We start from the raw sequence: 60,948 nt of genomic DNA on the forward strand, positions 1-60,948 counted from the left end.
GAGGTACTGGATCTGATCGCTGCATGGGGAGAGGATCCGTGCTAACAGAACTCCCTTCCAAAAGACGAAATGAAAAAACATTTGAAAAAATCTCCAAGGCCATGATGGAGAGAGGCCACACCAGGACTCAGTGCAGTGCCGTGTGAAAGTTAAGGAGCTCAGACAAGCCCACCAGGAAACCAAAGAAGGAAACGGAAGGTCCGGGGCAGGGCCGAAAACATGCCGCTTCTACGCTGAGCTGCATGCAATTCTAGGGTGAGCCGCCACCGCTACCCCACCCCTGTCCCTGGATTCCGAGGTGGGGGTGGTAATCGCAGCCATGGCTGAGGATTCTGCTGATGGGGAAGATGAGGAGGAGGAAGAGGAGGATGAGCTTGCAGAGAGCACACAGCACTCCGTTCTCCCCAACAGCCAGGAGCTTTTTCTCACCCAGACGGAATTACCCTCCCAGCCCTCCCAAGCCAGTAGCCCAGACAATGAAGCCATGAAGCGACCTCTGGTGAGTGTACCTTTGTAAATATAAGACATGGTTTAAAAGCAAGCGTTTTTTAATGATTGATTTGCCCTAAGGACTTGGGATGCATTCGCAGCCAGTACAGTTATTGGAAAAGTTTGTTAATATGTCTGGGGATGGAGCGGAAATCTTCCAGGGACATCTCCATGAAGCTCTCCTGGAGGTACTCCAAAAGCCTTTGCAGAAGGTTTCTGGGCAGGGCAGCCTTATTCCGTCCACCATGGTAGGACACTTGACCACACCATGCGTGTAGCAAGTAATCTGGTATCATTGCATGACAAAGCCTAGCTGCGTATGGTCCCGATGATTGCTGGCATTCAAGCAACATCCGTTCTTTATCTCGCTGTGTTATCCTCAGGAGAGTGATATCGTTCATGGTAACCTGGTTGAAATTCAGGAATTTAATTGTAACCCTTCTGCCCCTCTGAGTTGGCAGCAACAAGGGCCGGGTTCAGTATCCAGGGGTTCCGTTTCAGTAACACAATGCATAACCGGCTCGAGCCCCCACCCAGTGACCTGGGACACTCACATACCACACCCCCCCGGGTGCCTCTAGGAGGCAATACTTCCCCTCTCACAAGCACGGAGTCTGAGTGTAGCAAAATCTTTTTAATAAAGGAAGGAATTAATGCGGCATCCCATTGGAGAAACACCACAAACAGGGTTATAACACAAACCATAAACAAAAACCCACCTCCAAGTACTTTTGGCACTGTCCTTTTTCCCCTTAGGTTTTTAAGTCCAATCACCCCAAAGTTCAACAACCCAAAAGTCTCTGGTCAATGCCAGCCCAGAGTTCGAGAGTTTATCTGTAGAGGTCCCTCCCCTCAGCCTGGATAGAAAGGGGCACCTTACGTGGTCCGGGGCCAACTGCCCTGCCTCTCCGTGGGTTCTGCTTCCGCCTTCTCCACGAACTGCTCCGCTTTACCAGCCGCTGCACACTGCTCCTCCAGCCATCCTCAGAAACTGCTCCGCTCCACCAGCTGCTCTGCTCCATGAGCTGCTCCGGTTCTCTCTGCAAACTGCTCGGCTCCGCTCGCTCTGTGGGCCGCTCCACCCATCCCACAGCTACTCCGCTCTGTCAGCCACTCTGCTGCCACCAGCTGTCCCGTGATCCGCTCCAGCCGTCCCCACAAACTGCTCCACTCCGCCAGCAGCTCGGTTCCACAGTATAGCTTTGGGCTCCCCACTAGTTAGCACCATACTCAGTGCTCTCAGCTCAGTGATTTTCAGCTCTTAGTGATTCCAGCTCATAGGAGGGGAGCCCCAGTGCTAGTGCACCATTAGCCCAAAGTGAGTTCAGCTCAGTAACCTGTATTTAAATCCTTGAGGGAATAAAAAAATCAACTCTGACATTCCACAGTGGAGAGAGGAGGGGGTGCAACTGGTGTTTCTGGCTCCACAAGGACACTGCACCACCAGGCACAGATACCTGTCCCCAGCCTCTCTCAATTCTCTGGGTTTTGGAACCCACATCCCATGTCTAGCCAGTACCACCCAACTGAGGGTGAGCAATTTGTCACCAAGCAGTCCCACAGCTCGGCAGTCTGGGATAGGGTAGGCGTGCCTATGCAAATACATTCTCTGAAATTCTTTCCACCAGATGTCAGGGTAGAGCTTATCCTGACTCTGCTTACATAATTAAGGGGACAGACATGACCATTCCTACTGGCCTGTTTGCCTGTTGCTTAAAAGAAATCCTTCCTTGCAGGTAGCCAAGCAGGGGGAGGGGAGGAGGGGTAACGGCCCTTAGCTTTTTCGCATTTGGCTAGCAGGGATCTTCCCTGCTGCCAGCCACTCGGTGGGGGGGAAAAGGGGGATGTTTAGCAGTGATCTTCCATGATACCAGCCACGCGGTGGGGGGAGGGGTAAAGCGATCATCCCAGAGAATTGGATGGGGGGGTGGTTTCTGCCACTGCATGTTAACAGGAAAGAAGCAGCACTGAACGGGCTTTGCTTGGTATTTGGTAAAGGAGGGCACTGTGTATATGAAGGCTGCAGAAGACGAAAGACAGTGGCTTACCATGGCCGCATGCAAGCTGAATTCTGCTGTCCGGACCTGCATCTGTGAGATCTGTAACACCAGAGCCGCAGGCACTCAATATTAAGATGCAAAATGCAACCTTGTAGTGAAATCACATGTGCTATGTAAGGTGAATAGTGTTGTTCACTGTGAAAGAGTATGACCATTGTTCTGTAAAATGTATCTTTTTAAATACTCCTCTCCCTTTTTTCCCTCCCTCAGGCAGCTGCAAATTTATCAAGCCTCCCTACTCCATCCCTAAGGCTATCTCAGATAAGGCGGAGGAAAAAAAAGACGCGAGACGAAATGTTCTCAGACATCATGGAAGTGACCCGCAATGAAAGAGCTCATCTGAATGAGTGGAAGGATGTGGTATCAAATTACAGGAAAGATGCCAGTGAATGTGAGGACAGGAGGGACCAACGTGAGGAGAGGAGGGACGCTCGAGATGAGAGGTGGTGGCAGGAAGATCAGAGGTGGCGGCAGGAAGATCAGAGGTGGCGGCAGGAAGATCAGTGGTGGCGCGATGCAACGCTGGGGCTGCTGCGTGATCAAACTGACATCCTCCGACGTCTGGTGGAGCTTCAGGAACAGCAGCAGGGTCACAGAGTGCCGCTGCAGCCCCTGTGTAACCACCCTCAGTACTCACTATGTTCCTTATCTTCCTCACCCAGCCGTGTAAGAACGCGTGGGGGAAGGCTTCATGCACCCGCCCACTCCATCCCTGTGGACAGCCCAACCAAAAGGCTGTCATTACTTTGAAATATTTGTAGTGGCCTTTTCCTTCCCTTCTATCCTCCTCCCAAACCACACCCGAGATACCTTGTCATTTCTCTCCCTCTTTTTATAATGACTTTTTAATAAAGAATACATGATTTTTAAACGATAGTGACTTTATTTCCTTAAGCAAGCTGTAATTGAAGGGGGAGGGTGGGTTGCTTACAGGGAACGAGTCAATCAACGGGGGGGTTCATCAAGGGGAAACAAACACAACAGTCACACTGTACCCTGGCCCGTGATGAAACTCTTTTTCAAAGCTTCTCTGATGCACACCGCTTCCTGGTGTGCTCTTCTAATCGCCCTGGTGTCTGGCTGCGCTTAATCAGTGGCCAGGTGATTTGCCTCAGCTTCCCACCCCGCCATAAAGGTCTCCCCCTTACTCTCACGGAGATTGTGGAGCACACAGCAAGCAGCAATAACAATGGGGACGTTGGTTTGGCTGAGGTCTGAGCGAGTCAGTAATGTGCGCCAGCGCGCCTTTAAACGGCCAAATGCACATTCTACCACCATTCTGCACTTGCTCAGCCTGTAGTTGAACAACTCCTGACCACTGTCCAGGCTGCCTGTGTATGGCTTCATGAGCCATGGCATCAAGGGGGAGACTAGGTCCCCCAGGATAACTACAGGCATTTCAACATCCCCAACTGTTATTTTCTGATCTGGGAAGTAATTCCCTTGCTGGAGCCATTTAAACAGAGTAGTGTTCCTGAAGACGCGAGTGTCATGAACCCTTCCCGGCCGTCCCACGAGGATGTTGGTGAAACATCCCTTGTGATCCACCAGTGCTTGCAGCACCATGGAAAAGTACCCCTTGTGGTTTACGTACTGGGTGCCCTGGTGCTCCGGTGCCAAGGTAGGGATATGGGTTCCATCTATCACCCCCCCCCCCCAGTTAGGGAATCCCATTGCAGCAAAGCCATCCACTATGACCTGCACATTTCTCAGGTCTGGTCCACACTACGCTGTTAAACCGATTTTAACAGCGTTAAATCGTTTTAACGCTGCACCCGTCCACACTACACTGCTCTTTATATCAATTTAAAGTGCTCTTTAAATCGATTTCTGTACTACTACAAAACGAGAGGAGTAACGCTAAAATCGATATTACTATATCAATTTAGGGTTAGTGTGGACGCAAATCGACATTATTGGCCTCATTCTTTTACAGTAGCTACCCACAATGCACCGCTCCAGAAATCGACGCTAGCCTCGGACCACGGACGCACACCACCGAATTAATGTGCCTAGTGTGGATGCACACAATCGACTTTATAATATCTGTTTTATAAAATCGGTTTTAGCTAATTCGAATTTATCCTGTAGTGTAGACGTACCCTCAGAGTCACAATCTTAAGTAGCAGCAGCTTAATGATAGCTTTGGCTACTTGCATCACAGCAGCCCCCACAGTAGATTTTCCCACTCCAAATTGATTCCCGACTGACCAGTATCTGTCTGGCGTTGCAAGCTTCCAGAGGGCTATTGCCACTCACTTCTCAACTGTGAGGGCTACTCTCATCTTGGTATTATGGTGTTTCAGGGCAGGGGAAAGCAAGTCACAAAGTTCCATGAAAGTGCCCTTACACATGCGAAAGTTTCTCAGCTGATGCGAATCGTCCCACACCTGCAAAACTATGCGGTCCCACCAGTCTGTGCTTGTTTCCCGGGCCCAAAATCAGCGTTCAATGGCTAGAACCTGCCCTATTACCAGCAGGATCCCCAAAGCGCAGGGGCCCGTGGTTTGAGAGAATTCTGTGTCCATGTCCTCATCACTCTCGTCGCCGCTCTGCCGTAGCCACCACCTCCTCGCCTGGCTTTGCAGGTCCCAGTTCAGCATTGACTGCATGAGAATGCGCGAGGTGTTTAAAACGTCCCTGATTGCTGTCTTGAGCTCAGCAGGATCCATGCTTGCCGTGGAATGGCATCTGCACAGTTCACCCAGGAAAAAAGGTGCAAAATGGTTGGCTGCTGCTGCTTTCACGGAGGGAGGGGTGAGGCTGTACCCAGAAGCACCAGCGGCAATGTTTGTTGCCCCATCAGGCACTGGGATCTGTGACGTTATTGATATAAAATGGGACCATATAGAACATGGTTTGCAACTAAGGTCCTGTAGTGGCACCAGATCTTATGTAAAGGGAGTCATATAAGGTGACTAAGACCAGGTTACGGGTTACTGGTTATGATTATGCTGTCTGTATGTCTGTATCATATTGTAGTTATGAATATTGGCTGTATGCTGTCTGTATTTCAAACTTGTGCTGTGTTACCGGGAAAGATCCCAGACAAGTTGGTGTTAGCTCTGCTTAGCCTGCTTGATGGCCCCTTAAGGACCATCAGCTACACAATTGACCCATTGAGAGGAGGCAGATATGCCTTGTGACTCAGCAGGGTGTGCAGAAACTGGCCCATGTGACTGCAGACTCCATTTTGCTGTAATTTTCCACAGTAAGAACAAAGAAGTGTTCTTACACTTGGAAGTGCCTATATAAGGCTGATGCCTCATCTCCATTTGGTCTTCAGTCCTGCTTCTTACCTCTGGAGGGACTTTGCTACAAACTGAAGCTCTACACAAAGGACTGATGACCCATCCCAGCAGGGGATGTTCTCCAGAGACTTGATTTGAACTTGCAGTTTACTCCATCACTGCTACAAGCCTGAACTAAGAACTTTGCCATTACTGTATGTAATTGATTCCATTTAACCAATTCTAGCTCTCATCTCTATCTTTTTCCCTTTATGAATAAACCTTTAGATTTTAGATTCTAGAGGATTGGCAACAGCGTGATTTGTGGGTAAGATCTGATGTGCATATTGACCTGGGTCTGGGGCTTGGTCCTTTGGGATCCAGAGAACCTTTTTCTTTTACTGGGGTGTTGGTTTTCATAACCATTCATCTCCAGGACGGGTGGCACTGGTGGTGATACTGGGAGACTGGAGTGTCTAAGGAAATTGCTTGTGTGACTTGTGGTTAGCCAGTGGGGTAAAACCGAAGTCCTTTTTGTCTGGCTGGTTCGGTTTGCCTTAGAGGTGGAAAAAATCCAGCCTAGGCCTGTAACTGCCCTGTTTAAGCAATTGGTCCTGAATTGGCACTCTCAGTTGGGTCCCGCCAGACCCTCATCGTCACAGGATCTCAACCCAGAATTCCAAGGGGCGGGGGAGACTGCGGGAACTATGGGATAGCTACAGGATAGCTACTCACAGTGCAACCCTCTGGAAATCAACGCTAGCCTTGGTACACGGACGCACGCCACTAAATTAATGTGCTTAGTGTGGCCGCGTGAACTCGACTTTATACAATCTATTTTACAAAACTGGTTTATGTAAAATCGGAATAATCCCGTAGTGTAGATGTACCCTAAGATGCCACAAGGACTCCTTGTTTTTGCTGATACAGACTAACATGGCTTCCACTCTGAAACTTTTCTCTCCCTCTGCATTCCTGGAGTGCCTCTTTTACTATTTCTAGCTGGCTCTGAGTATTCGTAGCCAGTACCTCCCAATTGTCTGCTCCCTTCTCCGTTTGGGTTAGCTTTTCCTGTAGAAATGCCTTTTCCTCTTTACGGGAAGCTAAGCGGAGGTGACAGTCATTACATGCCTCCCACATCAACCACATTGCTGCTGCATCTCTTTTGGCAGCACTAAAAGGTTTGTATATGAGGAGATACTGAGCCAATTTATTCTCTAGGTCCGAAATGGTGCAAACATCAGCTAGGGCTTGTTCAGTCCAACGACTGGTCCCAAATTTTTGAAGGATTTGCTTAAAAGGGGTGATCTCCTGAACAAATCGTGAGGTTGGGGCTCTCTCTGGTTCTATTCCCCCTTCGGGCGAGAGCTTAACCTGTCTTCTCTTGAACCTATCTTTAAAAGCTTGTTCAAACTTTCCTGTCACAGCTGACACCGGTCAGCGAGTGACACTGCCTAGGTTCCGGGAAACTTCCTCATCACGCCTGACACAATTCAGTGAGTGACACAGCCTGGATTCTGAAATTGTAGCTGAATAATATTTACCTCTGCCTATATATATTCTTCAAGGCCAGGAGGTTGATTTACTCCGTCTATATATATATCCTTCAAGACCGAGGACTCATAGACTCATAGACTTTAAGATCAGGTGGACAAACTTCTATATCCTTCAGAGTTTGTCTGGTCAGCAAGACTGAAGTGTCAAGCTCTCTAGAGCTGGCGGTGTGCACACCAATTTTCACAATAACCAAGACATATGCCAATATTCCCCCTTTTGCAATTTTCCACCAAAATGTTATACCAAGAAGATAAAAACCAGCAGCATTTTATTCAGAGGATAAGGCAATATGCCGCATTTATTGTGAATACAGAAAGAATCATAATAAGCAGTCAATTATAGCCATAACATTCCATTCAATTTCACATTCATTCATACACCACAGGTTCTGCAAGGTTATCATAGTTACCAGCCTTAGAGTTGCTCATGCCAAGCCTCTGGCAAGGTGGCCTGGACATGAGGATGGAGCCGGACCTTGTCTGATGTGCATCCGATGCTTCTGGAAGTTGATTTGCAGAATTAGACCCAAAGTCCTCAGTCTTCGGGGTCTGTTCTTATAGAGATCCATCCTCATGTATTTGCCTTGTCATGCTATTCTCATGTTTGAAGTGATAATCAATCGTGCAGATGGCACAGCAATGACAGAATGTCTATCTCATTCTTCGGTTCTTTGGCTCTCCTGGGTTATCGGCTATCTCTTCTGCTGTATTCTTCAGCCAAACGGTCTTATTTTAAGGCTGGCACCTCAACTTTAACCTTTGATTCCTCATTCAATCACAAATACAATCACACTCACACTCCAACCTATATCCTGTCACAGCTGCATTTTAACACCTACCCATACTTTAACACAACCATTCTAAAATCAGTGGGACATGGCAGACTTCAATAAGTCTATTCATCCCACTTGTTACATCTAAAAGGAAACAAACAAGGTAAGCATGCAAGTCGAGGGAGGGTTCACAAATCTTATTCTGGAGTTCGGGAAGACAAAGTTGTACCAGCCATAAAGGACAGCTGTTATCTTGTTACTTTTAGAACAACCTCTTTGTCTCTGGCTATTTTTCTACAATTAACACAGACCTTGCAAGCTGGCAGTCCTGTTTCAGTTAGCACAAACTCAGCAGGCTGAGAGACATATTTCTTTCTAATGGTCAGACCAAATCTGGGGTCTGCTCTGGAATCACTGCTTCTTACATTTTCCACAACATAAATGTATTAATTATTACTTTTAGTCCAACATAGGCACAACCAGTACAACCCTGCTCACCGATTTCCCTCTCTGTGTACGGTAACTAAATCTGGTCCCTAAGCTAGAATTAATATAAAGGAGAATTGATTAAATTAGTTGGTTAACACCAGTGATTCAAGATACCAAGTTCTTCACCAGCAACCATCAGAAACAGTTTGATTCAGTTTAAAGATCTTTTTTTTCTTGGACACGACAGTAACCATCCTCTGCTACCAAATGTTGGCACTAGGGGGCTACTACCCCTGAAATGGGTCTTTACGGGCTCCCAATGGAGCAGGTCCACAGTAATTATCTTGCATACACAGCAGTTTATTTGAGAAGGACTTACACAAGTGGTAAAGGGTTACATCAAGCACATAACTCCTATGTTAGACATTCAAGAACTAGACATTAAGAGCGATACACTCCTCTTAGCGAGCCTCTCTATCACAAACATACACAAATAGGCCCTGTGCTCACCTCATCCAGTTCCTGCTTGGCAAACAGACGGTGGTTACCAATTCTATGGACAACTTCTTCTCTCCAGATCTGGTCTCCTCAGCTCTCTGGTTTGTCTTGGATTCCCTCAAGGCCAGGCCTTGGCTGCCTGGAAACCCCCCTGGTCGCAGTCCTACTCGAGCCCACAAAGCAGAGTTTTGGCTACTCTGTCTAGCAGCTTCTTCAAGCATCAATTAAGGAATCCCCTATGTCTCTGACAGTAATTTACTTTGCTTGATTCTTTTTCCTAAAAAGAGTCACATGTCTCAAAAGCATGCCCAGTGGACGTGTGGTTATTAATTTTGGCTGATTGGTATTTTGGAAGGGGCCGGGGGCAGGGCCCAAACAAAGACCACCCCACGTTTACTCACTCGTCAGTTGTTCACTCTGGCTCACTGCGTGGTGCCCTGGCTGTAGGGTCCCTATAACCAGGTCGGCCTGTGCTCCATGCTGGAACTTTAGACACCGGATATTTACTTTTGCATAGGCCCATATTTGCCAACCAATAGGTTCAATATCGATTGCACATGCAGGCTTTGCCAGTCCTTTATGAAATCTGCTTCTGCGTAAAGAGCCCCTGCTCCCAGGATCCTCTGCAGCCCTTCAGCCGTGTTTAAGTCATGTCAAGTTATGCTTACACCATTCCTTCAGCACGGCCACACCAATTTGGCACCATCCCAACATAGACCAGGCCCTAGTGCAAGCCAGGCCGAGGTGCCGTCCCCACGGCTATCTATTATTCTCTATGCTGACTGAATTAGCTCTGAAACCCGCCTCGCCTTAGGTGACGAGTCACTTTAGCAGCTTTGTAACCTAATAGTCTCCATTTGACATAGCTCATAAACTATTTCCTGTACAAATATCTCCCAAGGACCATGACAATCAGCTAGTTCCTAGCCCTTGGCAGAGACCACATATGACCCCCTTCAGGCTAATACTGAGAAACTAGCTGGATGCAGGGGCAGGACACCTGCCTGGCATGTCTGGGTACTTGTGGACTCATAGACTTTGCAGCCAGAAGGGACCATCATGATCTAGTCCAGGGGTCAGCAACCTTTCAGAAGTGGTGGGCCAAGTCTTCATTTATTCACTCTAATTTAAGGTCTCGCATGCCGGTAATACATTTTAAAGTTTTTAGAAGGTCTCTTTCTATAAGTTTATAATATATAACTAAACTATTGTTGTATGTAAAGTAAATAAGGTTCTTAAAATGTTTAAGAAGCTTCATTTAAAATTAAATTAAAATGCAGAGTCCCCTGGACTGGTGGCCAGGAGCTGGGCAGTGTGAGTGCCACTGAAAATCATCTCGCGTGCCACAGGTTGCCTACCCCTGTTCTAGTCTGACCTCATGCACATCACAGGCCACAGAGCCGCACCACCCACTCCTATAACAGACCCCTGGCTTTGGCTGAGTTACTGATGTCCTCAGATCATGAGTTAAAGACTTTGGGTTACAGAGAATCCACCATTGACACTAGTTCAAACCTGCAAGTGACCCGTGCCCCATGGTGCAAAGAGCCCTCCCCATCTCATGTCCCATTGCCAGCCGTTGTGGATATTTTCTGCTGGCAGTCGCAGATTGGCTACATGCCATTGTAAGCAGCCCCATCATACCACCCCCTCCACAGAATTCTCAAGCTCTGTCTTGACACCAGTTAGGTTTTTTGCCCGCACTGCTCCCCTGGGAAGTGGGTGTGTCTGGGTATTCCCTCTTGCCCGGACTACCACTGACACGCCTCGTCTGAGTAGTTTGCCAGGCTTTGCAACTGGAATGCTTGAAATTCAATTCTGAACCCGTTTCTTCCCATCACTCTTGCTTGGTTTGATCTAGGAGGCGAGAAAAGTCTCCATGGTCATCCAAACCCTCCTGGCCATGCTTGGCGGATCTCAGTTCCGGCTGGGCAGTCAGCCGGCTGTTCAGGAAGGAATAGCTGGGGAAATCCCTGAGGTGTGAAGTGATTTGCCGTGGCCAGACCGGCACTGCAGAAAGCGTGGTAGAGAGGCCTGCACTGGAAAGGAGGGCCCTGGCCCCCGCCCCAGGCTGAGCTCAGGCTGCCCTCAGCCCCCCACCCAGCAGGCCTGGTTCTGAATCACGTGCTCCCACCATGGGATCCTGAGTTCATCTCCTCTGCCTGGGATGGTGGGCTGAGGCTGGTTTGGGGCACGCTGAGCCCCAGAGGGCCACCTCACCTGTGACACGCAGCTCAGACTGGGTGTTTCTCCCTTCCCCGTGTAAGCTGGGCATGTGGGAGCTCTCCCTTACACCTAGTGACAAGCTGGGGCACAAGGCTTCAGGACCAGGCCGTATTTCCTGAAACCCACGAATGCTGCCTGGGTTCACTTCTGAGCACCGCAGTCTGCTGATCGCTTTCAGCTGGCGGTGGGCTACAGATCACTTTCGTACTGAGGGCACGGGTCACGGGCAGCCCGTCATGGAGCCGGTTCTGTGTTGTATGATTAAGAGGGGCCCCTGGCTATTGAACCTGACCCATGTTGCTCCCGACTCCGTCTGGCAAAAGAGTCACACAATGGAGGGCTGGGACTGGCTGGTGTCAGAGTTAGGACACCAGGCCAGATGGATGCCTGCCAGGGAAGGGCCGGGAGTCCATGGCTCCCTGACGAGGGTTGAGCTGGCTGGGATTCGCCCTGGGGGGAAGGGCTGGGGTCTGTGGCTCCCTGATGAGGGTTGAGCCAGCTGGGATTCGCCCTGAGGGGAAGGACCAGGGTTCCTCTGGCTCCCCCATGGGCTGGATCCATCTGGGAATCGCCCCGGGGGGAAGGGCCGGGGTCTGTGGCTCCCTGATGGGGGTTGAGCTGGCTGGGATTCGCCCTGGGGGGGGAAGGGTCAGGGTCTGTGGCTCCCCAACAGGGGCAGAGGGTTTACCCAGCCAGAAATGGACCCCAATGGGAAATTGCGGGCCCCTCACTGTGAATGATTATCACTGGAGGGAGTCTGGTGTGGCCAGGCCTTGCAGCCAAGCAGTGTGTGCTCAGTTTTGATATCAGCCTGCCCTTTGCCCCTCCCCGTGTGGCAGCCGGGAGTGTGTAACCCTGAGCCAGCTGGAAATGCAGCCTGGGGTGTGGCGGGCAGGCGGGTGGGCGGACTCCTTGCTCCTGATGCCAGCCAGCCTCCCTGAGAACTTACCACACTGATCATCTTGGAGGAGGTGAAGTTTGCAGCCTGCTATGGAGCTCTCCTGCTTCGGCAGCCACCTGGGCTGGGCTGTGTGTGTGCTGGCACTGGCCCTGCTCCTCCGAGCCAGGAGAAAGGGCTCCTGGCACCCAGGCATGTCTCCCACTGACCTGACGGGCAAGACAGCCATTGTCACTGGAGCCAACTGCGGTGAGTCTGGCCCCAGCCCCCTGGGCGCAGCAGGGGGGCTGGCTAGTGCTTGGGGCTGTTCACTAGTAGCAGCTGGAGGTGCCAGCCTCTCCATACTCCCTGCACACCCTGTCCGCATGGGAGCAGCTGGGCTGCAGGGAGCATCAGGCAGGGAGAGGGGAAGAAGGTGGCTGGGGGTTCCCTGCCTTGCGGCTCCCAAGCCCTGCTCCCCTGGGCCTGTGGGGAGGGGGAGACTGGACAGCAATACGCCCCGCCTGGGGCAGGGGGCCGTGGTGCCCTCTCATGGCTGGGCTCACAAAAAGGAAAAGGGACCCACCACTGCTGCCAGACAGAGTGAGCAGGCGGGGAAGAGGGGTTACGGCATTACTGAGGGCCAGATTAATGCAGCAATGGTGTGTGAGATGAACGTAGGGATCCAGCTTGCAAGGGAATCAGTCGTTTAAAAGAGAAATGTAAATAAACAGAGCAGGGAAGGTATGCATGTGCATGCAGGTGGATGCATTTGTGTGTGTGCCTGTGTGTGGATGTACATGTGCATGCAGGGGCTGGTTCTGTCTCCGATCCCCACAGGGCCCACATGCCTGAGCGCAGCCTGGGAGTACTTCCTGTCCCAGCAGGTGGAGTTTCAGAGGAAGGAGGGTGCGGTAGGGGTAGGGCTGGTGATGGGGCGGGGGGGCTGAGCACAGGAGTGGAGTGCAGCTGGTTCGTACTGTGGCATTGGCGGGGGGAAGCGCTGGACGGCTCACACAGGGTGGGGGGGCTGGACGGCTCACACAGGGTGCGGGGGCTGGACGGCTCACACAGGGTGGAGGGGCTGGACAGCTCACACGGTGGGGGCGCTGGACGGCTCACACAGGGTGGGGGCGCTGGATGGCTCACAGAGGGCTGGGGGGCTGGACGGCTCAAAAAGGGTGGGGGGGGCTGGACAGCCCACACAGGGCAGGGGGGCCTCTCACCCCTTAGCTGACTGTTCAAATCCTCTGTAATCCTGAATTTCCCCTGCTCCTTTCCAGCCTGATGCTAGCCCCAGAGCCCCAATGCCACCAGGAGTGAAGCCATTTGCTGATCATTCCCGCTTCCCTCCCCCCGCACCAATGTGTTAATACCCTCCCCACACACAGACGCTCCTTTGCTGTCCTCCCCTTCCTTCCTCTCTAAAACAGCTTTCCCTGCGGTTAATGACGGCCTTGTCAAGGGCAGGGCCTAGCCCGGCAGCACCTGCTCAGGGCTCTGACCTCCACAGGGGCACATGGCTGTTAGCGACACTCCAGCCACGCCGCCAAGGCCCCGAGGGACGGGACGGGATGGGGCCCTGCTCTGACTGCAGCCAGGCTCTAAGCCAGGCAGCCAGGCCAGTGCTGAGCTCCCTGGGGACGTGTGCTGCTTGGGTTTAGCTTAAACCTCTTCCCAATTGACTAAAGTGAGCCCCAGAAACCTGCTTTCTGCCTGGAACAGGGACGCCCCACATGGATCGCACCACCTGCCTGGGGCAATCTGGACTGATGAACAGCAGTGTCCCCCAGCTCGCTAACCTGGGCGTCTTTCACATTGCTTTGCTGGAGGAGCTGCCACTCCTGCTCTGCTCCCACCCAGCCACCAGCGTGAGTTACTCCAGTGATGGTGTCTGTGGCCGCAGCCAGCCACTCGTACATTACGCTGCAGAGCGACACTAGCAATCGCCCTGGCCCGGACGTCCCTGGCAATGTGTGTCTGGTACTGCCCAGTGCCCCCGTACGCACCAACCCTGTCGTCCCAAATGGAGCTTCCCAAACACTTCAGTTCAAACACACTGGTTTAGATAAAACACATTTATTAGCTAAACGAGGATAGATTTACAAGAATACAAGTAAAGAGATATCAAAGTCTGAATTGGTTATGTGATGGGGCATCTGCCCCACACTGGCAGAGAAGGGGTTAACAGAGCACTAGGGAGGCTGTGTAGAAAGCAGCCAATAGGAGAGAGGCTGTGGGAAACAGCCAGTCAGGGTCCAGCTGGTCTCTATAAAAGGGAGCTGCAGGGCAGAGTAGGGTCAGTTGCTGCTGGGAGCTGGGGGGGTAAGGACTGCGTCCCTGGAGGGCAGAGACTGGGAAGCCCCTGGGACAGAGCAGTGGCTGGCTCCTGGGACTGAGCAGCTGAGGCCCTGTGCGATGAGGCGGGAGCAGAGTCAGAGTGCCAGTGAGCAGACTGCGGACATGGGCGTTAGCCTCGAGCTAATCCCCAGCACGGCCCCACGTGACAGTTTACAAGGAAAATAAAAGTGAAATGCAGCTAATCCCTAACTTCACAAATGTGAGTGAATTCCAACATGTCCAGCACATGTTACAGCAGTTCTTTGTGCAGCCAGGATCCCTCCCCCTGTCCGATGCTGCTGCTTTTGGTCTTCAGGTGTCCTGGGTGCTGCGGGAAGAGAGAAAGGGAGGAATGATTGGGGGCCGTCTGCCCTTTCTTCGAGAAGCATCTCTAGCTGAGGTTCAGGAGACAGTCTGTGTGGATGGGAACCCCCAGCCATTTCTTTTTAAAATGCTGATTTGGTTGTGTGTGTCCCTTTTCCTGCCAGTGAATCGCTCTTCGCTGGCGATGGCCCATTTGGCCTGGTTACACCTGGCTGAGGTGTCAGCTTGGCTTGTCTCTGAGGAACTGGCTTAGCTTCTTCCCAGACGTGGCACACGTTTTAGGGTAGTTCTCCCCGTAAAACGCTGCATTGCTAGAGCTGCGGCACTGTCTCGTGGTAATGAAGATCTCTGAGCTGCCAGGAGAGAGCTCTCCTGTCGGCCTAGGCCTTGCCTATTGGGCACAGTTTTGTGGACAGACGCCGCTTTTGCCAACAAAGCCATGGAGGTGTACACGCTACGATGCTCCTCTCACCGACAAAATTCTTCTGCCTTGCCAACAAAACCAAGCCACCTCGCCAAGAGGCGTGGAGATCGACAAATCATCAGTGTAGACATTGTGTTCATTACATCGCCGTAACTGGCCTCCAGGAGGTATCCCACAATGACCACCGTGACCACTTTGCTCACCGTTTTGAACCCCGCTGCCCTGCATCCAGGTACATAGGCAGGTGCCCCTCCCCTTTCAGACCCCTCGGAAGTTTGAAACTGCTCAGCAGGCCTGCTGACGGGGGCTGGGGGCAAAGGGGGCTATTGCTCAGGGCCCCAGGTGAGCAGCAGTGGAGGCCAGGAGCCCAGGGCCCTTTTCAATTGCCTGACTGGGCCCCTGGCTCCAAGGCGCTCGCGGGGTGGTACCAGTGGGGCGAAGGCAGCCGGGTGGGCAGGTGGAAGCCCTGGCTGTGCCGGAAGAGCGTGTCCAGCAGTACAGCCGGCAGCAGCTCGCTAGGCACCAGCAGCACAGGCGTGGCACCGCCCAGATGTCAGGCGGACTGCATCAGCGTGGGCGCAGCTGGTGTGTGTGTGTGATGGAGCCCAACTCCAGCCCACCCTGCACAATGCGTAGTGACAGCCCAGTGACTCTTCCACCCTGGGCCCGGAATTGCTGTCGGTGGGTCTGCGGCTCAGCACGGACGGCTCCTGTAGCTACTTCCCTGCTGAGCCTGCCGGCTCCCGGCAGCGAACACGGATCTCCTGGGGCTGCGGGGAGAGGAGGCTGGGGGAGAACGCAGAGGGAATCAGAATGTTAGTGCAGAATCCTGCTCTCCTGGGACTAGGACCACAGCGGCAGGCAGGCAGATGGGCTGCTGTTTCGGGGAGGGAGACGGGCTGATTGCAGGGTGCCTCCCTCCCTGTGTACCAGCCTCTGCCGAGCCGGGGTGAGGGGACAGGGGGACACCAGCTGTCTGTGCACCAGCTTCTACCTCAGGCTTGGTTGCTGCCAGTTGCTGTCTGAATTTAAAGAGACAGCGTGCCGACATACACTCCCCCAACACACACTGTCTCTCTCTGATGCGCACACAGACCGTCTCACACACTTCTCCCTCGCCCCATTTCTCCTGTTATGGCTCAGCGATGTCAGTTTGGTGATGTTACAGTGGATCGATGTAAAAAGTGATGTACAATGTGTTGCTTTTCGAGCACACACAGCGATCATTACAAGGTTCCTAGCTTGGTGCAAACAAACAGTGCCAGGTTCCGCATACTACCGCAAAACACACTCCTGGGGTTCAGGGTTAATATGCTCTGTCAAGGCATCCCCAGCTGGATAGCCTCCGCTTGGGCTCCTCCTAGCCTTGTGTTCATAATGCACAGCACAATATTGAACACCGTGCAGGGTCCAGGCTTTCTGATGATGGCTGGGCTGCAGGTTACCAGGGCAGTTGAAAAGTGGCTGGCCCATGGAACGATGGGACTGAGAAACCTTCAGCATATCATGCTGCACCTGCCCCATGAGGCATTGCAAGCCTTTCCCAGAGCACCCTGCAACCAGTGGGATAGCTCCCAGAGGGCACTGCTGTTTGTGTCCATGCAAGAGCTGCTATTGTGGATGCACTCTGCCAGCACAAAGAGCATAGTGTGGACATGCAACAGCGGTTTAATTACAGCAGTGGTTGGACATCGGCATAACTTAAGTTGACTTTTCTTTGTAGTCTAGATATACACTAAGGGTAAGTCCAGACTACCTGCCGGATTGGCGGGTAGTGATCAATTTATCGGGGATGGATATATCGTGTCTCATCTAGACACGATATATCGATCCCCACCGCGCTCCCGTCGACTCTGGAACTCCACCAGGGCGAGTGACAGTAGTGGAGTCGATGTGGGAGCCGTAGCCGTTGACCCCGCGCCGTGAGGACGGGAGGGAAGTCGAAATAAGATACGTTGACTTCAGCTACACTATTCCCGTAGCTGAAGTTGTGTATCTTACATTGACCCCCCCACCTCCACAGTGTAGACTAGGCCTTAGTTAATCCACCTCTGAGAGAGGCGGTAGCTTTGTTGGTAGGAGACACTCTCCCACTGACAGTGCTGACTACCCTGGTGCAACTACTTCACTCAGGGGTGTGGATTATTCAGACCCCTGAGCAATGTCATCACACCGAAGAAATACTGTAGTGTAGCCCAGGGCCCAGGGATACCATGGAGTGGAATCTTACAACTTTACATACAATGTTGCTGCACACACTTTATTGGGACAATGTTGATCAGCGAGGTCTGAGTTTTCCAATGATACCTCTGATGGCACACTTGTACACCGATTACTATAATCGTAGGCCAGAGGTGAATACGGGGGTACAGAGCGCCACACTTCCTTGCATGGATTTAAATTCACCCTCCACTAAACTAGTGCAACTTCTCATGCAGACAGGGCCTTAGTTACCAAGCAGTTGTGAGGGGCAGGGTGTGGCAACCAGCCCAAAAGAGCATGGTGCTTTTCCTACAACAACCCTTTCTACAGTTTCTAACCCTCATTAGACAGTCTGGAAATGGCCAGCCAATCCCTGCTGTCTCAGGATCCATTGCTCAGCCCCACCGTCCCACATCCAAGCTGAACTGGACTTCACTCTGGTCTCTTGCTGGGTGCATCCTGCTCGTTTGATGTCATTCTCTATGTCATCGCTTCCAAAGCCAGAAGGGACCATGGTGATCAACTAGGCCTCTATCATATCCCCCTTAGCTGTCTCTTTTCCAAGCTGAACAGTGCCTGTCTTATTAATCTTTCCCCATGTAGGTACTTACAGACTGTGATTACATCACCCCATAACCTTCTCTTGAGCTCCTTGAGTCTGTCACTATAGGCAGGTTTTCTAATCCTTTAATCATTCTCCTGGCTCTTCTCTGACCCCTCTCCAATTGAAATGCCCTCCACACTGGAGAATCTGAGCCTCACAACCATTAATAGACTCCATCCCCAGGAGGAGGGCAGGGCTGCTATCCTCGTGTACCGATGGCAAACTGAGGTCCAAAGCAGATGAAGTGTGTTTCCCAGGGTCACCCAGGCATCATAGTCCTTTCTGCATCGCTCCCCCTCATTTCCCAGAGCACTGCAGGCTGTCTGAGCGGGTGAGCCGGGGGGCACGAGGGTCTGGTGAGGAACGAGCAATGCCTGTATTGCTATGGGATTTGCTGACTCCCAGGCAGTGGAGGGTTCTACAGGGGTGGGAGAGTTTACGTTTAACTAGGCTCTTAGCTCCAGGAGCTAGGGGTGCTATAGCTGGGGTAGCAACTACCGAGGGTTGTGTCTATCCTTCCCCTTCGTAACTCACCTACTAATGCCTCAAGCGCTGAAAGCCCCACCCACCAGCAAGGTCAGCAGAGAAGGAGTGAAGCCCGCAGACTTCACCAAGCCACTAGCAGCTGCGGTGAGTTACCAAAAATTAGGATCAGTTTAAATGTCAATGACAAGGGCGGTTTTCAAACCCCGGGAACTAGCTCCACAGCTGGTGTGATCCAGCGTAGCTAACTGCTGGGGTGACCAGATGCCCTGATTTTATAGGGACAGTCCCGATCTTTGGGGCTTTGTCTGATATAGGCTCCTATTCCTCCCCGCCCCCGTCATGATTTTTCACACTTGCTCTTTTGTCACCCTACTTACTGGGGACAGCACAGCCCTGTGCTGGTTTATGCTAGCTCAGGAGCTGGCCCTGAGCTTTAAAATTCCTTTTCCAGCTTTTTCCCCAAATCTTCCCAGCAAAATACTCTGCTGGGCTGAGGATGTGGGATGTGATGACATCTCCAGTAGGCACGGGGAGTTGTATTGGAGGAAGATTAAGGAGGGAAAAAAACATTGACCTTATAATGGGAAGCGACCTTCACCCCCAGGCACTATTCAGGGTGATGCTGTGAGCTGCTGGGGCTTGGGCAGCCTACCTAGTGGTGGCCAGGACCTTGCCTGGTGGTTGTGCTGGCAGAAAGGACTGTGCAAAGTTTGAGGGGATCAGTTTCCATGATGAAGGCCCGAGTAGGGTGTGGGTGGTTAGGGTGGGCATGGATGTGAAGGCTCTTTAGCCTGTGCCTTGGTGGACCAGGTGGGCCTAACCCCCTGCTTAAAGTGGGATGTTAAGGGGCAACCAGGTTGGAAAAACCCTACGGCAGTTTCGGCCACAGAGACCCCCTTGGGACTGTCACATGATGGGCTGGAATTCCCTCAGAGCCCGATTTCCCTGTACCTCAGAGTTACCCTTTATATATCTAGCTTCAGATGCAAGAGTGATACGTGCAAACACAGAAGATGACCACACTCAGTAGATTATAAGATTTGTAATGATACCTTACAAGAGACCTTTTGCCTAAAACATATTCCAGTTACATCATATTCACACTCATTAGCATATTTCTATAACACATCTGGAGTGCAACGTCGCACCCTCCTCCTGAACTTACAGCCAGAGACTTGCACACAGGAGAGGCAGTACACGTAAAACTCTGGTTTGTCTCTGGTTACACACCCTCTTACAGTACCTTTAAAGCCATTCCTGGGAGTCCTAGCAAGGTTTGGGCTTCCTGGTCCCCGGGTGCCTGAAAAGAGGTTGGAGTGCAGTATTGCTAACAGAATGCAGACAGCAATATCTGATAAAGTGGAGGTGTCTTGGCATTTAGCCACCAATGCCATGAGGCAGTGTGCCTCAGTTTCCCCTTCCACACAGCAGTGTAGGCCTGTTATGTGTTTTCTGCTGTTCCAAGCTTCCAGCCTGTTTACAGGTATAAGCTGAAAAGCAACATGCTTGTGGGACTGTCTTGTCACCACCCCGAGCATGTACAAAAGTTTCTTCCAAAAATTAGGTACGGCACACATCTTCAAAGGGTTTACCATTGGTATTAACTCCTTTGTCTTGACGCACAGGTGGACTAGCAAAAGACACAAGATTAACAGCCAGTCTATGGCAGACAGACTCTGTTCACACAGTTTGGTTTGTTCAGTGTCTGTTGCATTTTTCAATTCCTTTGTGTACCACAGTAGTGTTCAGATACAGATACTCCTGTCTCTTTGGAGAAGGCTCTTAATTCAGTATGTATTTGGGGTTTTGGCCAGGAAAGGATGCACTGCAGCCAGGGCTGGCTCCAGGCACCAGCATTCCAAGCAGGTGCTTGGGGCGGCAATCTGCAAGGGGCGGCAGTCCGTGTGTTTTTGCCCCCAAGCAGAGCGCCGAATTGCCGCCGTGGATGGCAGGGTCAGTCTGTGTGCTGTTGGGGTGGCATGCATGTTTCCGCGGTAGTGGCAATTCGGCGGCAGCTTCTATGTTCAACTGTCCATGGCGGCGCAGGTTCTGTCTTCTGGCTGAAGACAGAAGCTGCTGCCGAATTGCCGCCGCTGCGGAAACGCATGTGTTGCCCTAATGGAGCACGGACTGCCCCTGCCATCTGTGGCGGTAATTCGGTGCGCTGCTCGGGGCGGCAAAAACAGTAGAGCCGTCCCTGACTGCAGCCATTCCTGCCCTCGGCCCCTCCCTCTGGAATCTCTTTGTGTTGGGCCCCACCTGCTTGTGAAGCTTCCCAAATGCAAAGTTTTTCTTCCTCCTGCCTTGAAGAGACAGTTTTATCTCTTACAAGTGTAGCAGGAATAACATCTTTCAGTTGGGTGCTTTGGATTGGTGAGATCCCCTCAGTCACCCCATTCTCTGTTCCCAAAAGGTCAGCTGGGTGGACTCTCCCCTCCAGGAGATCTGACCCCCACTGTTCCCTTAAAACCTGATCCAGGGGTGAGGGGTCTGGGATTTCAGATGCAGATCCCTCACCCTCCTCCTAGGGAAAAGTCTTCCTACAAAAGAGGGGCAGCCCCTCCTGTCCCCCCTCACCTTCCATCTGGACTTCCCTCTCTGGGCTGCCCTCTGGGGCAGACACTCCTGTGTCCCCCAAAAGGGAAAGTGATCCTGATCCAGCTGTGGACTCACAGCTTCCAGCTATAACAGACTCTTCACTAGCCAGCAAAATCCCGCCCCCTCCCCTGCCCCAACTTCGCTCAGGTTGGGCTTGCTTCCACTACAAAGTCCCTGGGTCTGTTCCCACTGCAGCAGTCATCAGGACCCCAACTTCCACCTCTAGGATACATGTCACTGTGCATCTCTCCCACTCCATAACCGCCGGTTCATGCTTCTGGGTCTCGATTTGTGCTTGTCTCTGGGCCTCAATTTCTTGGTCTTTTAAGTGCAGGGTTTGCTGGTGAGCAGCCGTTTGCCTTGCTGCTTCTACCTCCATAGCAGCCTTTTCTTTTTCCAGGGCAGCTTTTTGTTCTCCAATTTGAGCCTATTTCTGGGTCTCAAGTTCTTTGTCTTTTAATTCTACGACTTGCTGGCTCTCGCTTTCCTTCTTAGCAATTTGCAACCTGTGCAGTTCTAGCTTCTTCTGAGCTTCACTCTCACCCATTTTGTTAATTTTCTGCCTCTAGTTCCCTGAAATAAGCAAACAGAAAATAACAAACCAGTAACCACTTTGTCTGTTCTCCAGCCAACACACTTAAAACTCACTTAAAATCACTACGAGTGTCTCAAAGCAATCAGCCATGCACAGATCCTGCTGACTACGCCACTGTGATGGGTTTGGTCACAAAGATGCCTTTGGGACTGTCATGTGATGTGCTGGAATTACCTCTGAGACCATTTTCCCTGTCAGCTTGGGACTCCAGAACTTTGCCTTGTTGAGCCAGACGCGCCAGCCTGCTGCAACACAGACCTAGGTCTGGTCCATGCCCCCAAAGCTGCAGACTTAACTGAAAACAGCTCAGCAAGTCACCCATCTCCAGCACCCAATGGGATCCAAACCCCAAATAAATCCGTTTTACTCTGTATAAAGCTTATACAGGGTAAACTCATAAATTGTTCGCCCTCTGTAACACTGATAGAGAGAGATGCACAGCTGTTTGGCCCCCAGGTATTAATTACTTGCTCTGGGTTAATTAATAAACAAAGGTGATTTTATTAAGTATAACAAGTAGGATTTAAGTGGTTCCAAGTAATAACAGACAGAACAAAGTAAGTCACCAAGCAAAATAAAGCAAAAACACGCAAGTCTGAGCCTAATACATTAAGAAACTGATTACAGGTAAATCTCACCCTCGGAGATGTTCCAATGAGCTTCTTTCACAGACCAGACTCCTTCCTAGTCTGGGCCCATCCTTTCCCTGGTACAGCCCTTGTTCCAGCTCAGGTGGTAACTAGGGGATTTCTCATGATTGCAGCCCCCTTTGTTCTGTTCCATCCCCTTATATGGCTTTGGCACAAGGCGGGAATCTTTTGTCTTTCTGGGTCCCCTCCCCACCCCTCCTCTAAATGGAAAAGCCCCAGATTTAAGATGGCTTTCATTACCAGATGACATGGTTACATGTCCTGTCAGACCCCAAATCTCCATTCTTCCTGGCCTGACTCACAGGAAGGTTTGCAAGTGAACAGACGTCTGCAGTCAGTTGTCCTGGTTGATGGGAGCCATCAAGCTTCCAAACCACCATGAATGGCCCGCACGTTGCATAACTACAATAGGCCTCAGAGCTATATTTCATATTCCTAGTTTCAGATACAAGAATGATACATTCATACAAATAGCATGAACACAGTGGTAGATTATAAGCTTTGTAATGATACGTTACTAGAGACCTTTTGCACAAAGTCCATTTCCAGTTCCATTATTGAAGGACATAAATCCACACCGTGTAGAGGTCAAGCACAGGAGTTTATTACACACAGCGCTGGTGGAGTGTCATTTTTCTTATTAGGCTCAGAGACACTGTCAATTGGTTAATAAAAGATATAGATTGTTTATAGGTGGGGGAAAGTGACGGGATAGGCAGCAAGACAAGATAGCACAGTAGCCAATGGTTAATAGGTTACATAATGTCTCCGCCCAAGGTTTTAAGTTAGCTAATTAACATTTAATTAATACTTCGATAAATGTTATTAATATAAAATATCTATGTTGAATTCTGATTTGGGGTCCATAGAAATGGAGCAACTCCTTTGACTGTCCACCAGGTACATTCCTAGGGGTTAAAGCAAAGAAACAGTGAAAGTATATGGCCTTAAGGATTGTCTCCTTTACGTCTTAAGGCAGGCATTGGTCCCTGGGAAGGGAGGTGGAAGAATGCCATATCTTATACTGACATGTGCCAACTTCTCATAAACTCAGGGTTGGATCTGTGGGAAGAACGTTCCCTACAGAAGAGACTAACACAATAGGAACAGGGATCCTTGTTTAATCTGAAACATAATGAAACATAATTATTCAGTTATGACTTCAACATTTGACATTTCTACTGACCAAGCGTGTCTTAGCAAAGGCAATGTTACCTTGTTTACCCCAGCTTTCTCTTAGCTAATCACTATTTGCTAGGCCTTTGGTCTCTTGACCAAACTCTGGACTTTGGGTCTGGAAAAGAGCTGGCACAATCCATAGACTAGGTTGTTATACAAAATGCACGTGGATTTTAACCCTTCAATTATGTTCACACTCATTAGCATATTTCCATAAAACATATGAAGTGCAGCGTAACAAACCCCTTAATGAATTGCCTGCTAAGGTTGGCAAAGCCCAAGAATCACTGACACCCCCCCCCCCCACGCACACATTAAATAGTGCCTTCCGCTCTGTGGTTGCTGCTGTTCTGAGGTCCAGGGTTAATTCTGCTGGGGATGGGATGTAACCTAGGAACTCCACTGTGTCCTTGTCGAAGTCCCACATTTTGGGCTTGGCACAGAGCTCGTTCTGACAAAGTCTGTCTGGAACGATACATACATAGTGGTCACGGAGCTCTTGATTTGCAGAGAAGATGAGAATGTCCTCTAGATCTGACCAAGGCTATCCCTAACAATGTCATTTGTAAAACGCTGGAAGGTAGTGGGAGCATTACAGAGGCCAAACAGCATGAGCACCTATTTAAGATGGTCGTACTTGGTTCAGAGCACTCTCAGGCTCGTCTCCTCGCTGATTCTGACCACGTAATATGCTCCACCCCGGACTGACTCTGTGAGAAGGAGTCTCTGCATTAACTCGTTAGTAAGGAGACAGAGATACCAATTGCATTCTGTGATTTGATTTAGCGGCAGGTCTTCGATGCAGGGTTGGAGAGAACCATCCTTCTTGGCTACCAAGAATAGAGAGGCACCAAGGTTAAATTCCTTCCACAGGTTTTCCTCTAGCTATTCCTTGGAGCTGTGGCTCAGAGAGAGGGTAAACGCATCCGAAGGGAACCTCTGTTCCCGGGCCGAGTTCAGTAGGGCAGTTGTTATGGTGGTGGGGTCGTAGGGGGCCTGACTTCAGTCTGTCAAACACCTTGGCAAATTCCAGGTATTTGAAAGGAATCTTCTGTGTGTCTGGATGTGCTGCTTGCCTCTCCTGGCATCTTGGGGGTTGGAGCGAACCCCAGAGCACAGTCAGCTGTGGCCTGGGGCTTGGGAGGCGATCTCGTTGGCACTGCAGTTCGCAGTGATTACCAGCCGATTAGGGAGTCATGGGCAACAAGCCAAGGGGCACCAAGGACAACTGGTGAATGTGGGGCCCAGATCGCCCTGAAGTGCATGATTCCCTGTGACCGCTGCTGCTGCTGACCTCCAGAGGTGCTGTTTGACAGGTGACGGGCCCCGAAGAGAGAAGTGACCCCTCAATGAGCTGAGAGCAGTCCTTGTGCGGGGTAGGAAGCTGATGACCCTTGACAATTTCTTCATCAATGAAGTTACCAGCTGTGCCCGAGTTGAGCAGTGCCTCCAAGCAGAGGCTGGGCATTGCAGGGTGCTGAAAGGGCAGGTCAGATGAAGTGGAGTGGTGCTCTGGTTAGGGATGTCAGCATTCGCATGGGTGGCTCACGGTGTGGTGGAGTGAGGGACTGACCCAGCTCCAGCCCTGCCACTGGACCTGGGACCTGGAGTTTTCTGACCCAGGGGGGCAGAGGTTCTTGGCTGGGCAAAATGCCTGGATTCCCCATAGCACAGGTAGAGTCCTAGAGTTCAGGGCCGGTCCGTTTCATCGGCGGAGAGTTGGGGTGGAATTTGGCCGCTCTGCGTTGGCTCGGGGTCTGGCAGATTACCTGGGGTCGTATAGCAGGGAAGGAGCCAGTTCAAGGGGGTTGGCTGATGCACATCTTTTCCTGCCCTCGTTCTGTTAGTTGGTTGCCAGTCCCAATGCATGGATCGCTCCGGGCCCCTTGGCTGGGCGGTTCCACCCCAGCTCGTTCAGCTGTAAAAGAACCACTCAGTCCTTGCCAGAGGTGGTGTCACTGGCTGGCTGCGCTTTGGGCTACGAGTCATTGGAAGGGGATGCAGGCATAGGAGCCAACTTCCTCTCTACCTGGGGGGGGTGCTCAATCCCCTGTTCCACCCCTTCCTCAAGCCCCCGCCTCCAGGCTGCCTCTTCCTGCCCCACCTCCGCCCCGGCCCCACCCCCACTCCACCCCTTCCTCCACACCCCCACCCCCGTCCTGCATCCAGGGCTGGAGCACCCACAGAGTCCGCACCTATGGGTGCAGGGCTCCTGCTGTGGTAGTTCCAGAAGAGACCACGTCATTCAGCCTGCACCCTTCCTACGTCTGGTCTTTTCAGGGTGCTCAAACTGCAAGTGGCCAGGGCCTTGGCACCTACCTAGGGGTGGCGCAGGACCTTGCCTGGTGCCTGTGGTGGAAGCCGAGAGAAATGCCAAGTGTAGATTCAGGAATCAGGAGTCAGTCCCAGGGTGAAGCTGGTGTCAGAGCTGAGGGGCCAAACTGAAGGGCAGAACTGGAGTCAGAAGCCAAAGCCTCAGCCGAAGGGTCAGAGCCGTAGCCAGGAGTCAGAAACCAGAACGGAGCAGGACCAACTCGCTTTCCCTGCCCCCACCCCCACCCCCACCCCCACCCCCACCCCCCTGGCCCCAGAGGGGAGCTTGGCTGCCAGTGGGTGCCGAGCACCCACTAATTTTTTCCCATGGGTGCGCCAGCCCCGGAGCACCCATGGACTCAGCTCCTCTGCACCCTCCAAGTTGCTCCGACTGCCCTGTGCAGTGTGAGTCGATCAGTGCCATGCTCGGCCCCTCTGAGCAGCCAGCACTGCTGCTGGGCCTGGGGGAGGCTGTTCCCACGGGTAGGGCACCCAGGGCCCAGTTTTCGTCTGTGTCTCGCGTCCCTAGGCCCTGGCCTTTTCCTTCCCTTGCTGCAGCTAATACCCTTGCCCTATCTTCTGTCCTGCCTCCTCCTCTCTGACTGCCCACCCCAGAGTGCCCCCGAGGCTGCTCTGCCCCACCTGCCTCCCTAAGCATGTCCTGCCCCTATGAATCTCCCCCAGGCTGCCCCTTCCCCACCACCTCCCGTGGTCACCTTGGGGTCTGCAGGACTCCAGCTGCCATTGGTCCAGCCTGGCTGCAGCTGGAAGCCTCTGCTCCTACCTCTCTGCTTCCCCCGGGCTCCCTCTCCTTCCTGCCATGCTGCCCCCACCCCTCTGCTCAACCCTTCCTGCAAACCCAGTTCTTCTGCGATACCTGCAGGAGAACAGACTCCCGCGGCATGTCCTGCACCCTGCTCACTCGTGAGTGACTGGGGAGGGGCGCACGTTGGTAGGGGAGCGGCAGCGCGATGTTGGGCACTGGAGCAGGCAAAGGGGCTGAGTTCTGGAGGGAGAAGGCGAAGTCAGAGCATCACCATGTGACGCAGGCCTGTGTGTATCCACAGGGATCGGGAAATATGTGGCCTTGGACCTGGCCCGCAGGAACGCCCGCACCATTCTCGCCTGCCGCAGCAGAGAACGGGGGCAGGCGGCGGTGGAGGAAATCCAGAGGGCCACCGGGAACCCCAACGTGCTTCTGAGGATCGTGGACATCAGCAGCATGGCCTCCATCCGGCACTTTGCCAAGCAGATCCGGCAGGAGGAGAAGCGGCTGGACATCCTGGTCAATAACGCCGGAGTCACAGGTTGGTGACGTCGCGTAGGGATGGGGACAGGCCTTCAGCAGAGTGTGCCCAGCCCCTGCCAGCAGAACCCCCCTCCCCTGTACCATGTGCCAGCCCTGTCTGCCCAGCCCCTGTGTGCGGAACCCCCCTCCCCTGTGCTTCGCGCCAGCCATGTCTGCCCAGCCCCTGCCAGCAGAACCCTCCTTCCCTGTGCCATGTGCCAGCCACATCTGCCCAGCCCCTGTGTGCGGAACCCCCCTCCCCTGTGCTTCGCGCCAGCCATGTCTGCCCAGCCCCTGCCAGCAGAACCCTCCTTCCCTGTGCCATGTGCCAGCCACATCTGCCCAGCCCCTGTGTGCGGAACCACCCTCCCCTGTGCCATGTGCCAGCCCCGTCTGCCCAGCCCCTGTGTGCGGAACCACCCTCCGCTGTGCCACGTGCCAGCCAGTCTGCCCAGCCCCTGCCAGCAGAAACCCCCTCCCCTGTGCCATGCACCAGCCACATCTGCCCAGCCCCTGTGTGCGGAACCACCCTCCCCTGTGCCACGTGCCAGCCAGTCTGCCCAGCCCCTGTGTGTGGAACCACCCTCCCCTGTGCCACGTGCCAGCCCTGTCTGCCAAGCTCCTACGTGCAGAACCCCCTTCCCCTGTGCCAATGCACCAGCCCCGTCTGCCCAGCTCCTGCGTGCAGAACCCCCCTCCCCTGTGCTTCACGCCAGCCATGTCTGCCCAGCCCCTGCCAGCAGAACCCTCCTTCCCTGTGCCATGTGCCAGCCCCGTCTGCCCAGCTCCTGCGTGCAGAACCCCCCTCCCCTGTGCCATGCACCAGCCACATGTGCCCAGCCCCTGTGTGCGGAACCACCCTCCCCTGTGCCACGTGCCAGCCAGTCTGCCCAGCCCCTGCCAGCAGAAACCCCCTCCCCTGTGCCCATGCACCAACCACATCTGCCCAGCCCCTGTGTGCGGAACCACCTTCCCCTGTGCCACATGCCAGCCAGTCTGCCCAGCCCCTGCCAGCAGAAACCCCCTCCCCTGTGCCCATGCACCAGCCACATCTGCCCAGCCCCTCTGTGCGGAACCACCTTCCCCTGTGCCACATGCCAGCCAGTCTGCCCAGCCCCTGCCAGCAGAAACCCCCTCCCCTGTGCCCATGCACCAGCCACATCTGCCCTGCCCCTGTGTGGAACCCCACTTCCCTGTGCCTCGCGCCAGCCATGTCTGCCCAGCCCCTGCCAGCAGAACCCCCCCTCCCCTGTGCCCATGCACCGGCCACATCTGCCCAGCCCCTGCCAGCAAAACCCCTCTCCCCTGTGCCTTACGCCAGTCATGTCGGCCCAGCCCCTGCGTGTGGAACCCCCTTCCCTGTGCCATGTGCCAGCCACGTCTGCCTAGTCCCTGCCAGCAGAACCCCCCTCCCATGTGCCCACACATCAGCCACGTCTGCCCAGCCCCTGCCAGCAGAAACCCCCTCCCCTGTGCCCATGTGCCAGCCACGTCTGCTCAGCCCCTGCGTGCAGAACCCCCCTCCGCTGTGCCATGCGCCAGCCATGTCTGCCCAGCCCCTGCCTGTGGAACCCCCCTCCCCTGTGCATCGTGCCAGCCACATCTGCCCAGCCGCTGTGTGCAGAACCCCTCTCCCCTGTGCCCACGCACCAGCCACGTCTGCCCAGCCCCTGCGTGCGGAACCCCCCCCCCCCGTGCCTCGTGCCAGCCACGTCTGCCCAGTCGCTGTGTGCGGAACCCCCCTCCCCTGTGCCACGTGCCAGCCACATCTGCCAAGCCCCGTCTGCCCAGCTCCTGTATGTGGATCTCCCCTCTCCTGTGCCACGCACCAGCCCCGTCTGCCTAGCCCCTGCCTGCAGAACTGTTGTACAGACAAAACTACACAGGATCTTTTCAAGGAGCAAGACAAAGATGCCACATTTATTAAGATAACTATTTGATTTATGACCAATAACTAATATCTTAATCCTTATACACACACATTATACCTAATACCTATACACACACACACATACATTCACACACACACACACATCCATCAGATGTTCTGCAGCTGCTGCATAGTTACCAGTCCTGGACATAGCTTGAGTTCGTGGCTTGATTTTGCAGCTTGGGTTCGTAGCTGGTGGCGGTAACTGGCCAGGAAAGTCGGGCAGAAGGACGAGCTGGGTCTCTGTTGGGCCTGCACCGATGTCCTTCCATGTTGGCAGCAGAACGTTACCCTCCAAAGTCTTCCATCTCACCCATCCTTTTTGTAGGCTTTAGTTTGAATCCAGAGTCTATAGGTCTTTCTGTGTCCTGATGCCTCTGGGTTTGGTGATTGATCACCCGTCAACTGCAGGCCTGACTTTCAGCCTCAGACCTGGCTTTGATCTTCCTTCTATTGTTCCTTTTCTTTTTAGGGTGGACACTTCTTACTTTGTTAGGGCTCTTGTCTGCATCTTCAGCCGGTGGAGTTTGAACTTTATTTCATTAGGACAGGCTGGGGCTGGAGGTTGATTCCATCATCCATCCATACCTCAGTCACACATCTAAACTAAACTAATAAGATTACAGCAGGGTTTGCAAAAATGAAGGTTGGAGGAAGCTTTTACAAAATGGAATGAGTGTTCTAAAACGGGGTTTGAATTACAATATGGCTGTGACAATGCGATTCTGGCGGGACCCAACTGAGAGTGCCAATTCAGGACCAGTTGCTCAGACAGGGCAGTCACAGCCCAAGGCTGGGGTTTTTCCACCTCTAAGACAAACCAAACCAGCCAGACAAAGAGGACTTTGGTTTCACCCCACTGGCTAACCACAAGTCACACAAGCAATTCCCTTAGATACTCCAGTCTCCCAGTATCCCCAGTGCCACTCATCCTGGGGATGAATGGTTATGAAAACCAACACCCCAGTAAAAGAAAAAGGTTCTCTCGATCCCAAAGGACCAAGCCCCAGACCCAGGTCAATATACACATCAGATGTTACCCACAAATCACGCTGTTGCCAATCCTTTAGAATCTAAAATCTAAAGGTTTATTCATAAAAGGAAAAAGATAGAAATGAGAGCTAGAATTGGTTAAATGGAATCAATTCCATACAGTAATGGCAAAGTTCTTAGTTAAGGCTTGTAGCTGTGATGGAGTAAACTGCAGGTTCAAATCAAGTCTCTGGAGAACATCCCCTGCTGGGATGGGTCATTCAGTCCTTTGTGTAGAGCTTCAGTTTGTAGCAAAGTCCCTCCAGAGGCAGGAAGCAGGACTGAAGATAAGACGGAGATGAGGCATCAGCCTTATATAAGTACTTCCAGGTGTAAGAACACTTATTTGTTCTTACTGTGGAAAATTACAGCAAAATGGAGTTTGGAGTCACATGGGCAAGTCCCTGCACTTTGCTGAGTTACAAGGCGTATCTGCCTCCTCTCAATGGGTCAGTTGTGTAGCTGATGGTCCTTAGTGGGCCATCAAGCAGGCTAAGCAGAGCTAACACCAACTTGTCTGGGGTGTTTCCCAGAACTGCAGCATCAATTTGAAATTCAGACAGCATACAGCCAATACTTATAACTTCAACTACAAAATGATACAGACATACAGACAGCATAATCATAACCAGTAACCCATAACCTGGTCTTAGACACCTTATATGACCAACTTTACATAGGATTTGGTGCCACTAAAGGACCTTGGTTGCAACCCATGTTCTATATGGTCCCAGTTTATATCAATAACGTCAGTGAACAGTGAACAGAAGTTACAATATAGACAAGTGCAGTGGATGGCAAACAGAAGTTACGTTAATAATTAAAAACAATTTCATTATCAGTTCTACAGAACCCCTCTCTGCTGTGCTCCTTGCCCTGATGGGTGGTTGGTATAAACAGGGCAAACGAGTGCTTCCACTTAAAGCTTTTACTTTATTTAGTCTCCAGCACTTATACACGTCCACCACCAATTAGCAGAGCACCCCAAAACAATCCTTACCAATGTCTGGAGTGGTCTTTGAGTGGGTCAGTGTCAGATTTCTGGGGGCCAACCTTCTGTCTGCCACAAGGACCTTAAGATGTGTCCACCTAACTCAGACCTTTGCCCCATGCATAGCTTATCAATAAAAACAAAACCGAAACAAATACAAAAAGAATCATATACGGACAAAAAAGAGATTCAACAAGGACAAGTGCAGAGTCCTGCACTTAGGATGGAAGAATCCCATGCACTGCTACAGGCTGGAGACCGACTGGCTAAGCGGCAATTCTGCAGAAAAGGACCTGGGAATCACAGTGGATGAGAAGCTGGATAGGAGTCAGCAGTGTGCCCTGGTTGCCAAGAAGGCTAACGGCACATTGGACTGCATTAGTAGGAGCATTGCCAGCAGGTCTAGGGAAGTGAATATTCCCCTCTGTTCGGCACTGGTGAGGCCACAGCTGGAGTATTGAGTCCAATTTTGGGCCCCCCACTACAGAAGGGATGTGAACAAATTGGAAAGAGTCCAGCAGAAGGCAAGGAAAATGATCAGAGGGCTGGAGCACATGGCTTACGAGGAGAGTATGAGGGAACTGGGATTGTTTCGTCTGCAGTGCCCCGCCATGCATGAGTTTGGGAATGGAGGCTAAGACTTGAAGCCTAAAGAGAAGGTGTCATGTTGGGGGTGCAGTCCGGACCAGTGAGGGGTTGTGCACCATCTGCTCTGCAATCTGGGGCACCTCACAATGCTCAGTGCATAGCTACAGCCCTGGTCCAGCACCTCTGAGCCAGGCAGCAACACAGCAGCCACCCTCTGGCTTCCACCAGCCTTGGTCACGACCTGCAGGGTGACTCCTGGTCCCGGATTGTCCCCAAATCGTGTGTTCTGCACGTCCAGCCCTCTCTGGGGCAGCTCAGACAGTAGAGGGCTGTTGTCCCTGTAAGAGGTCAGTATCCAGCAGTTCGTTGCTTTAACTGCAGTTACCGAAAGAGCTCCGTTCAAACACAACACTGGGTTAGTTTAGATTAAAAAGATACAAGATGTTTATTTAGTTCCAAAGAGGTAGGTTTTAAGTGAGTACAAGTGTAAGGCATTTAAGTCAGAAATGGGTACAAGAGAAATAAAGAAAAAAATCTTCCTAGTAGCTAAAACTTAACAAACTAGATCTTGATTCAAGCTGAAACCCTCACCACATGTTCCCAGCAACAGGATGACTAAATTCTCAGGCCCAGATCCCCCCAAAGTCAAAGGGCTGGTTCCTTTGTCTTCTTAGGTGAGAGAGAGAGAGAGAGAGAGAGAGAGAGGCCTTCCTGCTCTCCTGGAAGGATCTCTGAGCTATGCCTTCCCGTTCCCTCCCATTCCATTAATACCCTGGGTCCTGCGGAAAATCTGCTCGGACAGTGCTTGAGTCATCCTTATTGTGCCGAACTGGCTGAGACAGTTCTGCTTTATGCACCTACTGAAGCTCTCAGCTCCACGCTCACAAACATCTGCCCATTTTGGACCTTCTAAGATGACCCACGGGCACTTCCAAGCACCCCAGTCCAGAAACACGGCTGCTCCGAGCCTGGCGATTGGATGGGCGTCTGCTGTAGAGCGCTCATGTTGCAACAGGATGCAAACCATCCTCAACCAAAGCAGGAAAGACTCAAATAGGAGATGTTACTCAGCAAAATGGAGGCATTTCTCCTCCTGAGCTCAGCAACGCCCATTATCTCCAGAGCTGCTTGGGTGCCTGCTGTCCTGGAATATCCACTTACCCTTAAGTCTGTAGATTTCTTGGTTCTCTTTGGTGCATTTAGCAACATTTCATCCTCCTGTTGATAGCAGCGTGATCTTCTCTCATCCTGGCACAACTGGATTTTTACAGGGGCTTCTTCAATCCTTAGAATCATAGAATCATAGAAGATCAGGGTTGGAAGGGACCTCAGGAGGTATCTAGTCCAACCCCCTGCTCAAAGCAGGACCAATCCCCAACTAAATCATCCCAGCCAGGGCTTTGTCAAGCTGGGCCTTAAAAACCTCTAAGGAAGGAGATTCCACCACCTCCCTAGGGAACCCATTCCGGTGCTTCACCACCCTCCTAATGAAATAGTGTTTCCTAATATCCAACCTAGACCTCCCCCACTGCAACTTGAGACCATTGCTCCTTGTTCTGTCATCTGCCACCACTGAGAACAGTTTAGATCCATCCTCTTTGGAACCCCCCTTCAGGTGAAAGCTGCTATCAAATCCTCCCTCGTTCTTCTCTTCTGCAGACTAAACAATCCCAGTTCCCACAGCCTCTCCGACCTTTGGTGATGGCTGCGCCCCAGTGGGACCTCCAATTTCATTCTTTCAGCTCTCGCTAGATCCTCCTTTGAACCCCTAGACATGTGCTCCGTGGCCCATCTGTCTATGAAAATGGCCTTTCTAGTCGCAACACCATAAGCCAGAAGCCAGTGATCTGGGAGCGATCACGGTGGATTTGCCAGATGCTACCTTCCGTAAAGAAAAGTTCTCGCTGCACCCACACCCAAGATTCATCCCTACAGTAGTTTCAGACGAGTCCAACCATCCACTTACCAGTATTAGTTTCCTAAACCATGGGGCTCAGTTTAAGAGAGGAGGCTGCATTTCCTGGACGTCTGAAGGCCACTGGCCTTTTATCCACAAAGGACAAAAGACACCTCAACTATTTGTTCCATAGCAGAGAGATCAAGGGGTCAGGCTCTATCTGGGCAGCAGCTTTTGATATAGACCCCTGGCTGCCTTATTCTTTGTTACCAGCTAGCCCACATTCCACTAGAACTCAAGCAACCTGTGCTGCATCCCCAAGAGACGTACCCCTTGCTAGAGATAGGTAGGGCAGGCACCCGGCGCTCCCTACACACCTTCATGAGATGTTATGCCTTGGTCCAGCCTCCTACTGCAGATCTAGCTGTGGGCAGAGCAGTCCTACAGACAGCTATCACGTCTGCCTTCTCCCACCCACCTCCTGTTCGGCCACTGCTTGCTAAGCTCCTGCACACTTGAAGAAGAAATGGAGGCTACCCAGGGCCGTCCTTAGGATTTATGGGGCCCTAGGCAGTATTATTAAACTGGTGCCCCTATGCCGGATGGCAGCCCAAGCTCACAGCCTGGTGGGGGAGGGGGAGGAGGGACTTGACAGCAAAGGATAATGAGATGCCCAGCCTGCCTCATGGTGGCGGAGTCACAGTTCCCCGCAGAGACTTCCATGCACTCTCCCTCATGCAGAATGGACATGAAGAAAGTACCTAATTAAAAGCACTAAAATTTGGGAATAAAAAATGCCAGTCACAGGTTTTTTGATATGCCCTGAAGTTTGTCAGAGATTTATTTGCAAAAACTTCATAGTAAGGGTGAGTCAGCTGTCCTGCTGAATACAACATTACATATAATGGAATACATGATGCAGCTCTTCTCTGTTTTACATTTTCTTCATCAGTATTTCTAAGTTGAATTTATATTTTAAATGTACTCAAATCTTAAGCCAGCATTCCAGATTACTACATATTTAACTCACTGAAACAAAGACATTCTTTTAAATTAATCAGAGAGGTTTAGTGTGTTCATAACAATGTTCATTGCTTTTAGAAAAAGGGAACAGTAATTTACTTTGTGTGATCTCCATAACAAGAGACATGGTTATGAAATTTCACCAACTTTAAAAAAATATGTTTCCAAAGATTTTAGGTATAACAAGGATTTTGTCTTACTAAGGTACTGATTTTGCTGGAGGGTTCTTTTAAAATTAGTTTGTCGGATAGTCAGAAGTAAAGAAAGGGAACTCTTTGTCCAGCTATCTGGAAGGGAAGGACTGTTGTCCCTTTAAGGGCTCTCTTCAGTGGGGAGTGGGGGGAGAGGTGGTGAAGGGATGGACAGAAAGGACACAGGAAGACTTGGAAGCACTTTTTTTTTAACTATAGTAATTAAAATGTGTATTTTAGATAAGGGAGGTCTTTTGAAGGATTTATTTAAAAAACTATGTGTGAAGATCCACACATTTAAGGCTAAAGATGATTGTGCATCTAAAACTCTATGCAAGCATTTTTTAGAAATGTGATTTTATAATCTTCACCAGCTCACTAATGAAATATTTTTAAAGCAAATTTTAAACTAAGGTCCTGTAGATTGACATGTTCTGTGTAAATATTACATTAATGCACAACTGTTTTTGTCAGTAAAGTCAGAAACTGACAGTATAAAAATATATTTGGGCATAAGCTTTCGTGGACATCTGATGAAATGGGTTCTAGTCCACAAAAGCTTATGCCCAAATAATCTGTTAGTCTTTGAGGTGACACAAGGACTCGTCCTTGTTTTTGCTGATACAGACTAACAGGACTACCACTCTGAAACCTGTCAGTATATACCTTGGGGTTGGCAAATGCCTGTTAAATGGCTTTATTACCCCTTGAATGTCTCTTTAACAGTTTCAATGTTGTGCTAATAGGGCTGGCAGGCTGGAGGTTTTTTCACTTTTAACTACTAGATTCCCTCCCAAGGAAAACTCACCAGGCTAGAGCAGCCATCTGTGGGAGCCTGCAGGAAGGGTCAGAACAGGGATAGGAAAACAAGAGGGTGGACACTAAGACCCAGTGGTGCCCCAAATTTTCAGGTGCCCTACGCAGCTGCCTATGTTGCCTATGCCTAAGGACGGCCCTGAGGCTACTTACCTGTAACAGGTTCTTTGAGATATGTGTTCCCATCTGCATCCCACACCCACTCTCCAGCCCCTCTACTGCTGATTATCTGGATTTGCTGTAAGAGAAGGAACTGGAGAGGTACCAGGCTGCACGCCTCCTCAGTTTGGAGCAGGAGGTTCACGTGCGGATCAACAGACGCGGCTTGCTAAGAAAGTTCTGGCCTCAGGCCCAGGTGTGCATGCGTATCCCACGCGTGGAATCCAGACCGGGACCGCACATCTCCAAGAACCTCCGGGTACAGATAGACAACGGCTTCCGAGTATGTATTAACCCTATAGGCACCACACTGGGTGCCAGAAATGTATTAACTTCGATGAAATATAGAGGCTAAAGGTGTTACCGTAACGCAGCCACATTACAGTGTTTAAAACAGGTTTGGAGTTTGGTACCCACAGACCTCAGCTGCTTAGTGCCATGGCAAACACCCCATTAAACGTCCGTTTAGCCGGTTATTAAAGATACGGCAAAGAAGGGAAACCAGCGAAAGCTGGTGCTAACTATGCTGCCTGGGAAAGGAGAAGACTAGTTGAGACAGGCTGGAGCTGCTGCTGCTGTTAAAGTCCCAGCCCGTCCCCTTGTTCTTCTGTCTAGCAGCAAGGTCTAGCTTCCATCGCACCAATCCAGATCCCCTGAGTTCTGCTTCTGTGCAATTCTCCTTGCCCCGGTCTGGTCTGAGCCCAGCCCTTGAGTTCCCTCACGAGGCCTTTCTCTTCGTACTCGTTCAGCCTGTCCTGCAAGTACCAGTGAACAGACAGAGCTTAGCAGAAAGCAGGGGTCTCAGCTCAGCCTGGGTGCCTGCAGGACACAGCCCGGCCGGGGGCTGGCACCAGTGAACAGACAGAGCTTAGCAGAAAGCAGGGCTCTCAGCTCAGCCTGGGTGCCTGCAGGACACAGCCCGGCCGGGGGCTGGCACCAGTGAACAGACAGAGCTTAGCAGAAAGCCGGGCTCTCAGCTCAGCCTAGGGCTATGGCAGGCAGGGGGCATGAATCCGAATGGCACCCACCCCCGACTGCCCAGTCAGGGCCTGCTGTGCCAATCCGCTCCTCTCTCCCAGGTTTGCCGTTCTCCATCACCTCCGAGGGGCTGGAGCAGACCTTCGCCACCAACTACCTGGGCCCTTTTCTTCTGACCAATTTGCTTCTGGGTAAGGGCTGCCCCAGGATCTGGGTGCTTGCTGGGCTGGGGGAGGGGCTGCACTGACACACACTCCGCTGGGGGAGGGGCTGCACTGACACACACTCCGCTGGGGGAGGGGCTGCACTGGGCACTCGCTGGGCTGGGGGAGGGGCTGCACTGGGTGTTCACTGGGCTGGGGGACGGGCTGCACTGGGCTCCGCTGGGCTGGGGGAGAGGCTGCACTGGGCGCTCACTGGGATGAGGGAGGGGCTGCTCTGGGCACCGGGCACTCGCTGGGCTGGGGGAGGGGCTGCACTGGCACACGCTCCGCTGGGGGAAGGGCTGCACTGGGCGCTCGCTGGGCTGGGGGAGGGGCTGCACTGGCACACGCTCGGCTGGGGGAGGGGCTGCACTGGGCACATGCACGGCTGGGGGAGGGGCTGCACTGGCACACGCTCGGCTGGGGGAGGGGCTGCACTGGGCACACGCTCGTCTGGGGGAGGGGCTGCACTGGCACACGCTCGTCTGGGGGAGGGGCTGCACTGGGACACGCTCGTCTGGGGGAGGGGCTGCACTGGGCACACGCTCGTCTGGGGGAGGGGCTGCACTGGCACACGCTCGGCTGGGGGAGGGGCTGCACTGGGCACACGCTCGGCTGGGGGAGGGCCTGCACTGGCACACGCTCGGCTGGGGGAGGGGCTGCACTGGGCACACGCTCGGCTGGGGGAGGGGCTGCACTGGGTACACGCTCGGCTGGGGGAGGGGCTGCACTGGCACACGCTCGGCTGGGGGAGGGGCTGCACTGGGCTCCGCTGGGCTGGGGGAGAGGCTGCACTGGGCGCTCACTGGGATGAGGGAGGGGCTGCTCTGGGCACTGGGCACTCACTGGGCTGGGGGAGGGCCTGCACTGGCACACGCTCGGCTGGGGGAGGGGCTGCACTGGGCACACACACGGCTGGGGGAGGGGCAGCACTGGCACACGCTCGGCTGGGGGAGGGGCTGCACTGGCACATGCTCGGCTGGGGGAGGGCCTGCACTGGCACACGCTCGGCTGGGGGAGGGGCTGCACTGGGCACACGCTCCGCTGGGGGAAGGGCTGCACTGGGCGCTCGCTGGGCTGGGGGAGGGGCTGCACTGACACACGCTCAGCTGGGGGAGGGGCTGCACTGGCACACGCTCGGCTGGGGGAGGGGCTGCACTGGGCACACGCTCGGCTGGGGGAGGGGCTGCACTGGCACACGCTCGGCTGGGGGAGGGGCTGCACTGGGACACGCTCGGCTGGGGGAGGGGCTGCACTGGGCACACGCTCGGCTGGGGGAGGGGCTGCACTGGGCACACGCTCGGCTGGGGGAGGGGCTGCACTGGGACACGCTCGGCTGGGGGAGGGGCTGCACTGGGCACACGCTCGGCTGGGGGAGGGCCTGCACTGGCACACGCTCGGCTGGGGGAGGGGCTACACTGGCACACGCTCGGCTGGGGGAGGGGCTGCACTGGGCACACGCTCGGCTGGGGGAGGGGCTGCACTGGCACACGCTCGGCTGGGGGAGGGGCTGCACTGGGACACGCTCGGTTGGGGGAGGGGCTGCACTGGGCACACGCTCGGCTGGGGGAGGGGCTGCACTGGCACACGCTCGGCTGGGGGAGGGGCTACACTGGCACACGCTCGGCTGGGGGAGGGGCTGCACTGGGCACACGCTCGGCTGGGGGAGGGGCTGCACTGGCACACGCTCGGCTGGGGGAGGGGTTGCACTGGCACACGCTCGGCTGGGGGAGGGGCTGCACTGGCACACACTCGGCTGGGGGAGGGGCTGCACTGGGCACACGCTCGGCTGGGGGAGGGGCTGCACCGGCACACGCTCGGCTGGGGGAGGGGCTGCACTGGGCACATGCTCGGCTGGAGGAGGGGCTGCACTGGCACACGCTCGGCTGGGGGAGGGTTTGCACTGGGCACTTGCTCGGCTGGGGGAGGGGTTGCACTGGCACACGCTCGGCTGGGGGAGGGGCTGCACTGGGCACACGCTCAGCTGGGGGAGGGGCTGCACTGGGCACACGCTCGGCTGGGGGAGGGGTTGCACTGGCACACGCTTGGCTGGGGGAGGGGTTGCACTGGCACACGCTCGGCTGGGGGAGGGGTTGCACTGGGCACACACTCGACTGGGGGAGGGGTTGCACTGGTTGCTCGCTGGGCTGGGGGAGGGGTTGCACTGGCACACGCTCGGCTGGGGGAGGGGCTGCACTGGGCACATGCTCGGCTGGGGGAGGGGTTGCACTGGGCACACGCTCGGCTGGGGGAGGGGTTGCACTGGCACACGCTCGGCTGGGGGAGGGGCTGCACTGGCACACGCTCGGCTGGGGGAGGGGCTGCACTGGTTGCTCGCTGGGCTGGGGGACGGCTGCCTTGGCACACGCTCGGCTGGGGGAGGGGCTGCACTGGCACACGCTCGGCTGGGTTAGCGGTTGCACTGGTTGCTCGCTCGGCTGGGGGACGGCTGCACTGGCACACGCTCGGCTGGGGGAGGGGTTGCACTGGCACACGCTCGGCTGGGGGAGGGGCTGCACTGGGCACACGCTCGGCTGGGGGAGGGGCTGCACCGGCACACGCTCGGCTGGGGGAGGGGTTGCACTGGTTGCTCGCTGGGCTGGGGGACGGCTGCCTTGGCATTCCCCTGGGGCATGGACCCAGGCCTCACACTGGCTGTGCTGAGGCTGCCAGCTGATTCCCCGTCTGCTGCCCGAGGGTCTCTCTGAGCTGGGGCTTCTCCCCGGCTGCCTCCTTAGCACGTGGGAGCCTCCTGCACCGTGCCACCCCCGACATGAGCCTGTTTGCTTTGCCTCCCCCGCCCAGAGACCATGAAGGGCTCCGCTCCCGCCCGCATTGTGAACATCTCATCCTTCAGACACGTCCAGGGCATGGCCAACATGAAGCACCTGACCGGGGAGGAGAGGCCCAAGAACTTCGACCAGTCGTACACGAGCACCAAGCTCATGAACGTCCTGTTCACCAACGAGCTGGCCAGGAGGCTGCAGGGCACGGGTCAGTGTCATTCCCTGCCCCCCCCGGGGCCAGCACCCCAAAGTGACCAGCACCCCGGGGCCCCTCCTGAACCCCCCCCAGCTGCGTTTGCTCCTCATGTCCCCCTGGATTTATGCAGCACCTGAGCAGAAAGGGAAGTGATGGGCATTGGCACTGTGAGCCGGAGGCGCCGTCCCAGCAGACAGGCCTCCCGGGGGTCCCACCCAGCAGGACCTGAGAAGGGCCCTGAGCCTAATCCCTGCCAGCTAAGAGGGGCCAGGCCTAGCTGCCCTGTCCTGCAAGCACCCACTGGCCCAGTTACCACTGCTGTGAGTGCTGTGCCCCGACTCCTGTTCCACTGGGCAGCCGTGCTCCCTCGACTCGCCCCAGTCATGGGACCGAGGGAGCCGGGAGGAGGGGAGTCTCTGCTTGCAACATGTCCAGATTACTCACCAAGGCTGTCAAGGGTGTGACTCCCCGAGGCAAGGAACAGATGCTGCTAGGCGCCACCACCTCCTCATCCAGGGGCTGTGAGCTGTGCAGGCAGTGTAAGGAGTGGGGCACGGGGAAGTCTCCTTGCAGGTGAGCTTGTCTGCCTCCTAGGTTGGCTGCGCCCGGGGCTGCTCGTTCCATGGCGAGCTCTTCCAGCCCTTCCACTGCTTGCGGCGCTAGAGAGGGCAGCGCACCATAGACATTTTCTAGGACTTGGTGAGAAGCTGCCAGGGGTCCGGCATGTACCCCAGGTAGTGGCGTGGGGCTTGACTTCCTAGCAGTTCCCAGGTGGTCCCACTGGCGATGGTTTGGGGCAAGGTTGGGCTAACCAGGTAGCAGGAATTACCAGCTTTTATTTCTGTAACTCGGGTTGTTCTCATCGTCCATGTATATTTCCAACCCTCTCTTGATGCTGCAGTGCAAACAAGACCCAACGGCCAGATTTTCAAAATATTTTGGTGCCTAACTCTCATTGAAATCAATCTCTGGAGTTCTGATTTTTTCTATACCCACGGGGATAACAGTGTTGCCCTCTGTGCCCTGAGAAGCTAGCCAAACGTTGGGGCTCTTGTTCGTTGTTCCAGGTCGGAGGATGAATTGGCGAGAGTCGGGGATTTCTTTGGTGCAGTCTTGTTTATTTACAAAAGGTGTACGAAGTCCTGTTCCCCTGGACAGAGAAATCAAACAGCAGGAGCCAGTGTCTGCTCCCTGCTCCAAGTCTGCCTAGCCACCAGCGCTCTGCACCCAAAGAGCTGTCTCTCTGAGCTCTCGTTCATGGCCACATTACTAGTTGTCTGTTACTGTCTGCTTGGTTGTCTCTTGCTGCTTCAACATGCCCTCCATCTCTCTCACCCCTCTCCCCTGCCCCTCACAACCTTCCACCTATCCTCTTGGGCCACATGTTTTAGCTTCTACACACCATTTCCATGTGCCTGTGTTTTGGGAGGCTACTGCCATTGTTTCAGCGACCTCCTTACGATGACTTTTTTCCATCTATCCTCAACGGAAGGCGGTGACCAGGTCTGACCCATGACAAGGTTTAACCGAACCCGTTGCTGTAATGCTGCCTGCTGCATGCAGGGCCTGTGAGAATCAAGGCACTGAAGGGTCAGGTTGTGAAGCGTCAGATACTACAGTGATAGCACCTGAGATGGACAGAAATTAGAACAGACCATGCATGGTCTGGCCCCTCCTGCAGCTCTTCTGGTAAATGTTCTGAGAGGGGACGAATGCCGGGGGAGAGGATAACGAATGGGGTAGAGCAATTGGGGCACTTGTATTGACCCTCTCACAACACAAGAACTAGGCAACAGTCAACGACACTGACAGGCAGAACATTAAAACTGATCAAAGGCAATACCGTTCCGCAGTGTGAGATTAGCTTGTGGAACCCACTGCCACCGTAAGTGGTTGAGACCAGGCGGTTAGCAGGGCTCAGCGAAGGGTCACCTGGATAATGAGAACCATCTGAGTTACAGAAGTAAAGGCTGGGAACTTTTCTGCTTCAGGGCACACACCACTCTCTAACTGTCTGGGGTCAGGAATGTCCCCCCTGGGGCAGGTTATCCCATCACTGCCTCCTGCCTGGGTTCTTGCTCCTCGCTTTGGTGCAGCTGGTGCTGGCCACTGTCAGCACCAGGAGACCGAGTTGGATGGAGCGCAGACTTTGGCAAGTCACTGTCTGGAGCTCATTGTCCTGGGCTAACTCCCCCACCCCCCCGGCCATCCACCGGGTCTAGAAACGGGCCCTCGGCTGGACTCTGGGGGCATTTGTCATGGCCAAGCCCTGTGCTCCTCCAGCTTTTCCCATGTTACTGGCGCTGGCAGCAACATGGCCACAATGACTCTACAGATTCGCAGTTTCTGATCCCCAGGTGTTGTGCCCTGACTGGCATCACTGCCCTCCCAGGCCTCTTTCAGCACTGTTGTTTTCCCAGTATCTTATGGTGCCCGATTCTCCCCTCGTTTAGGTGGTTTTGACCTGGGGCAGCTCTGCTGATCCACACCAATGTTAGTGAGAGGGGAACCGGAGCAGGTGAGAAATGCCCCGTGTTCCCAGCCCCCCTGGAGCTCTGAGCCCTATTGCTCCTCGCCTGGCTGTTGTCTCCAGCTGGGATCTGCTTCTGCCGCGCTGAAATCCTGTTGTCTTGGGCCTTTCAGTTGAGTCATTTGGTGTGGTGACTCCTTCCCGGGAGGCAGCTGTCCCTGAGAACAGGCTGGACATGATCTTTGGGTCTCGTTTATTTCATCATGTCCTTACATCAGCCTTGCTTTCATCTGCAGACATCTCCGTCTGGCTTGACGCAAGGTGCAGCCTCAAGGCCTGGCTTCTTGCCCCAGGGAAGCTGTGATAGCTCTGGGTGCCCATGCTGTTCACTTGATCGCATGTTAGATGGCAGAAAGTCTGTCTGATCATCCATTCTCGGGGCCTCTGTCACTCCCTGGCTGTCGCTAGCCCCTGCTCTCTCACTCTGCTGTTTAAGGCCCTTCCTGCCCCACTGCGAGCTGGCCCCTGAGTGGCAGACCCCATGGTGGCTCCCCAGGCCTATGTCCCCTGAAAGTTGGGTCAGTGCCACTAGTTCCACATAGGGTGCACCTCAGAACCTGCAGCTGGTGCAGAATGTATTACACACTGCATCTCCCAGGGAGCAGGTGATCTCCAGTGGCTCCCACTAGGTCTCTGGGCCTTGGTTTTGACCTGGAGGATCTGGGTACCAGGGAGCTTTTAAAAACGAAAAGGGATCCAGCTCGGAAATGGAAGGAGGGGCACGTCACCAAGGAAATATACATGGGACCGCGTGAGTGTGCAGGGAGAAAATCAGGAAAACCACAGCAAGGAAGGAGTTACAACTGGCAAGGAGGAAGGGGTTCTCCAAATACGTCACACACAAAAGAAAGCACTAGGACGGAGTGGGTGCGCTGCTCAATGGAGAAGGTGAGCTGGTAACGGAAGATGATAGGAAGGCAGAGCTGCTCAATGCCTACCTTGCTTCAGTCTGCTCACAAAAATATCATCTGACCAGACAGCTAGCCAAGTTACCATAGGCTACATAGGAGAAGGGATGCAGATCCGGATAAGTAAAGAACACGCCAGAGATCTTCTGACTGAGCCCTGGTCTACACTACGTGTTTAAACTGAATTTAGCAGTGTTAAATCGATTTAACCCTGCACCCGTCCACACAACGAGGCCCTTTATATCGATATAAAGGGCTCTTTAAACCGATTTCTGTACTCCTCCCCGACGAGAGGAGTAGCGCTCAAATCAGTACTGTCATGTCAGATTAGGGTTAGTGTGGCCGCAAATCGACGGTATTGGTCTCCGAGCGGTATCCCACAGTGCACCATTGTGACTGCTCTGGACAGCAATCTGAACTCGGATGCACTGGCCAGGTTGACAGGAAAAGCCCCGCGAACTTTTGAATTTCATTTCCTGTTTGCTCGGCGTGGAGCTCTGATCAGCACGGGTGGTGATGCCGTCCCAAATCCAAAAAGAGCTCCAGCATGGACCGTACGGGAGATACTGGATCTGATCGCTGCATGGGGAGACAAATCTGTTCTGTCAGAGCTCCGTTACAGAAGACGAAATGACAAAGCATTTGAAAAAATCTCCAGGCTACGATAGACAGAGGCCACAGCAGGGACTCAGCACAGTGCTGCGTGACAAGCGTAACGGAGAGCCAAAGAATCAAATGGATGCTCATGGAGGGAGGGAGGGGGGACTGAGGACTCCAGCTATCCCACAGTCCCCGCAGTCTCCAAAAAGTATTTGCATTCTTGGCTGAGCTCCCAATGCCTGTAGGGTCAAAAACATTTTCCCGGGTGTTTCAGAGTATATGTCGTCAATTTACACTCTTCCCCTCACCCCAAAAGAAAAGAGAAAAAAAAATTTCTCACCTTTTTTTCAGTGTCACCCTATGTCTACTGCATGCTGCTGGTAGATGGGGTGCTGCAGTGCTGAACAGCAGCATCCCCGTCCCAGTGGCAGATGGTACAATATGACTGTTATTCATTGTCATCATCAGCCTGTGAGTGCTCCTGCCTGGCCTCAGTGAGGTTGGCTGGGGGTGCCTGGGTAAAAAAGGGAATGATTCCTGGCAGATGGTACAGAATGACTGGTAACCGTCTTCATCATAGCAACGGGAGGCTGAACTCCATCAGCCCCCCCCTTTCATGTCTAAAGAAAAGATTCTGTACTGCCTGGACTATCATAGCAGCGGGAGGCTGCGTTCCTCTCCCCCTGACCCTTTAATGTCCTGCCTGGACTATCATAGCAGCGGGAGGCTTCCTCCCCCTCATTTTATCTCACTGAAAAGTCAATGTTTCTTACTTCATCACACAAATGGAGGGACACTGCCACAGTAGCCCAGGAGGGTTGAGGGAAGCAATGGGTGGGGTTGTTGCAGGGCACCCCCTAGAATGGCATGCAGCTCATCATTTCTGTGGGATCTCTGGGGCTGTGACCCGGAGCGGCTGTGCTCTCTGGCTCTCTAGTAGACTTGCCCCATATTCTAGGCAGGACTGACTCTATTTTTAGACAAAACATAAAGAAGGGAATGACCCGGGGAGTCATTCCCATTTTTGTCCATGTGCCCCCGGCTGACCTCAGCAAGGCCAGCCAGGAGCACCCATGGCAGCAGCAGACGGTACAGAATGACTGATAACTGTCATCTCATCACCAATTTACAATGGCAGACAGTGCAATAGGGATGGTAACCGTCTCTGCTACCTTGCAAATGCAAATGAATGCTGCTATGTAGCACTGCAGTACCGCCTCTGTCAGCAGCATCCAGTACACATACGGTGACAGTGACAAAAGGCAAAACAGGCTCCATAGTTGCCATGCTATGGCGTCTGCCAGGGCAACCCAGGAGAAAAGGGCGTGAAATGATTGTCTGCCGCTGCTTTCACGGAGGAAGGATTGAGTGACGACATTTACCCAGAATCACCCGTGACAGTTTTTGCACTGGGATCTCAACCCAGAATTCCAATGGGCGGGGGAGACTGCGGGAACTATGGGATAGCTACGGGATAGCTACCCACAGTGCAACACTCCGGAAATCGACACTAGCCTTGGTACATGGACGCACACCGCCAAATTAATGTGCTCAGTGTGGCCGTGTGCACTTGACTTTATGCAATCTGTTTTACAAAACCAGTTTATGTAAAATCGGAATAATCATGTAGTGTAAACATACCCTAAAATTTGAATGAATTCAAATCAGCAGGGCTGGTGCCATTCACCCCAGGGCGCTGAAGGAATTGGCTGAAGAAATCTCGGTGCCACTGGCAATGATATTTACAAATTCATGGCTGACAGGTGAGGTCCCGGAAGCCTGGAGAAGGGGTAAGGTAGTTCTCATCCTTAAAAAGAGGAAAACGGAGGAGTCAGGGAACTATAGACCAGTCAGTCTGTCCTCCATACCCGGGAAGCTACTACAGCCATGTATAAAACATTCCCTCTGCAAATACTGGGAGGATGGAGGGGTGATCACTAGCCACCACCATGGACTTACTAAGAACAAATCATGCCAAACCAGCTGAATTTCCTTCTCTGACAGGGCAATTGATTTAGTGGATGAGGGAAAAGTGGTGGACATAATCTACTTGGATGTTAACAAGGCGTTTTACACAGTCCCACGTGACATTCTGATAAGTAAGCTGGAGAACTGTGGGCTCAGCAGAGCTACCATTAGGTGGATACATAATTGGCTAAACAACCACAATCAAAGAGTAACTGTTAATGGAACGATGTCAGATTGGAGGGAGGTCTCAAGTGGGGTTCCACAGGGATCTGTTCTGGGCTCGACGTTATTTAACATCTTTATCCATAACGTGGAGGTAGGAATATGGACCAGACTGATCAAGTTTGCATGACACAAAGCTAGGGCGTTGCAGACACTTTGGAGGCTAGAGCTCAAATCCAGAGGGATCTTGATAAATTGGAGAACTGGACTTTAGGCAACAACATGAAATTCAACAAAGGCAAATGTGAGGTGCTACAACTGCACAAATACAGAATGGGGCAGAACGGGTTTGGCAGAGCACTGCTGAGAAGGATCTGGGAGGCAGGGTGGAGCCCAGCCTCAACATGAGTCAGCAATGCGATGCTGTTGCAAAAAAAGCAAATGCAATTTTAGGTTGCATTAACAGGCCTCGCATGCAGGTCACAGGAGGTGATAGTATTGCTCCACGTGGTGCTGGCTAGGCCGCAGCTGGAATTCTGGTTGCCAATGTAGAAAGGATGGAGAGAAACTGGAAAGGCTCCAGGGGCGAGCAACAAAGCTGATCAAATGGATGGAATACAGCCATATGAGCAAAGGCTGAAGAAACAGGTATGTTAGTTTGGAAAAGAGGAGATTAAGGGGGGACATGACAGTGGACTTCAGATACTTGAAAGGCTCCAGCACAGCAGATTAAATCTCACTGTACGAACAGTAGGACAGCGGAACAGACGCCTCGGGAGGTCGTGGAAGCTCCTTCGCTGGAGGGTTTCAAAAGGAGGCTGGAGCCGTCTGTCTGGGATCGGTCAGGCACACCACATCTTGGGAGGGGTTAGACTAGACCCCTGCAATCCCTTCTAACTCGACGGTTCTATGAGCTTGTCTCCCCTCCCCCAAGATACTACAGTAGCCACCGTCTGCAAGGGGCCCCTACTTTAACCTGTCTCTGCATCTGAGCTGGCCTGACCATCGGCTACTGACAAACCCTTTGTGCCTGCGGACCCCCGACAGACCCCGGGCATCAGCGGGCGGGATTGAACCTGGGACCTCAGTGCATGAGCTGCTATTGCATGAGCTAAAAGCCAGCTAAAAGTTAAGCAGACTCATTTTCTCTCTCTTGAAGTGGTCTTGGTGCCACTGGCGGGAACCTAGGAGGTGTGTGGGTTACGCCTGCAGAGGTCAGGCTGCCCTGGGGTATCTCAGGCTCGTCCTGAATGCTGAGTTCAGCAAAACTCAAAAGTCAGAAACCCGGGAAACAGAGGCCACATGGCCCTGCCTGCTCTACCCACAAGCCTTTCCCAACAGTGTCTGTGCCCTTCTGAGCACACCAGGCTGGGGGCTGGCCTTGGGCAAGGTGCCCTCGTGGTGAGCGATCACCTGGGGGAGAGCTGCCACTGCTCCGGGCTGCAGGGCTGGGAGCCAAGCATCCCAGAACCACTCTGGGGAAGCAGAGCCGTCGGCACCAGAACTTGGGGTGCCGTAACAGCCCAGGGTGCCTCAGTCCCTATGAGAGAGACACGGCTTCCCCACAGCCTGCTCCCTCCGCCCTGTAGGAAGAGCCCCACTGCTGTAGCCACTGGATGGTTCAGGGTTTCAGTCACTGGCATGGCACCATGGTGACACACAGAAGCAGGGCCAGCGTCCCAGTGGGGTGTGGGCAGTGGGGGGCACTGATGGCAGTTTGGCACAGGCTCCTGCACCCCACAGCCTCTCCGAGGGAAGGACGGGCCAGCTGGGGTGCAGCTGTGGGCGTTCCCAGCCTGCCTCACCCTGGAAGCATGAGACCCAGGTGGGAAAATCCCATGAGAAAGGGCTGGGATAGGTCTTGCCTCATCTGTGCCAGACCCTGGCCCTGACCAGTCTCTTTGCTGCCAGACAGGCCATGATCCCTGGGGCTTCTGAGTCACTCGCCTGGCTGGCCCTGTGTTATTAGCATCAAAGAAACAGCTGAACCCCCTAGAGATGCCCAGCCACCTTCGCCAGGCTGCCTGGCCCAGCACCCGCGGAAGGGCTGCTCCTGCCCAGCCCTGCAGATGGCTCCAGGCCATCTCACCTGGCTGGCGTGGAGAACTGTGTCCCGGCCCCTGGGGGTCTCGTGCTCCCCCGAACCCAGCTGTCTCTCCGTTCCCCCGAGCCTGCTGCTGGGGAGGTGCCGCCGGAGCCTGCCCTCAGCTCCTTCCTAGCTCCTAATTACTCCCTCTTCATCCTGTGAGGCCTGGTCACCTGACCCAACATGCACAGGGAGGCAGGTCACTGGGCACAGGTGAGGCTGTCCAGGTCCCCTGAAAGGGCCTGGCCCCCCAGGGCAGGTGTCCTCCCAGGCTGGGGAAAGCATGTTGGAGCGTGTCGGGGCGGCACCTGCTCAAGGAATAAGCAGGCCCCTGGCTCTAGGCCTGCGAGTACAAAACAGGGGGTCTGACTATAGGGCCCTGCCAATGTGCCGCCACCCCCTGCTGTCCCCAGAGCCCATGCACTGACTGGCTCTGCTCCTCTGCAGGGGTGACGGCCAATTCCCTCAACCCCGGCATTGTGAAGACAGAAATCATGCGCCACTTCAACTGGCTGACTCGCCTGATTTTCAGCATCGTCAGTATCTTCCTAATGGTGCGTGCAAAGGAGCGGCAGTGGGGGGCCTGGAGGGCATGAGCTGCTCTGGCAGCCCGCTTGCCCCATGGGACTGGGGCAGGGTAGGGCCAGCGAGTGACTAGCACAGCCCCTCGGGGGCAGGGTACAAGTTTCCAGTTGGCTCTGTTGTGGGCTGACGTACAGCTGGATCCCCAAAGCCTTGGTCTGCACCCTGCCCCCGGGGTCTAGCTCAGTGGGGCTGGCTGAGGGTCCAGGCAGCTGTGGTCAGGGTGGGGAGCTCCTGGTGCACAGGGCCGGAGTGCCAGGGTGCTGCAGGGAGGGATTCACACAGGGAGGTGGGGGCATTTCCGGGGTCCCTCAGGAGCATCCCTGAGCAAACGCCAGGGGAGTAGCAGCAGCCGTAGAGGGAGGCATTACCCTAATTCCCACCTCCAGTGCACGTCACACTCTGCTCTGTGCAGGACTGAGCCAAGTCCCTTGGGAGATATTCGAACCCTCCACCATTAAGCAGCCCTCCACCCCTCCATGCACAGGGGCTGCAACGGGGCCTCAACGCTGCACCCAAAGAGACCAGAGAACCTGGCCCCTGCTGCCCTGGCCAGAGCTGCGGTGAAGCCGAGGCCAGGACCTAAGTTCCCTGTAAGCTGCCCGGCCCCACGGCCACACAGCAGGCTATACAGGGCTGCACAGGCGGGGAGAGGCGCCTTTCCCCAGTCCCGGAGCTGCTGCGGTGAGAGAGGTCTGGGGGGAGTCCTCTCTCCCTGCTGCAGCCTCGGGGCAGCCTGCACCCCAAACCCCTCATCCCTGGCTCCACCCCAGAGCCTGCACCCCCAGCTGGAGCCCTCACTCCATGCACCCCAACCCTCTGCCCCAGCCCTGAGCCCCCTCCCACACCCTGAACCCCTCACCTCCGCATCCCAATCCCCAGCCCTGACCCGCCTCCTGCACTCTGAGCCCCTCATCCTCTGCCCCACCCCACAGCCCTCAGCCCCCCACAACTCAACCCTCTGCCCTAGTAGCCCTGAGCCCTGCTCCCCACAACTTCACCCATTGCCTGTCCCCTCATGCCGACCTACTGCCTGCCCTCACCTACACCCCCACCCTTGCCTACTGCCTGCCCCCTGCTCACACGCCCACCCCAAACTACTCCCTGCCCTGCTCCCCACACCGCCACCTACTGCCTGCCCCTCGCCCACAATCTCACCTGCTTCCTGCTCCCTGCCCTGCTCCCCATACCCTTAGTTACTGCCTTCTTGCCCTGCCCCACTGTGCCCAGGCCCTGCTGTCCCTCTCTCCCTGCTCCAGGGCCCACTGCTCTCTGTGTCTGCAATTGTGGGGCCAGGATGGCATGAAAGCCTCAATGGGGGGCTTGAGCTCTGCCCCTGGTGCCGCCAGGTGGGGTCTGCGCAGTGCCTGGGGCCTGCGGGGGGCTGGTGTGGTGGGGAGCCGCTGCTGAGGCTGCTTTTAAGCCCCCTCTTCTCTCTAGTCTGCCGAGGAGGGAGCAGCCAGCACCATTTACTGCGCCGTCTCAGAGGAGGTCGCAGGCATCACGGGAAAGTACTTCGACAGCAACTGCAGGCTGGTGCTGCCCTCTGCGGCTGCCCGCGACCTGGGCCTGGCCCGCAAGCTGTGGGAGGCGTCGGAGCGAGTGACGGGCCTCGCGGAGAGCGGGCGCATGTGAACAATGGAGCCCATCACCTCTGCCCTGCAGCACCTGGCTACTCCCGCGGGCGCAGGGCTAGGTAGCCTGCAGGAGCTGGGACCTGGGGCGAGCAGGAGGGGAGACGGGGTGGAGGTGGGGGCTCTGCTGGCGGAAGCCAGACTGGAAGGAAGGTGGGAATTAGCTGAGCCATTGCAAGGTAGGGTTGCCAACTTTTTACTCGCAGAAAACTGAACACACTTGCCCCACTGCTGCCCCTTCCCCGAGCCCTCCCCCTCATGTCACCCACTCACCCCATCCTGGCTCACTTGCTCATTTTCACCGGGCTGGCTTAGTGGGTAGGGGTGTGGGAGGAGCGAGGGCTCCAGCTGGGGGTGTGGGCTCTGGGGTGCGGCCAGGGTGTGGGAGGGGGCTCCAGGCTGAGGCAGTGGGTTGGGGTACAGGGGGGTGAGGACTCCGGCTGGTGGTGCTGAGATGAAGGGTTTGGGCTGCAGGAGGGTGCTCCGGGCTGGGGCCAAGGGGTTTGGAGGGCGGGAGGGGATCAGGGCTGGGGGTTGGGGTTCAGGAGGGGGTTGGGGTGCAGGCTCTGGGCGGCACTTATTCCCGAAAGCAGTGCCGTGTCCTCCCTCCAGCTCCTATGCGGAGGTGTGGCCAGGAGGCTCTGTGCACTGCCCCATCCGCAGGTGCTGCCCCTGCAGCTCCCATTGGCTGCCGTTCTCAACCAATGGGAGCTGCGTAGCTGGCGTTTCAGGCATAGGCAGTGCACGGAGCCCCCTGGTTGCCCCCTACGGCTAGGAGCCAGAAGGGGGACATGCCGCTGCTTCTGGAAGCCACGTGACCAGGCATTTTGGTTGAAAACCGGTCACCTGGCAACCCTATTGCAAGGGCCCACTGGCCTCCATGCTGTTGAGTGCCAGCTCCTCCTCCACCCTTCCTGCCGCCCATGGCAGCCCCGCCTGCAATCTGGGGAACAGTCCGGGGCCAGCCTGGGCAGGGCAGGGCCCTGTCTACCCCCTCCTCCAGTGGGGGCTCTGCTTGGAGGAGCCTCTACAGCGCAGAGCTGACGAGGGGAGGGAGAAGCCATTTAGCAACCTCCTTAGAGCCCGAGCCCGTGTCCCAGAAGCATACAGAGCAGGCCTGGCATTGGGGCCTTCGCCGCCTCCCCAGGGCCCCCCACAATGGGGCCCTGGCTGAGCCAAGGGACCTCCCTGTTCAAGGCTGTGCAGAGGAAAGCGCTGTCCCAGGGAGGTTGACAGACGCTCGTTTGCAGGCACTTCCCCCCGTGCTCACTCTGCTTTATTAAATACAGCTCTCTGGTGCCTGCGTGCGGTGTGGGCTCCTTCCCGCGGCACGGGCAGCGTCCCAGGCGAGGCAGGACACCTCACTGCCATGTGATGTCCAGCTCCAGCCTCTCCCTGTGGACGGTGCGGAGCAGCTGGTCGTAGTCGCGGCGGTGGACGGCTGGGCAGCCGGTCAGGTTCAGGGAGCTGAGCCCATTGTCCAGGGCCAGCAGGCAGTGCAGGGTCGGGCTGGACACCAGGCTCTCGGCCAGCGACAGCTCCCGCAGATTGCCGAGGGCGGCGCCGGGGGCAGCCAGCACCTTCTGGAACACGCTGTCCAGGGAGAAGGGGATGCTGAGCAGGGCCAGCGTCTCCAGGCGGGGGGAGCGGCTGAGTAGCGAGGCCAGGCTCGCCCGCAGGACAGTGGCATGCTGGGAAGGGAGAGGCTCACACGAGCTGGCCAGGCCCAAGCTGAAATGCCGGAGCTTGGGGAAGGGGTGGCAGAGCAGGTCCAGCTCCCAGTTCTGCGGCTCTGCGGCAGGCTCCCCATTGGGTACAGCGTCAGCCGGCCGCATGGGCCCCGTGGGGGCGCTCAGGTGGCTGCTGAAGGCGGCGAGGTTGCAGCAGCAGTTCAGCAGGGCGCAGAAGGAAAACTCGTCATCGTAAGAGAAGCCGTGGAGGGAGAGGGACTGCAGCTGGGCTCCCAGGCCCTGAGCCATGGGAAGCATCTCGGCCAGCCCCCGCCCCCGGTGCCCCGTGCAGTGCACGGTGAGCTGGGTGAGGCGGCTCCAGGCCAGGCTGCCCCAGCTGGTGCCAGGGCCGTCGCTGAGAGACACGGCTGCCTCCGCCACCTCCGGGCACACGGAGCAGAAGATGGGGAGGAAGGGCTCCTCCACCTCCTCCACCCGCCTGAGTGGCAGCGTGAGCCAGGAGTCGCCCCCGGCTGCATGGGCACCCTGTCTGCGCCGGGCCAGCTCCTCCAGCGAGGGGAATCCCAGCAAGCCCTGCGCGCCGCTGAACTGCTGCGTGTGAATGAGACACAGGGCCTCCCTCAGGTGGCTGTTGGCCAGGAACTCCAGGCTGGGCAGAGCCAGCAGCAGAAAGGCCAGGGCTCTGACCAAGTCCTGGCCGGGGGCCTTGGGCTCTATCCCCTGGGCCAGCAGCACCCGCAGCGCGGGGCTGCACAGGGCACTCTCGGTCTGGTCATAAGCCAGGTGCAGCAGGGAGTCCGGCGCCACCTTCTGGCAGTGCGAGACGTCCAGCTCCCGCAGGCGCCGGCAGCAGGAGCCCACAGCCGCCAGCACCTGCGTGTTGGCCTGCGTCTCCGCCAGGCCCAGCTTGCTCAGACGTGGCAGGCCTTCCAGCAGGTCCACCAGCGCGGCCGTCTGCACCCGGCTGCAGCCCTTGAGGTCCAGGGAGGACAAGTTCTGCAACAGGAACCAGGGAGATAGACCAGGCGCTTCCCTTGTGGGGGAGGAGGGCGGGGGACAGCGGGGCGGGGGGGGGGGAAGGGGACAGCAGGCTCCTCCATTAGCTCCAGGACCAGGCAGGGGTCGGAGCAGCTTCTCCCCTCCCCCCAGCCTCCCCAGAGCAGGGCCCCACCCTTGTGGTGGAGAGTGACCTGTCCAGTCCTGGCTTCTCACCTGACCCGGGGAGAGGCAGCAGGCCAGTGCTGGGCTGGAGTGAGGCAGACACTCCCCTAACTCATGTGCCCAGCATCCCACCCCCATCTATTTACACTGGGAGCCCGTCTGCCCACCACACCCATTCCGCATGCTGCTAGGGGAACCGTTGACCTTCAGTGCAAAAGCCAATCGCGGCTAAGGCAGGAATAGAACCCAGGAGTCCTGAGTCCAGAGCTCAGCTCTGATCACTGGACCCCACCTCCTCCTAGAGCTGGGGAGAGAACCCAGGAGTCCTGGCTCCCAGTCCGCCTTGGTCTGACCACTGGACCCCACCTCTTCCCAGAGCTGGGGAGAGAACCCAGGAGTCCTGGCTCCCAGTCCGCCTTGGTCTGACCACTGGACCCCACCTCTTCCCAGAGCTGGGGAGAGAACCCAGGAGTCCTGGCTCCCAGTCTGCCTTGGTCTGACCACTGGACCCCACCTCCTCCCAGAGCTGGGGAGAGAACCCAGGAGTCCTGAGTCCAGAGCTCAGCTCTGATCACTGGACCCCACCTCCTCCTAGAGCTGGGGAGAGAACCCAGGAGTCCTGGCTCCCCGTCCGCCTTGGTCTGACCACTGGACCCCACCTCTTCCCAGAGCTGGGGAGAGAACCCAGGAGTCCTGGCTCCCGGTCTGCCTTGGTCTGACCACTGGACCCCACTTCTTCCCAGAGCTGGGGAGAGAACCCAGGAGTCCTGGCTCCCCGTCCGCCTTGGTCTGATCACTGGACCCCACCTCCTTCCAGAGCTGATGAGAGAACCCAGGAGTTCATCCGCTCGGACCCCTTCCTGCTGTTTCCTGCTCAGACGCGTGTCCCCAGGAGGTTATTCTGGAGTCCCAGAAGGTCGCTGGGGCTCTGCTTACCTTGCAGCGCACCGTGATCAGCTGGGTGATGGCGTTGCTGACCAGGCCCGGACAGGAGCGCAGGCTCAGCTCCGTCAGGTGGGGCAGGAGCAGCAGGTGGAGCGCGGCCCGCGACAGGCGCCGACTCTTGCCCAGTAGCTGGAGCAGGTCCTGGACTAAGCAGCCGGCTGTGTGGGAGACAGCGTGATTATCGGCCTCCCTGGGCACGGGGCTGTGCCGGCAGAGGGGCTGCCCATGGCGGGCAGGGGGCAGCAGGGCCGTGAAATGGCAAGGCCAGGAAGTCAGCGCGTTTCCTCCCTGTTGTGCCCAGGTAGTCCCCCGCCCTCCCGGGTGCAAGGCAGAGCCACGCTGCGAGGCCCAGCAGGACAAGGCCAGGAGATGCTCTGGGATAGGAGGGTGGCAGGGGCAGAGGGACCCGCCTGCCTCTCACCCAGCTCGTTGAAGGGCCCCATGACGTAGCGGAACTGGTACTCGTCGAGGTAGTTCTCGCTGTAATCCTTCACCCACACGCTCTGCATGTGCCTGGCCACATTGCCCAGGCACAAGCTGCTCAGCGGTGCTACGGCTTTCTTCCTGGGCATCTGGCTGCTGGGGGGAAGCAGAGGAGGGGTTCAGAGGGGAGAATCCCACATCCCCAGCTCTGCCTGCCCTCTCTGCACCTGCCAGCCAAGGGGCTCAGAGCACCGGCCCACATTAGGGACTGAAGCCACGCAGGGAGGGTCAGGGACTGATGGGGAAAGGGACTCACCCAGCGACTCTGTGGCAGGATCAGAAATAGAACCCAAGAGTCCTGGTGCCCGGTCCCTGTGCCTCAGCCACATGACTATCCTGCCTCCTTTCAGGGCTCTGAGTGCAAGTCCACCAGGGTGTGCCGGGGAGGCAGCATGCACAGCCCAGGGGCATGGCGCAGAGCCCTCTGCACCAAGCCCTGTGGGGCAGCCCACTGCCCAGCACTAACAGGGTCAAGAGAGACCTGGGCCAGTCTGCTGGGAGGCTCCACTTCTGCCCTGGACTAGCCCTGGGGCTCTCTTCCTGTATGTCTTCCATGCCTCTCTCCCTCACACTCCCCTGGTTTCTTTCTTGCCCTACACCAGGAGCTCTCCGTCCTCCCCTAGATTTTCTGTCTCTTCTGCTTCTCCCCTCAAATCTCTCTGCTGTGCCCTCATTCCTACACTGCCAGCCATCTCGCCCACGCCCCTGCACTCTGGACAGCTGGTTCCCTGGCTGCCTGCTAGCAGGTTTCTTGGGTTTGCTTCAGAAGCTACTGGGACAGACCCGAGTCCCACTGCGGTTACCAGGAGAGGTGGGCTTAAGCCTGCCCAAAGCTATCGACCTGCCCCTCAACCAAGGGGGTGGGCAGCAGACCCAGGCCACAAGTAGGGGACGGACAGCTCAGTGGTTTGAGCATTGGCCTGCTAAACCCAGGGTTGTGAGCTCAGCCCTTGAGGGGGCCACCTAGGGATCTGGGGCAAAATCAGTACTTGGTCCTGCTAGTGAAGGCAGGGGGCTGGACTCGATGACCTTTCAGGGTCCCTTCCAGTTCTGTGAGATCGGTATAGCTCCATATATAAAGTAAATATGGGGGACAACTAATGAAAAAACTGGAATGGGCCTGAGGATCAAAGAACGACCGCTGCCTCTCAAAGGTGTCGGTGGATGCCACCCACAGGACCTCTGCTCAGTGGCATGACTGTGCAGAACAGAAACAGGCCCTACAATCATCTCCAGCTTTATCTTCCTGGGATGGTGGATGGCCGTCCTGGCCACACCAGGAGGAGGTCCCACAACTTTGTGGGGCCATGGATGGGGGTGTGAATTAGGAGGGGTGGGGAGAAAGGGGCCCAGAATCTCAGGAAGAGGAGCTGGAGGAGGGGCTGCAACCTGACGCACCCTCCACAGACACATGCCAGGGCCTCCCTCTAGCTGCACAAGGAACAGATGCCAGGGGAGTGATGAACTGCACCAGCTACGCGCCCATGCTCAGAGCCCCATGGAGGAGCTGCCAGCTGATCTCCCAGGCAGACTGTGGAACTAGAGTAGCACAGGCTGGCCCACCGGCCCTGCCTCGCCCTCCTCAGCTGGCAGCGGGTCGGGCTGGGACACCAGGGCAAGGAAGTGGCTGCTCTGAGGCAGAGGTGTACAGCTGCTTCCTGGGTGTGGCTCGGACGGGCTGGTTGGCTGTCATTTGGCTGACTCAGGGGGTGTGCTGGGGAGGCTTGCAGGGTGGGGCCCGATGAAGTCCAGAAGGCCAGGGGAGCGAGGTGAGCAGGGAGCACCCTCAAGAGAAGCAGGAGGCAAGGCTGCCTCTCCTCCTGGGAGCACAGCACAGCAGGGTGGGCAGCCCCCTCTCCTGGCCAAGCGCCCCAGGGGCCAGCCAGTCCCTCAGAGCCAGTGGCCTGGCCCCGACCCCTGCCAGAGACGGGAAGCCCTGGGCTGATGTGCTAGCCCAGTGTGTGTGGTCCACTCCCCCGGCTCCAGGCACAGGCTCCCGCTCTCTGGCACTTTGCATGCACACCGCCCCAGGAGACCCCCAAGCTCTGCCAGAGGTGCTGGATCTAGGGGGGCTGCCGCACCACATGCAGTTCGGTTCAGGGGCTCTCAGCACCCCACTATTCACCTTGTTCCAGCCCCCTGGGCCCAGCCTTTGTTTCTCCCCTTGTTTGCAGTGTGGTTGGAGCCGTTTGCAGCTTGTCTCTTTCCCCCCGGAAGCTGGTCCAATACAAGATATAATCGCCCCCCATGTTTTTCAGGGGCAGTTTCCCCAGCCATTCCCTCCCCCTGGATTTAGCCCCTGGCGGGGACAGAGGCCTCCAGCATGAGCCGGAGGTTTGGCTGAGGCCCCCCGGAAGTCTGAAAGCTGCCGAGGCGTTTTGTTACTGCGGGTTTCTCACCTTTCATTTGCCAGACTCGATTGTAACAATCCCGTCTACACGCCCCCTCCCCGCTCCCCGGTCCGAGCCACCCTTTCCCAGCCCTCCTCGGTTCCCACCGTCCCACCTCGCTTCCGAAACAGCGACAGAGCCAAAGGCGGCTGCCAGAGACAGGATCCCAGTGACCGCAGCACAGACAGGGCAACCCTGGGCTGGTCTCTTCCCCACGGGCACCGCGATTCCCGACTGACACCCCCTTCCTCCTCCCCACCAGCTGAGCTCCCCCGCTTCCTGTCCCAAAGGCAGCCGCGGGCTGGCCCCACCTTCCCGAGGGAGGGGAGAGAAAGTTTCCTCGCCTCGCCTCCCGCTGTCTAAAGGGGCACAGGCAGCAGGTTGCAGCCGAGCAGCCCCAGGATATCGGGGGCGGGGGAATATCTTTTATTGGACACAGAGCTCTTCCCCCAGTGTGCGACAGCCCTGCCAGGGTCACAGCTGAAGACAAGATCCCACAGACAGGACAACCTAGGGAGCGAGCATGTTTAGGGACCCCTCCAGGGGAAGCCCCATAGCCACAGCACAAAAAGGAGGGCTAGCGGGTTCCACGTCCGTGATTTTTCGGGTCTAGCTAAGTTCTGAATGGGAGTGCCCAGGCTGCTCCTGAAAGGGGGCAGGTCTCCGCTGAGGATGAGGCCGGATAGTCAGACACGGAGTGATCCCTTTGTGAAAGGTGTTGGCTAGACACTAGAAACCAGCTGGAAAGCATATAGTGTGTGTGTAGCTGCTGGAACTGGGGTGTGTGTGTGTGTGTGTACGTCCTGGAATGAGTGTGTGTGTGTGTAGCTGCTGGAACTAGGGTGTGTGTGTGTGTGTGTGTGTACGTCCTGGAATTAGTGTGTGTGTGTAAGTGCTGGAACTAGGGGGGTGTCTGTAGGTGCTGGAACTAGAGTGTGTGTGTGTCTCTGTGTGTGTGTCTGTGTGTGTGTGTGCAGGTGCCAGAGGCGTAGCGAGCGCCCTCCGTACCCTCTGACCAGAGGGGGCCCCGCAAGGAAGGGGGCCCCTAAAAGTGGCAAAAAAAAAGTAAGGTATAACTAGGTAAGTGACATTTATTGACGCTATTGCACAATCCATGTCGGTTTTACTGACAAAACCCTGAAGTCATTATGATACATCATAATGCTATTGGCTACATCAGTTGTCTGTCGGTCAGTTTCGAATTTTAGTTGGACCCATTCAAAGAATGTGTATTTGTGTTCATAATGGCGGTGGGCGGATAAATGTTATTAATTTAGTTGTTTAGTTTTTTATCGTTTCTGCATTATAAGGGGCCCCAGACATATGTTCAGAGGGAGCCATGTTCTTTGTTGCTACGGCCCTGGCAGGTGCTGGAACTAGGTGTGTGTGTGTGTGTGTGTGTGTGTGTGTGTGTGTGTGTGTGTGTGTGTGTGTGTGTGTGAAATGCTGGAACTAGGGGTGTGTGTGTGTAGGTCCTGGAATTAGTGTGCATGTGTGTATAAGTGCTGGAACTAGGGGGGTGTCTGTAGGTGCTGGAACTAGGGGTGTGTGTGTGTGTGTGCAGGTGCTGGAACTAGGTGTGTGTGTAGGTGCTAGAACTAGTGTGTGTGTGCGTGTGTAAGTGCTGGAATTAAGTGTGTGTATGTAGGTGCTGGAACTAGGTGTCTCTCTGTGTGTGTAGGTGCTGGAACTAGGGGTGTGTGTGTCTGTAGGTGCTGGAATTATGTGTGTGTGGGGTGCTCAAACTAGTGTGTGTGTGTAAGTGCTGGAACTAGGGGGGTGTCTAGGTGCTGGAACTAGGGGTTTGTGTGTGTGTGCAGGTGCTGGAGCTAGGTGTGTGTGTGTGTGTGTAAGTGCTGGAACTAGGGGGTGTCTGTAGGTGCTGGAACTAGGTGTGTGTGTGTGGGGGGGGTGCTGGAACTAGGGGTGTGTGTGTCTGTAGCTGCTGGAACTAGGTGTGTGTGTGTGGGGGTGCTGGAACTAGGGGTGTGTGTGTCTGTAGATGCTGGAACTAGGGGTGTAGGGGTGTGGGGGGGTGTTGCTGGAACTAGGGGGGTATCTGTTGGTGCTGGAACTAGGGGTGTGTGTGTCTGTAGGTGCTGGAACTAGGAGTGTAGGGGTGTGTGTGGGGGGGCTGCTGTAACTAGGGGGGTGTCTGTCGGTGCTGGAACTAGGGGTGTGTGTGTGGAGCGGTTGCTGGAACTAGGGTATAGGGGTGGAGGGGGTGCTGGAACTAGGGGGGTGTCTGTAAGTGCTGGAACTAGGGGTATGGGGTTGGGGGGTGCTGGAACTAGAGGGGTGTCTGTAGGTGCTGGAATTAGGGGTGGGGGGTGCTGGAACTAGAGGGGCGTCTGTAGGTGCTGCAACTAGAAGTATAGGGGTGGCGGGGTGCCGGAACTAGGGGTATAGGGGTAGGGGGGGTGCTGGAACTAGGGGTGTGTGTGGGGGGGTGCTGGAACTAAGGGCATAGGGGTGGGGGGGTGCTGGAACTAGGGGTGTGTGTGTGGGGTGCCAGAACTAGGGGTATAGGGGTGGGGGGTGCTGGAACTAGGGGTGTGTGGGGGGGGTGCTGGAACTAGGGGTATAGGGGTGGGGGGTGCTGGAACCAGGGGTATGTGTGGGGGGGTGCCGGAACTAGGGGTGTGTGTGTGGGGGTGCTGGAACTAGGGGTATAAGGGTGTGTGTGGGGGGGTGCTGGAACTAGGGGTATAGAGGTGGGGGGGTGCTGGAACTAGAGGTGTGTCTGTAGGTGCTGGAACTAGAAGTGTGTGTGGTGGGGGGTGCTGGAACTAGGGGGGGTGTAGGGGGGTGCTGGAAGTAGGGGCATAGGGGTGGGGGGGTGTGCTGGAAGTAGGGGCATAGGGGTGGGGGGGTGCTGGAAGTAGGGGGGTGTAGGGGGGTGCTGGAAGTGGGGGCATAGGGGTGGGGGGGTGCTGGAACTAGGGGATGTAGGGGGGGTGCTGGAACTAGGGGTAGAGGGGTGGGAGGTTGCTGGAACTAGGGGTGTGTCTGTAGGTGCTGGAACTAGAAGTGTGTGTGGTGGGGGGTGCTGGAACTAGGGGTGGTGTAGGGGGTGTGCTGGAAGTAGGGGCATAGGGGTGGGGGGGTGCTGGAACTAGGGGGGGTGTAGGTGGGTGCTGGAACTAGGGGTATTGGGGTGGGGGGTGCTGGAACTAGGGGGGTGTAGGGGGCGTGCTGGAAGTAGGGGCGTAGGGGTGGGGGGGTGCTGGAAGTTGGGGGGGTAGGGGGGGTGCTGGAAGTAGGGGCGTAAGGGTGGGGGGGTGCTGGAAGTAGGGGGGTGTAGGGGGTGCTGGAAGTAGGGGCGTAGGGGTGGGGGGGTGCTGGAACTAGGGATGGTGTAGGGGGTGTGCTGGAAGTAGGGGCATAGGGGTGCGGGGTGCTGGAAGTAGGGGGGTGTAGGGGGGTGCTGGAACTAGGGGTATTGGGGTGGGGGTGTGCTGGAACTAGGGGGGTGTAGGAGGTGCTGGAACATCGGGTATTGGGGTGGGGGGGTGCTGGAACTAGGGGCGGTGTAGGGGGGTGCTGGAACATGGGGTATTGGGGTGGGGGGTGCTGGAACTAGGGGGGTGTAGGGGGGTGCTGGAACTAGGGGTATTGGGGTGGGGGGGTGCTGGAACTAGGGGTGGTGTAGGGGGGTGCTGGAACATGGGGTATTGGGGTGGGGGGGTGCTGGAACTAGGGGAGTGTAGGGGGGGTGCTGGAACATGGGGTATTGGGTGGGGGGGTGCTGGAACTAGGGGAGTGTAGGGGGGTGCTCGAACATGGGGTATTGGGGTGGGGGGTGCTGGAACTAGGGGGATGTAGGGGGTGCTGGAACTAGGGGTATTGGGGTGGGGGGGTGCTGGAACTAGGGGGG

At 55.2% G+C, this 60,948-nt stretch overlaps 2 protein-coding genes across 3 annotated transcripts; one reads left to right on the forward strand and one right to left on the reverse strand.

Annotated features, from left to right (window-relative positions):
• Nucleotides 1–12,138: 12,138 nt before the first annotated feature.
• On the forward strand, nt 12,139–50,758 carry LOC115652216 (retinol dehydrogenase 13-like). Of its 2 annotated transcripts, XM_030563974.1 has the most exons (6): nt 12,139–12,408; nt 26,921–27,160; nt 36,848–36,937; nt 39,755–39,943; nt 48,633–48,739; nt 50,208–50,758. In XM_030563974.1, the coding sequence occupies exons 1-6, from the start codon at nt 12,252–12,254 to the stop codon at nt 50,400–50,402; spliced, it is 978 nt and encodes a 325-aa protein (XP_030419834.1). In that variant the 5' UTR covers nt 12,139–12,251; the 3' UTR covers nt 50,403–50,758. The 2 variants fall into 2 exon arrangements, with proteins under 2 accessions (XP_030419834.1, XP_030419836.1); XM_030563976.1 differs by lacking the exon at nt 36,848–36,937.
• A 726-nt stretch (nt 50,759–51,484) lies between these two features.
• LOC115652209 lies at nt 51,485–57,269 on the reverse strand. Its single transcript, XM_030563963.1, has 4 exons — nt 57,187–57,269; nt 54,620–54,777; nt 54,190–54,356; nt 51,485–53,088 (listed from the first exon to the last, which is right to left on the reverse strand). Exons 2-4 carry the CDS (start codon nt 54,768–54,770, stop codon nt 51,763–51,765), a joined length of 1,644 nt encoding a protein of 547 aa, XP_030419823.1. The 5' UTR covers nt 54,771–54,777; nt 57,187–57,269; the 3' UTR covers nt 51,485–51,762.
• Between the last annotated feature and the right edge of the window lie 3,679 nt (nt 57,270–60,948).

Source organism: Gopherus evgoodei, chromosome 5 (genome assembly GCF_007399415.2).
Source record: "Gopherus evgoodei ecotype Sinaloan lineage chromosome 5, rGopEvg1_v1.p, whole genome shotgun sequence".
NCBI classification, from domain to species: domain Eukaryota; kingdom Metazoa; phylum Chordata; order Testudines; family Testudinidae; genus Gopherus; species Gopherus evgoodei.

Excerpts from the sequence above, each read along its gene's own strand:
- LOC115652209 (XM_030563963.1), bottom strand. The coding sequence starts at position 54,770 with ATGCCCAGGAAGAAAGCCGTAGCACCGCTGAGCAGCTTGTGCCTGGGC. Across the intron at positions 54,357-54,619 it reads GGGGCCCTTCAACGAGCTGG|CCGGCTGCTTAGTCCAGGAC; the intron begins GTGAGAGGCAGG and ends TCTCCCACACAG. Across the intron at positions 53,089-54,189 it reads TGATCACGGTGCGCTGCAAG|AACTTGTCCTCCCTGGACCT; the intron begins GTAAGCAGAGCC and ends TTCCTGTTGCAG.
- LOC115652216 (XM_030563974.1), top strand. The coding sequence starts at position 12,252 with ATGGAGCTCTCCTGCTTCGGCAGCCACCTGGGCTGGGCTGTGTGTGTG. Across the intron at positions 36,938-39,754 it reads TCTGACCAATTTGCTTCTGG|AGACCATGAAGGGCTCCGCT; the intron begins GTAAGGGCTGCC and ends TCCCCCGCCCAG. Across the intron at positions 39,944-48,632 it reads CAGGAGGCTGCAGGGCACGG|GGGTGACGGCCAATTCCCTC; the intron begins GTCAGTGTCATT and ends GCTCCTCTGCAG.